The sequence below is a fragment of the Schistocerca piceifrons genome, chromosome X, assembly GCF_021461385.2.
Source record: "Schistocerca piceifrons isolate TAMUIC-IGC-003096 chromosome X, iqSchPice1.1, whole genome shotgun sequence".
NCBI lineage: Eukaryota > Metazoa > Arthropoda > Insecta > Orthoptera > Acrididae > Schistocerca > Schistocerca piceifrons.
In genome coordinates this window covers 101,461,420-101,533,508 of record NC_060149.1, presented here as the reverse complement: position 1 = coordinate 101,533,508, position 72,089 = coordinate 101,461,420, and the positions used below count along the sequence as shown (strand labels likewise).

The following is a 72,089-nucleotide window of genomic DNA, read 5'->3' as shown; positions in this document are numbered from 1 at the left end:
GCAGATGCAACGAACAAAAGCGAACAAAATGTGATTAAAAAAAAAAAGCGGTCTAAGGCGCTGCAGTCATGGACTGTGCGGCTGGTCCCGGCGGAGGTTCGAGTCCTCCCTCGCGCATGGGTGTGTGTGTTTGTCATTAGGATAACTTAGGTTAAGTAGTGTGTAAGCTTAGGGACTGATGACCTTAGCAGTTAAGTCCCATAAGATTTCACACACATTTGAACTTTTTTTCAGCTTCAAATGTCGTTTCTCAATTCAGTTAATTGAAAAGAACATTGTATTCCCTCCAGGGATTGCCATTTGAGCTCTCGAAGCATCTGTCCACTAATTTGACAGGGGCCAATAGGAACACTTCTATAGGGCTGTGTTCTGAGGGAAACTTAGATCTGCTGACTCGTACACTTTTGAATGTGGCGGCCACTAGACAGGTATTTTGTTATTGCTTTCCTTTTCTGGCTATTTCCAAAACACATCTCAGAACATTTCGGTTTGCAGGAGGGATGAGGTAAGCGAATTATTCGACATCTTGGTATTTATCCCAGTGACATTTAAGTGCCCAGTCCTTCTGGGAAAAATAGGACAATTTTAGTGAGTCTGGAATCATTAACAGTTGTCCAGCGAGTGGTGTTTTGTCGGCTGGGTGTGGTAGAGCCTTGATGTGCGGGTGGAGGTTTGCGACGCAGTGGATGTGGCGGCAGCTGTTCACATGCGCCTTTGCGGCGTAGCCGTCACTGGGGTGGAGAAGAGAGTGAAACAACCTACAGCCCCCATAGACTGACAGGTCTCAGCAGGATTAGTTTGGGAGCAGTATATCAGAATTCTAAGTGACTTACTTCCAGCAGCATGACACTGCAACAAAGTGACAGAACGCAATTAGCGTTGGATATCCTCAGCTATTTGACGATGATTACCAACTATTTTGGTACTGCAGTCAGTGATTACCTAGCCTGTGGAAAGCCTCCAGAGACGTCACGGAAGCGTCTGTAACGGTTACCTTGCAAATGTAATCCAACTGCAAGCAAAAACATTACTCACCATGCAAAGAGACTCTCATGATCAATTTAATGAATTAGTCAATCAATTTGATATAAATTATGTGAGGTCAAGTGGGTGGAAGCCAGGACGAGAATACCACAGATATAATTCAAGAGTTGGAGTGGTAATCAGGGGCTTTCTCGTTGCAGCGAGATATTTTAAAGGAATTTCAATCTTCCCTCTACACAGGAAGAGGTGATCTTCGTAAAATGCACAGTATAAACCTGATATTCACAACTCCTCTGTGCTGATACCTTGAGAGACTTCGTAGGTTTTGTGACATTTGGTTACTTTAAGAGAGTGCGAAAGTCAGGACGAATCTTGTGACAGAGGTACAGCAAGCTATTAAAGCACTCCGTCATTTGCCAAAATTGAGTTTAATATTCTAGTACTGTGATGGAGGGCATGGCAGATATTAGGCTGATAAGAACAGTTTTTTCTACCTGATGAGATAATACATAGAGCAAATAAAGCCTATGGCATAATGCTGTACAGGATTTTCACAACAAGTAACGATGATGCCCTCTCTCCCTCCATTTATCCCTCCTATCAACTATGATCGTCACCTCCCCCTCCCTCCCTCTGTCTCTTTCTCCCAGGCTCCCTCTCCCCCCTTTCCATCCTGTTTTTTCTCCACCTACCCAGAAGGGGGTGGGCGGGTGGCCAGAAGTGTAATATGCCGCTCTGCAGCCTAAAGATAAAGTTAAAAAAACAAATGAGGAGATATAACAATAAAAAGAGGTGATAAAACGGTGACTGTTTAAAACTGGTACATGGCGAAAAAGTTGTAAAGAAAACAAAAAATAAAAGGGCCAGTGATGCTGATTAAAAACATTTAGGAAACAGACAGGCACAATCAAAAAACATGGCGACGGTCTGGTTTCTGTTCGCAACACTTTAAAAAGGTGACACGCAACACTGAACACTCACAGAAAACACTGCACTATAGAGTACGAAGGCATATGAGTATGGGGGGGGGGGGTGGGGTGGGGTGGGGTGGGAGGACACAGACAGACGAAGGGGAAGGGGGACAGGGGGAAGGAGCACAAAAGCAAAAAAAGGGGGGAGCCAATGGTGGGAGAGGGCACAGAAAAATGGAGGGGGGGACGATGGCGGACACGAGAAAGAGTGGGGAAGAGAGCGGAGGGGAAAGAAAAAGGACTCGAGGGGATAGAGTGGAGTCAAGGAATGGGTAGGTGGAGAAAAAACAGGATGGAAAGGGAGGAGAGGGAGCCTGGGAGAAAGAGACAGAGGGAGGGAGGGGGAGGTGACGATCATAGTTGATAGGAGGGATAAATGGAGGGAGAGAGGGCATCATCTGGGGGGGGGGGGGGGAGTTGATGAAAGCCACCTTGGGAAAGGAGATAAAGGGTGTAGATATGGAGGGTAGGGGGGACAGAGTGGTGAACGCACAGAAGCAAGCGGCGCCTTCACCATTGTGTCCCTCCTACCCTCCACCTCTACACCGTTCATCTTGGTGAATGTGCAGAAGCAGGCGGCGCCTTCACCATTGTGTCTCCCCTAGCCTCCACCTCTACACCCTACATCTCCTCGCCCATGGTGCCTTCCGTCAACTCCCCCTCCCGGATGATGCCCTCTCTCCCTCTGTTTATACCTCCTATCAACTCTGATCCTCACCTCCCCTCCCTCCCTCTGTCCTCTTCCCAGGTTCCCTTTGCCCCCCTTCCACCCTGTTTCCTTTTCCGCACCCACCCTCTCTTTGACTCCTTTCTCTCCCCCCAGTCCTTTTGGTTTCCCTTCCACTGCCATCCCCACTCCTTTTCACATCTGCCCTGCCCCCCCCTTTTCTGTGTCCTCTCCCTCCATCGGCTCCCTCCTTTTTTGCTTCTTCTCTCCTCTCCCACTTTTCCCCCTCATCTGTCCAGGTCCTCTCCCCCGCATATGCGTTTTACTCTACAATGCAGTGTTTTCTGTGAGTGTTCAGTGTTGTGCATCCACCCCTTTTTAAGTGTTGCGAACAGAAACCAGACTGTCGCCAAGTTTTTTAATTGTGCCTGTCTAATTACTATGTGTTTTAATCAGCATCACCTCCCCCTTGTTTTTTATATTTTCTTCGCAACTTTTCACCACGTTCGTTTTAAGCAGTCACCGTTTTGTCACCAGTTTTTATTGTTATATCTCCTCATTATGTTTTTTAACTTTATCTGTAGGCTGCAGAGCGGCGTATTACGCTGCTGCCAATCCCCCCCCCCTCTGGGGGGGGGGGGATTGGATGTACAACAAAGAAAGAAAATATAGCAACACTGAGACAGTGGGTCGTTGTCCTTACACTATTACACATCCTTACGTTCCTCTCTGCAGCTAATCCACTGTATTTCAGTGGTACATTGTTATTCTATTATACTTACTATGTTGGGCTACTGGCTACCTTAATAGCGAAAATATGCTCTTCACATCCAGCAGTTATCATCAAAACTGAATGGAGATACTGTCTCGAGCTTGATTAGTGGTATATACACCTGCCCAATTCTAGTTGTTTAAATAAACAATATTCCGCACTGTGTAGCAAATAAAGACTTACATCCACCGTATGCAGCAGATCAGCATTGACTGCAGCTCACTCACATGTGGAGGACCAACAGTGCCCTCTGTTGTGAACTAGGTCTGTTGGACTCCAAACCTCAAAGTGAACACACAAAATTTGATATTCCCACCAATAAATTTGAATTTCCCGCCATTTTTTGGGAGGGGTGGTATGTCCTCATGTGGTGGCATTCCTAATTGTTTAAATAAATACTATACTGGTTCTCCCAGTGTGGCAGCTCAACACAGAATGAGTGAGTTTCCTGGCATTTCCAGGGTTGGAGGGGTGGTGGGGGGAGGAGGATGGATGATGAGGGAGGAGGGGGGAGCTGGAAGATGAAACGGGAAATGAGGAAGGGGGAGGGGGAAGGGATGAGCGAGGGGTTGGGATCTATCAGAGGGGTGGTGGGGGAAGGGTTCCATGTACCAGCCGGAAAAAAAGTGGTTCAAATGGCTCTAAGCACTATGAGACTTAACATCTGAGGTCATCAGTCCCCTAGAACGTAAAACTACTTAAACCTAACTAACCTAAGGACATCACACACATCCATGCCCGAGGCAGGATTCGAACCTGTGACCGTAGGGGTTGTGTGGTTCCAGACTGAAGCGCCTAGAACCGCTCGGCCACACTGGCCGGCCCAGCCGGAAAAAAACAATGATGTCATCAGATGGTGGTGGGTAATTAATTCATCAATTAATTAATTTGCATAATTAATTTGATATCAATTTGATATTAACCCTGCGATGCACCCTATTTGCCCTACTACTTACACTCATGCCAGCGCTTTTTCAGTCTTGGAAGCACTTCTCGAATACACTTTTCATTATGGTGTTCAGCTCCTTCAGCGATTTATCTAATCAGTGGTCGAAGAACGACGTCCTTTCACAGTTCTCGTCAGCCTCGGGAATAGAAAAAATTCACAGGGAGCCATGTCCGGTGAATACGATGGCTGAGGTAACATAACGATTTTGTTTTTTGCCAAAAAAATCAGGAACAAGCATTGAGGTGTGTGTGGGAGCATTATCATGATGCAGTCCTGGCACCTTAGACAGTTTCCATTGGGACCACTAGGCCTTGGTTTCGACACCATACCCATCTCCCGTGTTTGGTCACCTGTTATAATCTTCTGTAGAAGTTCTGAATAGTTGTCGACTTCATTCAGCAATTCCTGAGCAATGTCTACGCGACGCCGTTTTTGGACAAAATTCAACAAGTTCGGAACAAACTTCGCTGCTCCACCTTTCATGCCCCAAACGTTCGAAAAAATTTGTTGTCACGAGCCAAAGGATATGCTGACATCATTAGCAACCTCTCTGATAGTGATTCGGCGATTTATCCAGAACCATTTTCGGTACTTCTTCCACACTGCTAGCACTAACAAATTTGTTAGGGCATCCAGGGTGGTCGTCGTCGTCTTCAACGTCTTATCGTAAATCTTTGAAAATTTTATAGTAGTCGTAAACGCTTGTCTTACTCATAGGAGATTGGCCAGAAGCCACAATCACATTTCGAATGAGATGCTGCTCTTTCTTCCATCTTTCAAGCAAAATTTAATGGAAATTCTTTGATCCATCTTTTCCGAAAGTAAAGATTCGCCGAACACTCGAGAACAAGTATAACCTTTCCGATTGCCAACAATAAACTGAGTATTCAGGACAGCTGAATATGGGAACATACATCAGGAACATGTGTGCCAAGAAATTAAAAAAATTTGAAAAACGAATGTACAAAGCCCGCGAAATTTAAAAATTCCCGTTACTTTTTGATCATGCCTCTTACATCATTACAAAACCAGAAATTATTAAACGAAAAAGAAATGCAATACAAAGTGAGGCACTATGAAATTTCAGTATGTAAATTACACTGAAAACACCATAACAGTACAAAAATTTATTTGATTTTAAAAATCTTAATAATGGATAACTGTCAACCACAGAGCGCAAAACGGAACCATCCCAAAACCATCACACCTAATATATCCCGTTAACGAGATTTTTCTCGGAGCAGATAATATTATTGCAGAAAAATAAACAATGAGAGATTTAAAATGATCAATTGAACGTGATGAAATATCAGCGCTACTGGAGAACGTCACCCTTGCAGAAAGACATCGAGTGTGATTTATGTAAGACGTGACACCTCACCATTTTCTGCGGCTTGTGCTACAGTTATTAACCGCAACGTTTCGTGGGCGACGGATTTGTCGAGGAGGTCCGGTAGCACGGCCATCCCGTTCACCGGGCCTGATTCCGTTGGACTTCTGGCTATTGGGACATTTGAAGGCATCGCTATTAAGAGAAGCTGAAGGTTGTGCAGCACTGCATGTAGTGCCTACTTCTACGTAACAAGGAATGATAAGATAGAGTGCCCCGTATCTCAACCGGTTTTGGCTTCCGGAGATGTACGAGGACTATTCGGAAAGTAAGGCCCGATCGGTAGCGAAATCGAAACCACACTGAAAATCAAAAATGTTTTCTTAATAACTTACTACGGCTTCCACCTACTTCTTTACACAGTTGCCGCTCCGTAGCTTGTCTATTTCTATGGCCTCTCTGTACACTCTAGCATAGTAATGATTGGATCTTGATAAAATCATATTATCCGTGAAACCAATTTTCCATTAGCGTCGTGATGGCCTTTTGCCAGTTCTGTACGCTGATCTGCAGCATGTTGTCCGTGCCAAAACCTTGTCTTCATAGCCTGCAGCTCATGTGAGCAGAGATGAAAATCAGAGGTAGCCAGTACCGGCTGTATCGTGGGTGGTCAAACACTTTCCACCGATAACGCTGTAGCAGCGCTATTGCCCTGAAGTGTGCGACAGGGAATTGTCACGGAGGAAAGGCATGACAGTTACGTTGTGTGGGCTATATGAAATCAGGTGAAATCACTCACAGAAATCATACTTGGCCGGAGGAACTATTTTCTAGGCATCTTTACCTGATCACTGTGCGCTCAGAATCGAAATGAGCGACGTGGTGCGGTCACTCACGATCAATCGGACCTTCGTTTCCGAATAACCCTCATAATTACAGTACCTTTTATTCCAGTTTTGACTAATACTACCTCCTGTCACAATATGTGACCCTTTCTTAAACACCCCGTATTGTTCTAAATTTCAAAAAAAAATTTCAAGCAAAAGCAGGACGGTTACAGATTTTTCAGCGGCGCTGTTTTCTACACTTCCTCTTTACAGGCGTTAGTGCTTGTTCGGATTCAGCTATTAAAGTTGTTTTTGTGCTTCTGAATTTCTATGGCCTCTCTGCAGACCCTAGCATAGTAATGATTGGATCTTGATAAAATCATAGTATCCGAGAAACGAATTCCGTGGTTCCCTGGTCCCATTACGTGATCTGTTGCTGCCGATTTATCTGTGCTTCCCAGCTTAAGGAGCACAAGAGCAATAGTCGTCTTGGTAACACGGATAAATCGGCATAAGCAAATCGGAAACCAGGGAGGATTATTGGTTCTCAGATACTACGGTTTTAGCAAGATCCACTCATTACAGACAGGCCAGAGAGGCCATAGAATATCAGTATCACAAAACAAATTTAACAGGAAAGAAGAACGATTGAAATCAGGCACATTATGCGCCTTAGTGTTAACAAAAGCAAAGAGCGCCAGCTCTACCCTATTACCAGGTCCATAGCACGTCAAAGCGAACCCGTGATCTTAGAGAGCAGCCTGATTACATGACGAATCGAGCGTTGCGAGGATACATACAAACGGTTCGACTCGCTGAGTTCGCTTAATTTTGAAACTACTATCTGTGTACACAAAGCCACTAATGGTCCCTCCAGCAATGGTAGACCGAACGTTAGGCAGAATAAGTGTGCCTTGGCCCATGGCCTAAGGTCCATAAAACAAGGATCATCAAGGACACAAAGTATGCGGGTCACGTACTAAACATTATTTTAAGGAGGAGATAATTTACAGGTTTTAATATTTTTGGAAACCACGATCTGGGACAATAGCTGTGTATCAGCTTATAAAAATTGGTCAGATGATAGTAGGACTCGCGCACTGAGGGTTTCGTACAAACTATACAGGGTGGTCCATTGATTGTGACCGGGCCAAATATCTCACGAAATAAGCATCAAATGAAAAAACTACAAAGAACGAAACTCGTCTAGCTTGAAGGAGGAAACTAGATGGCGCTATGGTTGGCCCGCTAGATGGCGCTGCCATGGGTCAAACAGATACCAACTGCATTTTTTTTAAATAGGAGCCCCCATTTTTTATTACATATTCGTGTAGTGCGTAAAGAAATATGAATGTTTTAGTTGGACCACTTTTTTCGCTTTGTGATAGATGGCGCTGTAATAGTCACAAAAGTATAAGTACGTGGTATCACGTAACATCCCGCCAGTGCGGACGGTTTGCTTCGTGATACATTACCCGTGTTAAAATGGACGGTTTAGCAATCGCGGAAAAGGTCGATATCGTGTTGATGTATGGCTATTGTGATCAAAATGCCCAACGGGTATGTCCTTTGTATGCTGCTCGGTATCCTGGACGACATCATCCAAGTGTTCGGATCGTTCGCCGGATAGTTACGTTATTTAAGGAAACAGGAAGTGTTCAGCCACATGTGAAACGTCAACCACGACCTGCAACAAATGATGATGCCCAAGTAGGAGTTTTAACTGCTGTCGCGGCTAATTCGCACATCAGTAGCAGACAAATTGCGCGTGAATCGGGAATCTCAAAAACGTCGGTGTTGAGAATGCTACAACAACATCGATTGCACCCGTACAATATTTCTATGCACCAGGAATTGCATGGCGACGACTTTGAACGTCGTGTACAGTTCTGCCACTGGCCACACTAGAAATTACGGGACGATGACAAAGTTTTTACACGCGTTCTATTTAGCGACGAAGCGTCATTCACCAACAGCGGTGACGTAAACCGGCATAATATGCACTACTGGGCAACGGAAAATTCACGATGGCTGCGAGAAGTGGAACATCAGCGACCTTGGCGGGTTAATGTATGGTGCGGCATTATGGGAGGAAGGATAATTGGCCCCCATTTTATCGACGGCAATCTAAATGGTGCAATGTTTGCTGATTTCCTACGTAATGTTCTACCGACGTTACTACAAGATGTTTCACTGCATGACAGAATGGCGATGTACTTCCAACATGATGGATGTCCGGCACATAGCTCGCGTGCGGTTGAAGCGGTATTGAATAGCATATTTCATGACAGGTGGATTGGTCGTCGAAGCACCATACCATGGCCCGCACGTTCACCGGACCCGACGTCCCCGGACTTCTTTCTGTGGGGAAAGTTGAAGGATATTTGCTGTCGTGATCCACCGACAACGCCTGACAACATGCGTCAGCGCATTGTCAATGCATGTACGAACATTACGGAAGGCGAACTACCCGCTGTTGAGAGGAATGTCGTTACACGTTGTAAGATTGATACTTTAATTTGCTATGATGAAAGCGGTACTGATGGACAATAAATGCGGGTTAAAAGCTGTGAGCTGTCTGGCGAAGTTAACCTTGCATTACTGCGCAACTGTTTCACCAGGTAACTAGTCTAGGTTTACCAAATAACCAAACAGACTAACATTAATTATAATATTTTAATACAACAACCGGTAATATATATATATATATATATATATATATATATATATATATATATATATATATATATATATATAAGGAGAATTTAAATAAAAAGAAAGAAATCAGTTTATATTTGGAAATTTATTTTAAGATTGATCATTGAAATTTCAGCATATTAAACGTAAGTTATAACTGAGCTGGTGCCTTATTTAGGGTTATGAAAATGTGAGATTGTAATCTTACGGAACACATAAAATATGGAGCCAAGATTGGGAGACTGCATACAACACTGCATTCATAAAATAATACACGAAGAACGTTGAAAGATAAGCAAGAGGAAATTAACCACAACCAACCGATTCAGTTTTCACCCAAAGAAATTACGTTCGTAGCACAATCCTGTCCGTCATGTAATTACCACACACTGGTATACTAAATTCATACTAACTCTCTGTGAAATCTTCCCAAAAAGAATAGCTGAGGGCTACTTTGATGATTACACCACATGCTTCACGTGGTCAACTTGGTTTACACAAAGTGTATAACTCCACAATAATTTTGATAATTAAAATAAATTAGATCGAAAAGCAATTTACAAAAGAAAAACCTCGAACTGGTTACTAACGTCTTACTATTAACGTGATGGGTCAAACAGTTATATAAGCACGTGGTACTGGTCTCACAAAGTACACCCCACGTGGGTTGAACATAAAGAAAAGTTGCTATATTGAAAAATATTCTCAAGACGAGACGTTATAATCACACAAGCATTTGCATTTAAGATTGATCTTAGTTAGAGTTACTGATCAACACGTGGTTTCACTATACTCACAAAGTAGTGACAAAGCAACTACCGGAAAATAATCTGAACTTCACACGAGAATTACACTGCGCTGCAATTTAAGATAACATTAGATATTTTAGAGCTAAACCTGAAATAAAGGTGATTAAATTTTCAGTTAGGCTGAACTTAAGAAATCCATTGTCCTACGGACTTAGCAGACACGCGCTTAGCCGGAGATCTTACCACTTCAGACGCTCGCCACGGACAGACTGCCCTGCGCTCCTACCGAGCGTGCTTCCTGAGGGTGGCTCACAGATACAAACGGAAGTGGCCAGAGGGGCAGCCTCCTATACCAACATGACAACGGACGGCCAGGACCATGCTAAGAATGGAAACCTCTCTGCCTTTAGAAAGCGTAGCTACCTGTTCTGACGTTGGTCCTACTGTTCTTTAGCAGACAGGCTTGTATGCTACCCTCAAGCATGCAACTAGAAACACATTTGCTCATTCATCCTCTCACACAGAAGGGAAGGGGGATGACAGTATCTTATCATATACAGTATATAAAAGAAAGCAGATGTAGGTTCCGTATGAGACTGTGTGACATGAATTACATATAAACTGTGTTTTAATGTGTAGTAGTGTGACAGATCGTTCTTGTTTATGTGTAAAAGTAACACGTTCCACTACTCAGTCTCCTCCCAGATAGTCAGAAACGCCACAGTAAATTTAGAAGAGGAATTTATGCCGTAAATGACAACAAATTTAAGAAATTAAACATGAAAGGAATCCAAGAGAGACCTTTCATAACCCCAACGCTCCGGGAAAAGACTGTGCAGGGAATTTTCTGGCCATGCTAGGACATTCCCAAGCAGGCTTCTCACACCCTACTTAAACCAAAAATGTAAAGAAAAGGCAAAAGGTCACCAGATACTTGCTAAAATACAATAATTTCAACAAATCTTTAAAATCTACCAATTTGAAACAGAAAGAGCACAGAATCTGTGACACCTATTTAAAAGATCGTGTAGACCTAAATCGGTCAGCAAGTAAAAACAATGGTTCCTGTGTCATTAATATGAAAACAATTTCTGGTTGTTACCCTTATGGAGTTCACCAGTATTTGCTCATTGCAAGAGCCAACTGATCACAGGAAAATTTATGACTGTTTATTAACAAGTAAAATTTATGAAAATAGCAAAGGTGCCACAGCAATTAAAAAAGAACATGAAATAACATCAGTATTACAAAGCAGAACATTACAATGCACAATCCGCAAAAGCAAAAAAAAATGATAAGAGAAAAAACATGTTTTACAAAGTGGTTATCGCAAAAAATTCTATATCTTATAAAACTAATAATTTGTAGAATTAAAATAACTATGTGGCGCTAATTTAATCACTCTACTATATTTCAGTTAGTTAGCAAACAATGAGCACTGTGTCATTATACTGAAACTACAATAATTATGTGATTGTTACCCTTAAGGGGTTCCTCACAATAAATATGCCCCATGCAAAGGCTAATCGATCACAGTCCAATGAGAATGAATAGCAATCTGACTGATAAACGAAGCACTGCCACTTGAATGAATTTACGAAACAAAATATCACAAATATAATACATCACACAAGAACAAACATTGATCAATAAAACAGTACAATAGTCAACATCTAAAAAAAACACCAATAAATAAAACACCTGCAAAATACAAGAGTCAAAGTCTAAAAAAAACAATAAATAGAACACCTGCAAAATACAAGTCAGTCTAATAAACACCTATAAATCGAACCCCTGCAAAACACACGAGTCAAAGTTTCTGTGACAGAAACACACGTATATGCATTGAGCTAAGAACCGTATAATCACTGTTCACTGATACACTCACTAGTTCCACTGTTCCGCGGCACAATATAAGGGGCGCGGGAGGGGGGTTCGTCGCCGCAGCTGTCAGTAGGGATTTTTGTCCATCTGTTGCGTGCGATCCCGCCGTCTCTGGCCTCTCATGAAATTTCTCTTGGTGGCCCGTGTCATGTACATCTCGATTTTGTTCCATGTTTGTGTTGTCAAATTCGTGCGGTATCCTCGATTGACACGCCAGGTTGATATTCCTGGGCAAGGATGACACTTAATGGCTCTTCTTTTGTGCCACCCTTAGCGACCAGAGAACATCGAACCATGATTTACTGTCGCTTGACAGTAGGCATCCGACAGGAAATGTCGATAGGCGTCGTTGACGTCAGCAAGTTTCTCTGGACAGTACCTGTCAAATGGCTCCACGCCCCTTGTGTTGTTTCACCGCGGCCGTCTCGTCACGGTCGCGTGCGTGTGGTGCGTTGCCAGCAGATGGATTTCCGCGCGGTGGACCGCTCGCCCATCTCAGGTCATCGCCTCCAGGAAGGGTCGCACGGGGCGGCCGCCCATTAGCTCCAGGTGCAAGGGAAAGTGTTTGCCGCGTACCCTTCTTTTGTTGTCGGCCGCGCTCCCGAAGTGGCCCGGTTGACAGCGTGTCCTGCTGGGAAACCCGCCAGTTTACAACTAGTCCGGCTGCTCCCGCTGTCTCGTAAGAGTTTAGCCGGTTCGCTTTCACGTTCTCAACTGCATTCACAGAAATTTTTTTATCATAGTTATGTGATTACACAATGTCATACATAATACCACTTAGTATTGTCTTTCACAATTTTTAAGAACAAAAGTGAGACTTATTCTCTCTCTCTCTCTTTTTTTTTAATAAAAAAATTACATGAATCGACAATATAAAAAAATAAAAGTTAAATGACTTGACAATATTAAAAAATAAAAGTGAAATGACTTGAGAGTGTAAAAATTAAATTTAAATGAACTGACAATATCATATTTAAATCCACATCACTCATGTGGTTCACTTACGTTTTAATAAATCAAATGCTACTTATTAATTCACTAAAATCAATAGCATTATGCCTTGTGCAAGTATAGGTCAGGACAGCATAGGGTTCACATGTTATTTACACACACACACATGCACACCTGTTGTCTATTCTACAAACTAACTACCCATAAACATGCATTACTCAAAATTTTACTTCAATCCACTACTAGTTAAGCCAACAAGCTACTTCAATGCTATTTCAACACCGTGTATATACCACTACAACATTGTTCTAATTCGTCCCCTTCTTGACGCTCGCGGCATACGTCTTGTCACATGATAAATATGGAGAACTTTCCTTAAACATACACAGTAAAAAGAACAATGGTTATTCACACGCAAAAACATTTATACCAGTTGACACACCTGATAAGAGACTCGCAATTATACATCTATCATACTCATATGTTTATACATAAAACAGTAAGACAATTTCATTTAAAATTACGTTATCACAAGAATTAATCACGCAGGTGACTCTGAGAACGGTAAAAATATCTGCATTATACAGGTTATACTACATTTTCTTACCCATTTTGCTGCGATTTCGTTCCTTCTTTAAGTTACCTTTCGCTTCCAAATCAGTCATTTCGCCTGTGGTGGTTATTCTGGACTCATTTCTCATGAATGGCAAAATTGTGGTCACATCTATTCTGTAAAACAGTTTCATCTTAACATGTTGAATTCAGAACAGACACAAAAGATCCGAATCCTTCTGTAGTTTAAATGACAAATGTTTTGCTTCATCCTTATTACCTTAAACCAAGCTTTCCTTCGGTCCCATAATCAAAATTATTTAATCTTCCTCTACCTTGAAGAGGGAAATTTCCTCAGTACAAATCATATAGGCTGCAGTGCATCCCGCACCAGCGAAAACAGTAAGCTGTAATGCTCACAGCATCAGCAAAACACATAAACGTCTCTTTTCTAGGACAAGTATTAACGCAGAATAATTTTTCAGGCTTTGGCTCAACATCAATCAAGACTACAAAAAGGATCCATATTTCCGTTCCATTCTCCATTTGCTGAAAAACTGCTCGTATTTGACTACCACAATAATATTTCAGAGCCACGTAAATTACACAAACCACAATTCTTCTTTCACCTTGAAGGGAATCAATATGCTTACGAAATCCACAGACAGCACTTTACGTACTCAGCTATAAAGAACAAAAAAGACATATATCATCAATATTAACATATCATTGCATATTGGGAAGCCAATGGCTAAACAATCGTATTATCGCATCCTGTTTTCAAGATTCCAAACTTACTCATTCCTTTCTCAGAGTTCTCCTATCTTAAAATATTCATACAGCACGCATACTATAGTAAGAGATCCTCATTTATACTGACAGATATAGAATAGTAATAGATAGATAGTAGCACTGAAAGCAGAAAATCGGAAACAAGGCTACTAACAGCTGGGGACCTGGGTTTGCCAGACCCATAATACCCACAGATCGGATATCCCCCTGAGTTTTGCATTAATTCAACACAGATCTTGCTTCTCTCAGGAGCGACTCTTTTCAATTTACACACACAAAAAAAACAGCATTTCACTCGTTCACAAGGAAACCTTTTATCTTCACGTTTGAATCAAACTAAATCCTAATTGCACAAGGAAAGAAAAAAAATTAAAACATCACTTCAATCAATCACATAGAAACATCTTTATCATTATTTTTACCAACATATTATTCAAAATGCATTTATCACAAATGTAAACTAATCAATTGTTTCTCTTCACCGTCCTCTCTACTCCTCACTGCCCTTTCTACTCAATGTATGGTTTTACGTTTGACACATGGTGTAGCCCTTTTGATTTCTTCGATCGAAGAGTTTCCACTTCTATGGCGTTTTCATGGGGAATCTTCCTTATCCGATACGGGCCGTTAAAGAGATTAAAAAATTTCTTGCAGACACCTGACCGTTTGTTAGACAGCTTGTGTGATCTGATAAGAACTTTTTGTCCTACATGAAACACTGTTTTTCTCACGTGTTTCTTATACGCCTTGACTCTGGCTTCTGCTGCACGCTTGATGTTGCGTAAAGCTAAGTCAACAATTGCGTTCCGGCGTAGTCTCAGCTCTAGTGGCCAAGGCACCACCTCTTTGATTTTGCTTGGGGGCTCCTTGTTTTTTAGCACAGTGATTGGCGGAAGCTTTGTTGACGTATTAGGCAACTCATTAATTATGTTCTGAAATCCTTTTAGGTGTATGTCCCACGATCGGTGATCACGACTGCAGTATAACCTACATAATTTTCCTAATTCACGCATAATACGCTCACTGGGGTTCGAGCTGGGGTGAAAGAGATATATATATATAGGTTTAATTCTTCTTCTTCGAAGCATCCGCTGCCAGTATTGCGATCTAAATTGTGGTCCATTATCCGAGATAACCCTTTTCACGCTCCCAACTTCATGCAGAAACTGCTTTGCAAATGCAGTTGCCACTGCCCTTCCTGTGGCTCGCTTCAACGTAGTCAGACACACAAACTTGGAGGTTAGCTCCACCGCTACGAAAACATATGCAAAACCTGCTTTAGATCGTATTAGTGGCCCAAATAGATCCACGGCCGCGAGGTCACAAAGTTTGCTTGGTATTATTCTATTGCGCACTAAGTAGTACTGGCGTATTCCCACATTCTCCTTGTCCTCCCACTTCTTCTTTATATCTTTCAATACTGCGTCCTTATCCTGTTCGTCCGCTACACTCCCTAAAGAGGTGGTAACAAAATTCTCGAACGCTACATTCTGTAAGTATAGGATGCTAAAATTATTTTCACCGAGTTCCCTTTCTTCTGTGTGAACCAAACCTATAGGAATGCGCGACAAAGCGTCAGCAATTACATTTTTCTGTCCAGGAATGTATTCTACCGTGAAGTTATATTCCTGTAGGTATAGTGCCCAGCGTCCTAGTCTCCCATGCGTGATTTTTGTGCTCATAAGAAATTGGAGTGCACGATGGTCAGTGTACACCTTGGTGGTCCTCCCAAATAAAAAATACCTAAATTTTGAGAATGCCCAAACTATCGCGAGTGCTTCGAGTTCCGTCACAGAATAATTTTTTTCACATCGAGAGAGCACCCTGCTCCCAAACGAGATTGTTTTCCAAGTTGTAATATCATCATTTCCTTCCGTTTGAAACAGTACCGCACCTAATCCTGACAAGGAACTGTCCGTCATTAAACAGAATTCTTGTGTCAGGTCGGGATGCACGAGGATGGGAGCCTCTACTAATGCCTTTTTCAATTTATAAAATTCATCCTGTGCCTCTTGATCCCAGACCCACAAAGCGTTCTTCCCTGTTAGTCCACATAGACGGGGTGTACCAAGTACATTAAAATTTATAAATCGCTTATAAAAATTACACAGGCCTAAGAATGCTCGCAACTGTTTTTTATTTGTCGGCATTGCACACTCCGCTATCGCCGCAATTTTCTCCGGGTCAGGTTGTATTCCATTTGCTGAGACAATATGGCCTAAGAATTTTATGTTCTCTCGTCCGAACTGTGACTTATCTAAGTTGATTGTTACACCTCCCTTCTCAAAAACATCCAGTAGTATGTTCAGAACGTCATTATGGTCCTCCCACGACTTTTCCGCAATTAATATGTCATCCACGTAAATTGTCACTCACTGTTTCAAATCATCAGGTAAAATGCTATTTAATCCCCTTATAAAAGCAGCTGATGAGACGTTTAGTCCGAACGGGAGACGCCGGAATTGGAAACAATTTCCGTAACACAGGAACGCTGTATATAATCTGCAAGATGGGTGTACCACGATTTGCCAAAAACTCGAACGGAGGTCGACAGATGATAGTGCCTTTAACCCGTGGAAACGTTGTAAGAGTTCCTCAAGGCTCTCAGGCCTGTCCGTTTCCGACATAATAATTGTGTTTATCTGTCTCGAGTCTAGCACCAAACGAACTGAGTTGTCGCGTTTTGGCACGACAAGCAAGGGTGAGTTGTACGAGCTTACTGCCCGCTCAATTATTCCTTGTTCTAACATCTTGTTTATTTCCTTCTCCACCTGGGCTTTATACGCCACGGGAATAGGGTATGCTCTAACAGAAAACTTCTGATGGTCACGTACTCTGAATTGGTAAGTAAAACCCTTAATAGCCCCCGGAGTCTCAGAAAATACCCGTTCATGATTCCTAAGTAGGCAATACAATTTCTCCTTTTCCCTGTCCGTGGTTCTGACACCCGCGATGCTCTTTCTCAGTGCATCAGCAAAAGCAACATCTTTCCCCTGCTCACCAGACGTAGAGCACGACTCACTTACATAGTTCACGAGTAGCTCCAGTCTGGGTTGCGACTCGGTTTGAGCTTGAAATCTTAGGCAACTAGATTCGGCACGTAATATGCATTCATCAAATACTAAATTAATTGGCTGATCCCCAACTTGAACTGTCATTACTCCTCCACCCATGTCAATTACTGCATGGTGGGTATTCATGAAGTCATTTCCTAAAATCATTGCCACATTCAGCATTGGGAGCAAAAGAAATTTTACTCAAACTCTCTTCCCTGGCAGGTAAAATTAAGCCGAGTCTGCCTTCGGATTTCTATGCTCTTACCGTAGATTGCGCCCTTCACCTTTATTCCTCGCACTTGGAAAACGGGCCAAGTCCCAGTCCCTTCGCATTTTTGAAATGCTGCCTCGCTCACTATCGAGAAAGGGCTTCCAGTGTCAATGACACACTTAAAACATATTTCGTTTACTGCAACTGTCACGACTGGATTTATTCCCGAAATTTTAGCACTCGTAGTTTCTTGCAGCAAATCCTCTCTAATATCATCCCTCTCTATATACCGTATGCACTCCTTTGCCATGTCGTTCATTTGTTCCGATTGGGCGCCTTCTGCGCTGATCGTTTGTCATTGCCGGTTTTGTTCATTTCCATTTGCTGGATTATGTCTAGGGTTAGCTGGCCGAATTTCAACATCATGAGGTGCTCCGCCTATAGTCCTATTCCCACCGTGTTCACCGTAGTATCGGTTCTGGTTGCCGTAACTGTTCCGTTCACGATTCTGTCTACGTCCTCGATCATTTCCGTTGTTCCACCTGTGTTCGCGACTGTTACCCCAGTTTCTATACGGCCTGTCCCGATTATTGTTCCGTTCGCGTCGCGACGACCAGTCACGCCGTTGATTAGTACTACGGCCACGACTGCGATCGCGCTGCTGTGCCCCGTAATAACTTTGTGCCTGATTAGGCGGGCATTCTGCTGTATTATATTCCAACTCTTGGAGAAGTGTTTTAAACGTTTCCACGTCCTCTTTGCATTGTCCCGCAAGAATGACGTGCCGCAAGTGCATCGGCAATTTGGTGATGCATATCCTAATTAGTTCCGCAGGCCCGTATGGGTCGTATAAAAATTGATTTGCCTGCAGCATGTGGTCGAATAGGCGTGCAGGGCTGCCGAAACCAGACTGGTTCAAATTTGGCAGCATAATTATGCCATGTTTGACCCTATCTTGTGCCGCTTCCGACCAATAGGCGGACAGAAACGCTTGTTGAAACTCCCGAGTGGAGTTGCAGTGACGCGCTGTCGACCTCATGCGAATCGCCGGTTCGCCTTCCAAATAGCCACACATATATTCTATCTTATGTGAACTTGCCCAGTCGGGGGGAAGACAAAACTCAAATTGCTCGAGCCATGCACGTGGATGTATTCCTTTTTGCGAATTTCGAAATATCTCAAACTTTCTCACCGTAAGGAAATGTTTGAAATCAAATCCCCGCATTTCCTTCCGGCGAGGCCCTTGTATGTTTCTATTCGTCTCATGTCTGCCCCTCAAAATACATTCTTCCCTGTCGTCAAAATCTCCCTCGTGGCCGGAGTCCCTCTCTGCACTGTTCGTACGGCTATTTTTAGTGCTATTGGCGAGTTCGGAGTCACACGCCATGAGGTTTTCCAGATGCGCCACGCGTTCTTGTAATTCGCCTGTTACAGCTTTGTGCTGCCTGTTCACTTCGAACTGTCCCTTCTGAAATCTAAGAAGCGAACACACTTCTTCGGTCTCTGCGGCCGCTACCAGTGTAGTATTGTTCTCGCTTTCCGTCAGCTTCATCTTGCCTACAATGTCCGCTAATGCCGCAATCTTATCATGTATTTGTCTCTTGTCCTCCGCCCCAGTCTGCTTCAATTGTTCTACTTGCTGTTCCAACGCGTGAATCGCTAGACTGTTGTCCGCTATTGTGTTGCTAACGGACGTGGGACAATGCGTTTCCGCCTCTTGGACCCTCGAGAGTACCTGCTGGTGTTCCCTTTGGCATTCTTCTCTCAGCGCTTGGAAATTCCTAAGTAGCTGTTCTTCGCTCTCTTTAGATTCGGCATCGCCACTCCGCTTGCCCTGTTCTAAGGCTTGCAGACGGTCATCGATTTGTTCAAATGTACAGCCTAATTCTTTCATAATATCACTTTTTATTTCACTTGCCAGATTGTTTATTCATTGTGAGATATCATCGGACACTCTCTGCATCGACTTGTCGACTTTATTTGTATGCTGGATTAGTTTTTCGTCTATTTGTTCGCCTAGCTCTTGGATCGATTTTTCTGATTTCTGCGTCATTTGTTCGCCTAGCTCGCGGATCGATTTTTCAGATTTCTGCGTCATTTGTTCGCCTAGCTCTCGGATCGATTTTTCTGATTTATGCATCATTTGTTTGCCTAGCTCGCGGATCGATTTTTCAGATTTCTGCGTCATTTGTTCGCCTAGCTCGCGGATCGATTTTTCAGATTTCTGTGCGTTTTCTTTATTTTGTTGCAATAAGGCTTTCATGAGTTCTGCCAAATCAATTTGGTTAGTAGGAGGCAAATTTATTTCTGGCTCTGCTGTGAGCCCGTTCGTCCTGTTTTGCATATCGTCTGAAGTATTTCCCATTGTATTTTCGGAACTGTCCGACGCATTAACATTCGAAATCAAATTATCCCCTTGGTCCATGTTGCTTAAGTTGTCGGACCGCTTACTTTTAGCTTGGTTACGTGTCTGCATTAGTGCAATTTATACCCGGTACGCGACACACTAATCAAAATAAATGTGTCCCCCAAAAATTACGACAGTCACACGAAAGATACCCAACCTAGTACACACTTTTTCACACGCAAAACAAATTTTTATCTTTGATCGAAACAGTGGAATTTACAAGCGAGAAAAACACACACACACACACACACACACACACATATAAAACACACAAATATAGAAAACAAAAAACAAGACAAACAACACAACGCCGTTCAACAACGCAGTGAATCTTTTGAAAGTCTCCTCAGAAACAACGCAGAAGTTGTTTGAGCGCTGTAGGGAAAAAAAATTAAGATTATACAACGCTTGCAATCTAACGTTTCAGAGATTCCAGAGTCTAGCGGAATCACAGAACAGGGTCGCCATGTGTAACGTTGTTACTTTAATTTGCTATGATGAAAGCGGTACTGATGGACAATAAATGCGGGTTAAAAGCTGTGAGCTGTCTGGCGAAGTTAACCTTGCATTACTGCGCAACTGTTTCACCAGGTAACTAGTCTAGGTTTACCAAATTCCCAAACAGACTAACATTAATTATAATCTTTTAATAGTCATACAACAACCGGTAATATATATATATATATATATATATATATATATATATATATATAAAAGGAGAATTTAAATAAAAAGAAAGAAATCAGTTTATATTTGGAAATTTATTTTAAGATTGATCATTGAAATTTCAGCATATTAAACGTGAGTTATAACTGAGCTGGTGCCTTATTTAGGATTGTGAAAATGTGAGATTGTAATCTTACGGAACACATAAAATATGGAGCCAAGATTGGGAGACTGCATACAACACTGCATTCATAAAATAATACACGAAGAACGTTGAAAGATAAGCAAGAGGAAATTAACCACAACCAACCGATTCAGTTTTCACCCAAAGAAATTACGTTCGTAGCACAATCCTGTCCGTCATGTAATTACCACACACTGGTATACTAAATTCATACTAACTCTCTGTGAAATCTTCCCAAAAAGAATAGCTGAGGGCTACTTTGATGATTACATCACATGCTTCACGTGGTCAACTTGGTTTACACAAAGCGTATAACTCCACAATAATTTTGATAATTAAAATAAATTAGATCGAAAAGCAATTTACAAAAGAAAAACCTCGAACTGGTTACTAACGTCATACTATTAACGTGATGGGTCAAACAGTTATATAAGCATGTGGTACTGGTCTCGCAAAGTACACCCCACGTGGGTTGAACATAAAGAAAAGTTGCTATATTGAAAAATATTCTCAAGACGAGACGTTATAATCACACAAGCATTTGCATTTAAGATTGATCTTAGTTAGAGTTACTGATCAACACGTGGTTTCACTATACTCACAAAGTAGTGACAAAGCAACTACCGGAAAATAATCTGAACTTCACACGAGAATTACACTGCGCTGCAATTTAAGATAACATTAGATATTTTAGAGCTAAACCTGAAATAAAGGTGATTAAATTTTCAGTTAGGCTGAACTTAAGAAATCCATTGTCCTACGGACTTAGCAGACACGCGCTTAGCCGGAGATCTTACCACTTCAGACGCTCGCCACGGACAGACTGCCCTGCGCTCCTACCGAGCGTGCTTCCTGAGGGTGGCTCACAGATACAAACGGAAGTGGCCAGAGGGGCAGCCTCCTATACCAACATGACAACGGACTGCCAGGACCATGCTAAGAATGGAAACCTCTCTGCCTTTAGAAAGCGTAGCTACCTGTTCCGACGTTGGTCCTACTGTTCTCTAGCAGACAGGCTTGTATGCCACCCTCAAGCATGCAACTAGAAACACATTTGCTCATTCATCCTCTCACACAGAAGGGAAGGGGGATGACAGTATCTTATCATATACAGTATATAAAAGAAAGCAGATGTAGGTTCCGTATGAGACTGTGTGACATGAATTACATATAAACTGTGTTTTAAAGTGTAGTAGTGTGAAAGATCGTTCTTGTTTATGTGTAAAAGTAACACGTTCCACTACTCAGTCTCCTCCCAGATAGTCAGAAACGCCACAGTAAATTTAGAAGAGGAATTTATGCCGTAAATGACAACAGATTTAAGAAATTAAACATGAAAGGAATCCAACAGAGACCTTTCAACGTATTGCCAAATGTATTGAGGTTGACGGATATCATTTTGAGCATTTATCGCATTAATGTGGTATTTACAGGCAATCACGCTGTAACAGCATGCGTTCTCAGAAACGATAAGTTCACAAAGGTACATGTATCAAATTGGAACAACCGAAATAAAATGTTCAAACGTACCTACGTTCTGTATTTTAATTTAAAAAACATACCTGTTACCAACTGTTCGTCTAACATTGTGAGCCATATGTTTGTGACTATTACAGCGCCATCTGTCACAAAGCGAAAAAGTGTCCAACTAAAACATTCATATTTTTTTACGTACTACACGAATATGTAATAAAAAATGGGGGTTCCTATTTAAAAAAAAACTCAGTTGATTTCCGTTTGACCTATGGCAGCGCCATTTGGCGTGCCAACCATAGCGCCATCTGGTTTCCCCCTTCAAGCTATACAAGTTTCGTTCTTTGTAGTTTTTTCGTTTGACGCTTATTTCGCGAGATATTTGGCCCGGTCATGATCAATGGACCACCCTGTATATGTATATGGACTGTTCATCCACTCTGCGAATCGAGAATCTCCTCCATTTTTGGCTGTTATCGACATTGATACTAGCAATACATCGGTCTTAGGGGTTCCAGGATTTTCGAGAATGTTTTAATTTCAATAATATACATGTAACATAAAGTCATGCAGGAGGCAGGTGACCAGTATTACAATAATCAGTAGTTCTCCATTCAGGCTAACTAGGTCGCAATCGTGAACGCCAGATATTAGGCAAGGAATAGATTTCCTGCTCGTATGCTGTGTTTCGGAATTCATCCACCATCAGATATCCGGAGTGATTACTGCACGTAGATATGGAGTTTCAAGTTGTACGTGAAACGCTATATCTACGTTCAGTAATTGCTCCTGGATATCTGATGAAGATACGGGGCTTCAAGTTGTATGTGAGACGCTATGTCTATGTGCAGTAATGACTTCTGTATATTTGATGATGGGTAAATTCCGAGCGCGACTGCTACGGTTGCAGGTTCGAATCCTGCCTCGGGCATGGATGTGTGTGATGTCCTTAGGTTAATTAGGTGCTAGGGACTGATGACCTCAGATGTTAAGTCCCGTAATGCTCAGAGCCATCTGAACCAATTTTGATAAATTTCGAAACGCGTCATATGAGCAGTAAGGTCATCCCCTGCCTGATGTTTGACCTTTACCATTGCGACCCAGTCAGCCCGAATGCAGAACTGATCTTCAAGTTTGACGTGGGATAAAAATGACAAAAGAAACATTTTTTCGTATTATGTAATTACAAATTATAAATTTTAGTATTTTTCCCTTTACTTGTACTGTGAAACCTTGCTTCTTGCCATACTGCATGATTCTAGGCCAACGGAAAGTACCATATTGGTTTTGTTGAGTGAGTTTGCGAGTGTCAAAATATGTGACATAAATTCATGTACCTTTTTATTGTATTGACTTAGAAGCTAACGTTTATTACACCGCCAAGGGCCTACAGATCTTAGTATGTTTCACAAATTTCAACTTGGTACGTCTAACCGTTCCTGAGAAAAAGGGGCTTAACAGAAAATGATAAAAAAATCGTGTGATATAATTTTAAATTTACGGTTGTCTGATTTTTTTTTTCCTTTGGCTGTAATGTGAAACCTTCCTTTCTGCCACATTTCATAGTTCTAGGTCAATCCTATAGGTTTTGGTGAGTGAGTTCGCGATTATCAAAATTTGACATGAATAGCCATAGCTTTTGATTGAAGCTTCACATTTGTACACCGCCAGGGGACCATAGACCTTAGTAGGATCCTAAGTGCCCTAAATTTCGATGTGATATGCTCACCCGTCCCTGAAGAAAGAGTTTAAAAGACGGACGGACAGACACTCAGATAACATATGACAATTTTTTTCCTGTGATATAATTACAAATTTACAGTTTTCTGATTTTTTCGTTATTTATACTGTGAAATTTCATGATTCTAGCCCAACGAGAAATACCCTATAGGTTTTGATGAATGGGTATGCGATTATCAGAATATGTGATGTAATTGGCTGTATGTTTCGATGGCATTGCCTTAGAAACTTCAAGGTTTTACTCCGCTAAGTGGCCATCGACGTTAGCAAGTGCCATAAATTTCAACGTGATACGTTAACCCGTTCCTGAGAAAATGAGGTCTTAAGAGATGGACGGACAGACAGCCGTACGGTCAGCAAAGAGATCCTGTAAGGGTTCCGTTTTTGCCGATTGAGACACGGAACCCTGAAAACGACGAATTCTGGTCAAACAACAGACTATACCCAGATACAAATAAAGGGTCAGTGTGGCCATATGCAACGCCCAGTTAACAAATTGCTTGATATAGAAATGGGGTACTTCACTTTATTCTAGGATTTTGATGCGTTTAATATACGACTTTGTTCTAAATATAAATGACCACGATTAAACTCTTGCCCTGTCAGTAAGGTCTTTCTTTTATAACCGAGGATGATGTATTGCTTGTCAGAATTGCTAGTTTTAATAAAGCGACATACAGCTATGATGATGATGAGCCGGCCGGAGTGGCCGTGCAGTTCTAGGCGCTACAGTCTGGAGCCTAGCGACCGCTACGGTCGCAGGTTCGAATCCTGCCTCGGGCATGGATGTGTGTGATGTCCTTAGGTTAGTTAGGTTTAATTAGTTCTAAGTTCTAGGCGACTGATGACCTCAGAAGTTAAGGAGCACAGTGCTCAGAGCCATTTTTTTATGATGATGATGATGATGATGATTGGTTTGTGGGGCGCTCAACTGCTCGGTCATCAGCACCCGCTCAAAGTCCCAATTTTTACGCAGTCCAATTTTTCACACAATCCAATCGAGCCACTGTCGCGAATGATGATGAGGACAATACAAACACCCAGTTCCCGGGCAGAGAAAATCCCCAATCCGGCCGTGAATCGAACACGGGAATCCGTGATCCCGAGGCAGCAACCCTAGCCACTAGACCACGAGCTGCGGACACATACAGCTATGGTGCCAAATCGTGATCTTCGAGCAATAGCGTGAAAGAATAACATGTTCAGTCTTATCAAATTTGAGCCAGTGACCTATTTAGTAACCTGTAAATGACCAGATTGAATCCGTACTCACAGACGAATCATTTATATGTACCTACGAACAGACTCGATCCACTTCATTTCAATAATAAATGTGCAAACGATCTATGGAGCACTTGAGCGGGTAAAATCTTCCTTCCTCGGTTCCTCTCCTTCGACCCCTTCTCAGTCCAGGCGTCCCCAGTTCGTTAACTCGTTTGCTTCCTGTGTGACCACCTTCCCCGTCGTCTAACTCAAATTTCTGTTCATTATTTTCACCGCGGTCATTTTACGGCAGGCTGACTCGAGGGAGAGTCGGTGAGAATTGCTTCAGTTCTACAACACACCGCATCCGCAGCTAGTCGGGCGGTCACCCGCAGCTATTGGCCGGAAATTTCGGGGTGAGACGGCAGCGCGTCGGGCAAGGTGGGTACTTTGTGCGGCAGTGGAGGCGCGTTGGCAACAATAGGACGGGGCGAGCAGCCGCACTGCGTCCGCGGTCGATGCGGCCCGGCGCGGCTCGTAATATTTTTTTGATGTGAGAGTGCGGCGCCGGCAGATGCGGCGCCGGCGGCCGGCGGGGGTGGCGCGGGGGCAGAGGGGTTGGCGGCGCTGGGCGCCCGCCGGGCAGGCGGCAGCCGCAGACGCCGACGCCGCCGACGCCGACGCCGCCTCCGCTGGCGCCGCCGCCGCCGCCGCCGCGCTGCCTGGACCGCCGTCGCCGTCGCGGCGGCCACCGCGGCCCGCAGTCACACAAAGGGGCCGTGCCCCGTCTTACACACAGACGCACCCGCACAATTTTTTTTTGCAACGTTTTCCTTAAGGAGCATTTCGTTCTCAACGACTCGTAAGGATGCCGTTCATAAACTACCAAAACAATTTTTGCACCGCCCTCATGACTAGCATACTTGTGTGCTCGGTGATTTTTGTTTTACGAGCTTCAAGTTGTTGTTCGACACATATTTATGTGCCTAGGATTCGTCTCCTAGTATTGGGTGCACCTCAGAGGCTCTGTGGACCCAGATTGCGGTTTCAAAGTTAGCAAGCTCTGCGAGCCAAACCGTATCCACACAACTAGTGAGACAATGATATTTAATTCTTTTTTTTGCATTTTTCTAGGTCCTCATGCTACCAGTTTTTAACTAAAAATTTGGTATGGAATAGGAGGCATTGTCTGGGAGAAATGATTTTAGACTAGATTTATAATACTTTCGCTATCTCTCAGACATTTTATGTTATTAACAGGGGAGTTTCGAGAACATTTTTCTACACAAGCAACATATGATTCCTCCCCAACCCCTCCGTCCCATCCCATACATTAGTTTTCTTTCCTTGAACTCTTTGTGAGACCTTTAATAAAAATAAATCTGTATGTAGTCATTGTGGAAGTTTCCATATGAGTTCATTCCCGAGACCTTTAAAAGCTTTTATTTAAAACACACAGAACTAGACCTACTACATTGTTCCAGCTTCAATAAATACATGCCATCTATGAAACTGAGCAAAAAGAATGAAAGTACAAAATTCTTTTATTTTTTAGTTTAATAATGGACGTTCTTAATTCTACAATTTACAAATTACTTCACTTTCCATCGGAAAAAAATGGAACAGAAACACATGAAATATCCTCTGATTTTGTATTGACGTGTTAAGTGTAAGATACTGTTTACTTGCGTAAGTTATATTTTACAAGCCAAGAGGACTCTTAGTAAGCAGTTACATCTCGAAGTTTGTTATTAATATAGCAGAAAACTGATAAACATGGTCAAAATTGTGACATATGCAACAGATTTGTGTTTGATATGAAAGATAACTATTCCTTTACTGAAATCCTGTGAGGTCGATACGTAGAACACCTCCTTTCAGAGCTACGAACATGTAACCTGCTCAACTAGTTCTATATTTCTATTTGGAAAAGGTCTTGGGTGAAATGTGAACCCAATAAGATCGATGCCTTAATCAATAATTTTACATTTCAAATACATTTATGTTAACTAGAACAACACCTTATACCGAATTCAGTGGAAGCACGTTACTACACATTCGAAATCATCTCGAAAACAGCTCAATGTTTCTCCTACTAAATACGACACACCCTGTGCACAAATTTCACACGCTGATGTCTCTGGCGCCCCTCTCAGCTTGGCACCGCAAGCGGCCGCTTGTGTTACTTGGGTATTAATCTGGCCCTCGTTATTAGGGAACTCCTCAAAGATCTTTCTGACGGCATACTGAACACCTTCCTGAGGCACTGACAGCTTCAATAATGAGTATTAAAGGTATTTTTAGGTTTCCGTACCTCAGTCGGTAAAAATGGAACCCTTATAGAATCATCTTGCTGCCCATCTGTCTGCCTGGCTGCCCCACTATTAAGGCCCCTTTCAATCAGAAACAGGTAGAGATATCTAGTTGAAATTTATGTTAGGTACTAAGGTCTATGGTCCCTTGGCAGTGTAAGACATTTAAGATACTTAGTCAATTCAGACAAAAGATGCAGTCATACATGTCATATATTTTGATTCGCGCAGACTTACTCATCAGAATCTATAGATGAACTATCTACATACATGTCCGGCCTGTTGGTTTAGTGGTGCTGGTATGGTAGCTCAGCATGTTCGGTCAGAGGACTTGTTGCCCTCTGAAATTTAAAAAAAAAAAAATGAGTGGAGTATTCTACGATGAACTGGAAGAGGTGTCATGTAACGCTCTCCCCCCCTCCCCACCCCTAGAGGACAATCACGAACAAAATAGAAACCAGAAAGAGAGAGAGAGAGAGAGAGAGAGGGAGAGAGCGGTAAAGCTCGTGCCTGCAAACTGAGGGATCGATCGCGGTATCAAGTCTCGGCCGGACGACACAAATTTCAGTCTTCGTTTTAACCTAACCTCTACTTGTCAACGATGTGAGGTGCCCGCAGAAACAACTAGTGTTTCCCATTTCCTCGGTTGGATAACTGGGGCAGGTTAGGGACATGTAAGTCGCCAAAGTGGCGTCCATGCCATTGAGCCACACGAAATTGTTATTATTATCTATACACATAATGAAACTTTTACGGAACCCTCAGAGCGCTGTACCTGTGGACATTACTGTTATTACCAAACTGTGGTGGATAAATTTTGATAATTTCATTAACAAATATACATATTGTGGAAGATTGGTTAAAACATGCAAAACCATGAAGAGTTTTCGACAAGGTGAACCATCACTTCAGCACCACCTACAACGCTCTAAGCGAGCAGTGTCTTCTTTTTAGGGCAAACTAATATTTTGTGCATAAGATTATTATAAAGATTATCTTTTTAGTCTAAGATCAGTGCCCAATAGCCAGCATTGACTGAAATTAAGCTTAATGAGAAGCTCAGACAGGCTGTTACTAGAGGTGTCAAAATATCTCAAAATTTTCATAACAGTACAGTGAAAAATAATGTTAGTATGTCACAAGATTTTCTTAAAAGCAAAGTGAAAAATAATGTTAGTATGTAGCATCAGAATATCAGGGGGTTAAAAAAAGTAGAGGAGCTTCTTGTTTGTTTAGAAGATTTAGAAACTGAGGGTGGAATAGATGTACTATGCCTGTCTGAACATCATATAGTCACAGGTATGGAAATGGTAAATGTAGGTGCACATAAGCTTTCAGCACTTGTAAGTAGAGACACTATGGAGAGAGGAGGAGTTACCATATAAGTTAATATCTGTCATAGTGTGAAAAATTTATAAACTAAAAATTTTTGTGTAGAGCAATATATAGAAGTATGTGCATGTGAGCTTAAATTAAATAATAGTACTTTTATCATAGTAGCCATGTATAGGTCCCCACTGGGAAATTTTCTGTTATTTTTGAAAAAAATTGGATTCTGTTTTGTTGTACTATCTGTCAGACAGACGGAATCAAATTATTGTATGTGGGGATTTCAATATAGATTACCTGAAAGAGTCCAATAGAAAGCTTGATCTTGAAGTATTACTTGGTTCTTTCAATTTGATGTCAGTTATTGATTTTCCTACTCGGGTGGTACAGGAAAGCAGCCCACTGATAGATTATATTCTTATAGACCAAGATAAATCTAAGCAAATAAAACCTTTTCCTGTTAAGCATGGTCTGTCTGATCTCAATGCACAGCTAATTACAGTACATGACATAGCTCCCTACGGTTATGCAAAACAGTCGTCCAAAATAGTGTGTTCAAATAACGACTTAATAACTGAAAATTTTAGGAGAAGCTTGCAACAGTTATACTGGGATGAAGTGTACAGGGAACTTGATCCTAATTTAAAATTTAACCTATTTCGAGATACCTTTGTGAGCATATTTGAAAACAGTTTTCCAAAGAAAACAGTGAAATGTAATTGTAAGAAACTATCTAAAAACCCATGGCTTACTAAAGGGATAAAAATATCTTGTAAACAGAAAAGGGAAATGTATCTTATAGCTAGGAGGAGTAATGATCCAGAAACATTGAAACATTATAAAAACTACTGCACTGCATTAAGAAAAGTTATTAAAATGTCCAGAAGTATATGCATTATGTCTGAGATTAGTACATCTGATAATAAAATCAAAACAATGGAATATTGTTAAAAGGGAAACAGGGCAACTGAGAGCACAGGAAGACTAAATTTCTATCAAACTCAACGAAAAGTTTCTTAACAAGAAGTCAGAAGTAGAAAATATATTTAACAATCATTTTTTAAGTATTCTAGAGAAAATACAATTCAGCTTTTCATTAGAAAATACAAAGTAGTATATCGAAAAGGCAATAACTATGAAATTTGATGAAACTGAAATTCAAAACACCACTCCTACTGAAATTAGGAAAATAATAAATTCACTCAAAAGTAAAAGCTCACATGGAATTGATGGCGTTTCCAACAGAGTACTAAAAGCTTGTTCCCAACAGATATGTATGATTCTCAATCACATTTATTTATTAATTAGATGTGGAGAATAATTATTATTATTTGGAGGATAAGGAGGTTTCTTTCACTGACAAGCAAAACATGGAATTCTTGCAAACTTGGACTAAGAACCACGAGCCTAACCCTGCAATTGTTTTTGTGCTATGCTTGCGAATTTTACCCTGAATTTCATCTGAAACAGGTCATTTTTGCAGATAGACTGAAATATACTATTGTTAAACAATTACATGAAAAAGAAGATAGGTCTGATGCTAACAACTACCACCCAATCTCACTTCTGGCAGTTTTATCCAAAATTCTTGAAAAAGTAATGTTTTCAAAAGTATCATTACATATTTGTAAACATGAAGTATTAGCAAAATCTCAGTTTGGTTTTCAGAAAGGATTTTCAATAGAAAATGCTATATATATACTTTGACTGATCAAATATTAAATGCATTCAATAACCAAACATTACCCATTGGGATATATTGTGATCTCTCAAAGGCTTTCGATTGTGTGAATCACGAAATTCTTCTAGATAAGTTTAAGTATTAGGGTATGAGTGGGACAGTGCACAAATGGTTTAATTCATATTTAACTTGAAGAATGCAGAAAGCTGAAATTAACAGTATAGATAGTCCTGCAAATATCAGCAGTGTCTCACAGGGTTCAGTATTGGGTCCCATATTGTTCTTAACATTTATTAATGACTTGCCACTCTGTATTCATGAAGATGCCAAGCTAGTTCTTCTTGTTGATGATACAAGTATAGTAATCACACCCTATGTAACGTATATGTAACCAATATGTGACGTTCCTGCAACAAATATGCCTATGTTCATGTGTGAAAGTGGACTGGATAAGCAACCTGAACTATCAGTAAACGGAGACTAAAGCGCATAACACTGTGTACGTGTTGTATGAGTGTCAGTTTCCCTTCCCTTTATGTCATCAACAGATCGTTACATGTAAAACTTAAAACTAACATTTTGATAAGCTATCTGACTGCGTATTTGAATATGAAAAACTACAGGAACAAATGAACCTGTAACAATGAATACCTAAGCTATCTGACTGTATTTTTGAATAAGAATTTACAACTGATACAGACTCTGACTTACGCAACGGAATTTACTGGATTAGAGTAAATGACATGTGGTGTGTCAGTGTCTCCGTTTTTGCCTTAAGTTTCGTACTCACCTCTTTAGATGACTGCCTTTTTTATGTGGTTTACAGCAATATGCAGCAGCATACCGCAGCAGCGGCTAAACCTTATTGTTACTAAGAACGAATTTAATAAAAAGGAGTTTCCTTGGATCCTGTTAACTACTAAATAACTTGTGAGAAGGGATTTCATCAATTAAATCAATTTAAAACTTCAGAACCGTTATGACAATGGCATAGATGTCAATAATGGCTGTGTGCCAGATTAATAAATTATTTCAATTTCAAAGTTACATTAGCATTTAATAACAACAGCATTTATTTATTAATTAGATGTGGAGAATAATTATAATTATTTGGAGGATAAGGGGGTTTCTTTCACTGACAGGCAAAACATGGGATCATTGCAAACTCGGACTAACAATTACGAACCTAACCCTAAAATTGCTTTTGCGCTATGCTTGCGCAATTTACCTTGAATTCCATCTTCAAGCGTAGTTAAGCCAACTAAATCTCTCCTGGCTATAGAATTGAAATCCGGAATTGAGTAAGATCTGTCATCACCGACGTGAGGGCAGCGTGACACGTCTTCGGTCTCTGAGCTCTCGACCGACACTACTGCTTCCACTCTCGCAGACAGACCTCGTCTCACAACAATGCTTAGAATCGCGCTCCCATGTTTCCCCTCAGATTGTTACTATTGATATCAGAGTGCTTACACAAAACAAAGAATAGAGTTAAATGGCTATGTTGTTTTCAAAGTAATGGAGAGTTCTGGCACACTCCTTGCACCAAGAAACAAGAATCAGCTGACAATGGCATAGGTGTCAGTAATGGCTGTGTGCCAGATTCATAAATTATTTCAATTTCAAAGTTACATTAACATTTAATAACAACAGTATTCAGAAAATTAAGTGATCCTCTGCAAATGGACTGTCACTAAATTTTGAGAAAACACAGTATATACAACTATGTTCGGCTGAATTTTCAAAATTTCTGGGTGTGTGCCATGATGAGAAATTGCATTGAAAGTAACATATCGATGATCTGCTGAAACGGTTAGGTTAAGCTACTTATGCTATTAGGGTTATTGCAAATTTTGGTGATAAACATAGCAGTAAAGTAGCCTACTTTGCCCATTTTCATTCACTGCTCTCATATGGCATCACATTTTCGAGTAATTCATCATTAACAGAAAAAGTATCCATTGCACAAAAGTGTATAATCAGAATAATAGCTGAACCCAACCTGAGATCACCTTGCAGACATGTATTTAAGGATCTCTGAATATCACAGTACCTGCGCAATACATATATTCTCTTATTAAATTTGTTGTTACTAACCCATCTCAGTTAAAAAAAAAAAAAAAAAAAAAACAGAAAAGTGCAAAGCTACAACACTAGAAGAAAGAACGATCTTCACTATTGAGGGTTAAATCTGACTTTGTCACAAAAATCTTTGGTCATTTGCCAAATAGCATTAAAAGTCTGACAACCAACATTTAAAAATAAATTAAAAGAATTTATGAATGATAGCTCCTTCTGCTCAATAGATGAATTTTTAGGTATGAAGTAGTAAAAAAAAATAAAGAAAAATTAATTATTTTGTGTAAAGGGAACTTATGTTAAAGTGACACGTTCCACATAATTACGAAATGTCATATTCATGATCTATGGAACACGTATTAATGTATATATGTATGTATGTAAACTGTCATGGTCATAAAAAACTTTCTTGAGGCGGTCTCCAACCTACTTTTCTGTGTGAAGATTTCCCTCCGTTAAAAATGCCATGCTACATTCTCTTCCAAAGAAACCTTTCAATCCCATCACAAAGCTGGTCTGGTATTCCGTAAGCTCGTATTTTGTTTGTAACCGTGGTAGTTTTCTGTGGGAAGGAGTACTGGGATTATATATTGATGTGTTCATTAACGTAACTTCGTAGGAATTACAGGCTACGTCAAAGTGCCGTGAGGTTCCACTCCTTGAACCCTATTGTAGGACGTCACAATAGTTTATGACCGGGAAGACCAGCCGGGAAAAATTTCCTCTCCATACCGTTAGAGAAAAGCTTTATGTGGTTCTATGTAATACAAAGTGTATCATACGCCTTCCGGCATATGGAGTCAGTATTTTTGCTCAAGTTTAAGTAATCAGTGTTACTACAAGATCTCAGGGATACTGAAAGGCATTTCTGCCTTATTTAGAATGATATGACGAAGGAATTCGCTCAAATACGAAATTATGAGACTTTTGCTGTCGATGAGAAATAATTCTGACAAAGTCTGAGCTTAAGTCTGATTTTATTGGACCAGTCACAAATACCTCAAAGGTTTTCTTCAACACAGTTCGCGGCTACTATTAAATTTGGTGGTCTTACACACGGATACAGTTGAAATCGTTTGCATCAAAGTTGTAACTAGAGTCAGCGAGTACGGAAAGTATGTCTTTTATATACGGGGAAAATAACTGTTTGCTTTATAACGATTTTTGTGGGACGCCTTCCGTGATATCTTTCCACTGCGTAATTACGTCTTGTCGAGACTCCGTAAAATATGATTCAAAGTATTTCGGTTAATTTATCGTGCGAGAAACATTACATCAGATAATTACCTAAAATAATCACACCATTATCGCTATGTCTGCGACAAGATGTCTAATACCTCAGCGCTTTTTCAAAGTCTTGGTAAAGAAATAAGCGGCGATTCATACCACCGTCCGTCCATCTATATGATCAAGGTTTTTCCTGTTTTCCTCAAAACTGTAGATGGCGTGATGGCTACTTCGAAAAGGACTCAGCCGATTCCCATGTTCCTACCATTCTCCAATTGGTGCTTGTGTCCATCTCTAAAGATCTCGCCATCGGCGTGACGTTGAACCCATTTCCTGCTTCTTGCTTGTCCTAATGAAGCTTATCATCTGCAATGAGCTCGCCTTCAGCGGAATGTCACATGTTAATATTCCATTCGCAGTTTTTTAGACTCCTTCACGCGCTGTACCTTTCTCTGTCTTTAAAATCTGATGTATCGGTTAAGCATACTCATTTCCCTAGTTCTCCTCATCGAGTTACGTGGCGCAGTTCCGCTTCGGCGGACGTAGCGGTCTGTCACGCGGTTTTCCGCTTGTGTGCGCTGCGTTCAGTAAAGCAAAATAACAGAATAGACCCACAAAATGCTTAATAATGCACAGTAAAATACGGTTAGCTCATTACATCAGCATATTAGAAGACTGAGTAGCAAGGCGGAAGAGCTTTTCTTCTGTCTGGAGAATTTAGAGAGCTCGGAGAAGATGACATCCTTTGCCTATCTGAGCACCACGTAACCACAGGGCTAGATTAGTTACATATAAAAGATTACAGTCTCGAATCTTACTAATAAGAAGTAATACAGGAAAAGGAGGGGTTGTCACATATATTAAGACACGACACAAGCTCAAAAACATTGAGACAAGTTGGTGTGATGAATGGCAGCTAGCCCTAAATGTGGAAAAACGGAAGTAAATTGCAGATGAGAAAACAGATAAAATCTGTAATGTTCGGATACAGTATTACTAGTGTCCTGCTTGATACAGTCAAGTCGTTTAAATATCTGGGCGCAACGTTGCAGAGCCATATAAGGTGGAACGAGCATGTGAGAACTGTGGTTGGAAAGGAAAGTGGTCGGCTTCGGTTTATTGGGAGAATTTCAGGAAAAAAGTGGTTCACCTGTAAAGGAGACCGCATGTAGGATGCTGGTGCGACTTATTCTTCAGTACTGCTCGAGTGTTTGGGATCCATACCAGAGCGGACTAAAGGAAGACATCGAAGCAATTCAGAGGCGGCTTGCTAGATTTGTTACCGGTAGGTTTGAACAAAAGGTAAATGTAACGAGGATGCTTCGGGAACTCGGATGGGGATACGTGGAGGGAAGGCGAGGTTCTTTTCGAGAGACGCTATTGAAAAAATTTAGAGAACCGGCATTTGAAGCTGAGTGCCGAACGTTTCTACTGCCGCCAACATACATTGCACGTAAGGATCACGAAAATAAGGTACGAGAAATTAGGGTTCTTATGGAGACGTACAGACAGTCGTTTTTCCCTCGCTCTATTTGGGAGTGGAACAGGAGAGGAAAGGACAAATAGTGGTACAGGGTACCCGCCGCTTGTGAATTAATACCGAAAAATAGTACACTGTCAATGGTAACTGTATGTGGATCCCTGCTGGGGAATTTTGAACTATTTAAGAAGAATCTGGATTCCTTACTGTTGTATGTCAGGCAGCAGTAAGATGTTAATAGTCTGTGGCGACTTCATCGTAGATTTTCTAAAGGATTATGATAGGAAAAATGATCTGGAAGCCTTATTTGGATCGTGCAATTTGATCCCAGTCATTAACTTTCCAACAGGCGTGGACTAAGACAGTTGGACCCAAATTGATAATGTTTTCTTTGCTGAAGCTCAAAGCAAGAAACCAACTACATACCCAATAACAAATCTTTTCTCTGATCATGATGCACCGTTAATTAGGACAAACGAGGTAGTAACTTACAGTATTGATACACCTCAGTGGAAATAAGTTAAAATGATTAATGACGCCAGAACGAATGTTTTTGAGAATAGTTTAGAAGAGATGACCTGGAATTAAATAAATAATGAAACAAATACTGGCATATAATTTAATCTGTTCCATGACAAATTCATATCATTATTTGAAAACAGCTTTCCGTATAAGCTAATCAGCAAGGGCATTAAAAAGCCATGAAGAAACTGTGAATAACAGGAAGGAATAAAGTATTTTGTGAAAAGAAAAAGAAAATGTATTTATTGGCAAGAACAAGTAGAAATCTTGCAGTAGTTGCACACTACCAAAGCTACCCAACATTACTAAGAAAGGTTATTAAAAAATCAAGTAACATGCACGTTATGTCAGAGATCAGTACGTCTGACAATTAACGCTATATAGAATGTAGTGAAACGTGACACAGGACAACCAGCCACGGAACAGGATAATATCACTATTGACCGGAATAGAAGGAGTGTAATGACGAGTCACAGGTGGCAAGTATATTTAATAATCATTTCTCAAATGTAGTACAGAGTATAGGAACATACAGTTGAAGAGAAAAATACAGTAGTATGTCGGAAAAACAACTCTCATAAAATTCAGTAATACGGTTGTATCCCCAACTTCTTATTCTGAAATTAAGGAAATATATTCCCCGAAAAATAAAAGCTTATCTTGATTGGATTGTGTTTCCAATAGGGTGCTAAAGATTTCTTCCCATACAATAAGCCATATCTTATCTGAAATATGTAACGCATCACTAATTTAAGACATTTTTCCAGAGATATTGAAATATATGGAAATATGCTGTGGTGAAGACGCTCTTTAAGAAAGGCGATACGGGAGATGTCAATAACTACGGACGTGCTTCACTATCGACATCATTTTCCAAATATTGTTAGAGGGTAGTGTATTCCAGAACAGTATCTCATCCGAGCAACAATAACATCCTCAGTAAATCACAGTTTGAATTTCAGAAGAGTTGCTCTACTCAGAATGCCACTTACATGTCCACTCGCCAAATTTTACAAGCATTGAATAACAAAAGAGCGCCGGTTGCAATTTTCTGCGACCTATCTAAGGAATTTGTCTGTGTGAATCACAGTATTCTCCTAAATAAACTGAAGTTTTATGGGGTTGATGGTGTAGCCAACCAATGGGCTGGTTTCATATCTAACCAAAAAAAGGAAGAAAATTGTACTTACTAATTCAACCAATGTAGTCCGGAGACGTTATTCTGACTGGGAAGAAATCATGTATATTGTTCCCGAAGGCTCAGTATTGGGACTGCTATTGTTCCTCATATTTTTAAACTCTCATCTGTCTGATATATAACAAGCAGAATTAGTTCTTTTTGCAGATGTCACTAGTATCGTAATCAATCCAAGAAATCATACAGCAACAGAAGAAATGGTAAACAATGTACTTAAAAGTATAACTGACTGGTTTTCTGCGAATGGTCTCACTCTCAATTTTAAAAGGACACATCATGTTCGGCTCTGCAAAACTATGGAACTGCACCAGTGATAAGTGTAACACAGTATAACACAAGGTGAGAAAACAATAAATGGGGTGGAAACTTCAAAATTGTTAGGTTTCCATAGCGATGAGAATTTAAATTGGAAAAATCACATTTTATATCTAATAAAAAACGTAGTTCAACCACATTTGTACTTAGAATCATTGCAAATCTTGGGGAGAGGCAAATCAATAAGTTGACATATTTTGCATATTTTCATTCAATAATGTTATACTGAATAATGTTCCGGGGCAACTCATCGTGAAGAAAAAAAGTCGTCATCGCTGTAAAACATGCCACAAGAATAACATGTGGTGATCAACTACGATCATCTTGTAGCCATCTGTTTGAGGTGTTGGGCATTCTGACTACTGCTTCACAGTATACTTACTCCCCCGTGAACTTTATTGTAAATAATCCACTGCAGTTCAAAAGGAGCACTGATGCATATAATTACAGTAACAGAGTCCGCCTCCGTGGCGTAGCGGTAGCGTTACCGCCTACCACGCAGGGGGCCCGGGTTCGATTCCCGGCAGGGGGCTGGGTGTTGTGTGTCCTTCATCATCATCGACTCGCAAGTCGCCGAAGTGGCGTCAACTACAAAGGACTTGCAATACGGCGGCTGAACTCACCAAGGCAATGGGGGCCTCCCGGCCAAGAATGCCATACGATCATTTCATTTCACTTGCACAGTACCAGAAGGAAAAATGAGATTCATTACTCCACATTAAGGTTGTCTTTATCACAAAAAGGAGTGCACAATGCTGCAACCAAAAGTTATTGATCTCATACCCGGTAATATAAAACGTCTGACAGACAGCAAAGTAAAATTTTAAAATAAAAGTGTCTTCTTGACAACTCCTTCAGTTCCACAGAAGAATTTCTACTAGTGTAATGTGTAAAAAATGGTGGGTAGGAATTACTGACTCACATCTGTATGTCTTCTGTTTTATATAAAACCCTTTGTGGATGGACAGCTTGTAGGCGTATTTACTAAATAATTTGTGATGTGAATTTAAAATGACTCGCTCCATAGAATTACGATATATTGTGCAAATGATCCATGGAACAAGAAACTTACAAAATAACTAAATGGCTTTCGAAAGTGTGTGAAAAGTATAGATAAAAATTGACAGTTACCCCAGGAAGAATATTATGAAACTTGTATTCTCCAAGGACGAGTAGCCAGCATTCAGAACTGGGCAACTACTAGTTTGAAACTAACAACAGATTAGGCAGACAGTGTGCAACTTAACAGTAATGAGTTGCTCCACTATTTCAAATTCGTGTAATCCGTGAGTGTGCTGCTAGCTTTGAGTTGAAGAGGGTCTGTCTCGAAGTTTACAGTTATTCCTGTCCAAGGAAACTTGAAAAATTGTCTTTTTTTCTTTTTTTTTAACATCCCCGTGGAAGTTCCAAACGAAGCAACAAAAGTAAAATAGCAAACTTATGGAAACGTTCATATAATTCAGAACGAGGTCGGGTCAAATTTGTTTATGTTTCCCGTCCCAAATGGAGTAAGACCAATAAAAATCGAAGTTAAAAAACCCATTCCATTCTAATGAGAACTGAAGGCTCACAAGCATACATGGTGCAAGTACCAGCATGCTTCATAGGTAACAAATAAGTTCACAATAAACAGGAAAGTCCCAGATAAAAATTTCGTTTTGAACTCAACCTAACTGGACGTAAACTTTTCTTTGTGACCTCATAGCAGGAATAAGCCCGTAGCAAACGGTGCCACATCAGCTGAAAGTAATTCAGATGGTGTTAATAATCTCCAGGTTGTAAACAATAAGCTTGAACAGAGTAGTGACGATCGAAATGTTTTAAGCGAACGTATATTTGTGGCTTTGGGCGTACTTGGTGAAAGTCATGACGATTTAGTATCCATTATCTAACAGTGCAGCCCAGGCTAGTAGTGTAACTGAAAATGACAGCACACCTGATACTAGTAAAGTCGAGGCTATAAACTGTAAACGACCCGACCGTCAAAGTGAGATTGAAACCATGTTCAATAAACCTCTCAGAAATGCCCGCGTTGGAGGTCGTTCTAGGGTGAAGCGATGGGCAGTGCTACTACAACGCATCGATGAGTAGCAATTTTACAATTGTCTTACATATGTTTCACTGAATAATGTTGAGCAGAAACAGCTTTTCTTTGTCTTAAATAGCAGTTTAGCGAATTTCATTTCCTGTTAGGAATAAGTAACTGCATAGTACTTGTCTCCTGCGAATTTGGCCAAGAGGCCATTGGTTAGTAGTTAGGCTAAATGGCCATTGGCTCAATAGACAGCAGAACAAGTGGCAGCAATTGCAATTGTCTTTGAGCTAGGCACCCAAGGTACTGCATTTAACAGTGATTAGAACGGAAAGACTGAGGGCTCTTGTCTCTTGATAGCGAGGAGTCCACGTGTAATAGGTGAAAGCGGTTTCGACAAAAAAATTTGGTATCAAGTGTGGTTTAAGTTTTTATGTTAAAGTATTTGTTCGTCAGACAAAAAAATGTTCAAATGTGTGTGAAATCTTATGGGACTTAACTGCTAAGGTCCTCAGTCCCTAAGCTTACACACTACTTAATCTAAACTATCGTAAGGACAAACACACACACTCATGCCTGAGGAAGGATTCGAACCTCCGCCGGGACCAGCCGCACAGTCCATGACTGCAGCGCCGTTAGAACGCTTTTTTATTTTTTTTATTTTTATTTTTTATTTTTTTATTTGTTTATTTATTTATTTATTTCTTCCGCTCGGCTAATCCCGCGCGGCCTTTATCAGACACCTCGCATATAAGTACTTGTAACGGTAAATCAACCTGTTTACATAGCTCATACCATTTTGCTCGTTTGGCAGATCACCATCTCCGCCAAATGTCCTCTGTTCCTAACACCAACTCTTAACTATCAAGGAGGTGCTGCTCGCTCTCGACTCCATTGTAAAGGTTAATTAGGGGAAACAAAACCGAACAATACTGTCGTCAAAGTCCTGATTGCTCCCTGCAGACCACGCCAAGTCCATATTAATAGCTTGGACCTGTGCCTGGACACGACACTTTCTCGCGTAAGCATCATATCAGGCCAGGTACTCCGACAGCTGCGGCGGATCGATCTATCACAGGCAGCGTCTACGACGCAAGCTCTCCACGAGTATCGGAGGGCTTTTCTCACAGAGTATAAATATCTGTGGAGTGAGCATTCGGATGCGCAGTGAGAGCATTCTGTCCACTACATCTCTGGCAGCTCAAGTAAAGTGATTTTGGGACGGCGCATTTTAGCCCCTATAGCGATTAGCGTATTTTAAGCGTTACTGCTGTGCTACTACAGATAAATCACCTCCAGAAGTACCGTGAAACTTTGTATAGGTGTTCTTCAGACATCTTGACAATTTTATACCAGAAACTGTTGTCTTAAAGAGGTGAAGAGCAATGGTATTGTACTTTTTCGCCACAGTGACATTAGTCAGTTTCCACTTTATTTACGATTTTTCGGTAACGAGATAAGAAGTGGCAGCCAACATTTTTTTACGTTTTCTAATACACTGAGTCATATTGTCAAATCTTTTGCACGTAATTACGTTACAATGACACTGCATAGAAAACTGTCTAATGCAGATATACTTAGATACACTCAAGGGTTTGTGAAACTGCATAAATTGGAGGAAATTAATCAGACTGTCATGAATAAATTTTATCTGCATAGCACCAACAGGTATATACTGACTGGCAGTTTACTCAAACACAATTGCAAATTTATCTAGCATTTGTCTCGTAAACACATGGCCATAAAATCGCAGAAATTATCTCTACAATGCAAGACTTTATACTACCGTATCTCTATCTTTTCAACATATAAAATGCCTCATATCAATATGACATTCATTATTATACATTTGTTATACATACCTATAAAAAGTAGCTGGTCCCCCTTTCACATACTTCCCTTTACGTTCGTGGCGACGACAGTAGTGCTGGCCACGAGTAACATCAGAAACAGAGAACCGTTATTTGGCTGTAAGGGCACGACGGTACTACCTTAGTACTGCACGGCAATTAGCATCTGATCTCGCACCATCCACTGGACATGTTGTAGCCAGTCAACTGGTGTACAGAAGGCTTCGTCAGAGTGGCCTTTATTGTCGGAGACCTGCTGTCTGTGTACCTCTGACACGTCTTCACAGAAGGAAACATCTAGAGTGGAGCCGTTAACATGTCACCTGGACGATCAAACATTGGGCCAATGTTCTTTTCACAGATGAGTCTCGATTGGGCCTGGACAGTGATTCTCGGCGGTTTTTCATCTGGAGGGAACGTGAAACACGATTTCGGGACCCAAACATTGTGGAAAGAGACCGATATCGAGATGATCCCTAATGGTGTGGGCAGAGATTATGTTCACCACTCGAGCACCTCTTCATGAAATTGTACAGTTAAATCGGCAAGTTTTAACTGCTGTTAGGTATCGTGGCGAGACCTTGGGACCTCATGTGCGGTTGCTGCAAGTGCTATGGGCCCAGACTTGATATTGCTGGAAGATAATGCTCGACTTCATGGAGCACGCGTGGTTGATGTTTTTTTGGAAACGGAAGATATTGCACACGTGACGTGGCCTGCTCACTCTGCCGATTTGAATCCCATAGAGTACTCTGGGTTGCACTGGGGACACGGGTTGGATCATGTCAGCATCGACCGACTACTCTCCAAGACCTGCCAGCTGCGCTGCAGGAAGAATGGGGATCATTGCCTCAACAGGAGATTAATGACATCATTCACAGCATGCCCCGTCATTCGTCAGGCTAGTATTGCTCCCAGAGGTGGTCACACCCCAGTTGTCGGAATGTGTGTGTAAATCTGTTAAGTTGGAAAAAACGAAGAATATATTTGTCTACCGTTATGCATTTAGCAGTTGTTTACGTCCTGTATTCTTTATATTGTTTCTACCTTACTGCCACCTGATTATACCGTTTTGTGGCAAAATAAACGCAACCTTGCAAAATTTCGGTTTGTTGCTTTAATTTTGGACACCAGTGTATATCGTTATCTAACTAGATGTTCATAAAAAATGTGCCACTACTGAAACTTTCTGGCAGATTAAAACTGTGTGCTGGACCGAGACTCGAACTCGGGACCTTTGCCTTTTGCGGGCAAGTGCTCTACCAACTGAGCTACCCAAGTACGACTCGCGGCCCAGCCTCACAGCTTTGCTTCTGCCAGTACCTCGTCTCCTACCTTCGAAACTTTACAGAAGCTCTCCTGCGAACCTTGCAGAACTAGCACTCCTGAAAGAAAGGATATTGCGGAGACATGGCTTAGCCACAGTCTGGGGGATGTTTCCAGAATGAGATTTTCACTCTGCAACGGAGTGTGCACACAGTTTTAATCTGCCAGGAAGTTTCATATCAGCGAACACTCCGCTGCAGAGTGAGAACCTCATTCTGGAAACATCCCCAAGGTTGTGGCTAAGCCATGTCTGCGCAATATCCTTTCTTTCAGGAGTGCCAGTTCTGCAAGGTTCGCAGGAGAGCTTCTGTAAAGTTTCGAAGGTAGGAGACGAGGTACTGGCAGAAGTAAAGCTGTGACGCCGGGCCGTGAGTCGTGCTTGGGTAACTCAGTTGGTAGCGCACTTGCCCGCGAAAAGCAAAGATCACGAGTTCGAGTCTCGGTCCGGCACACAGTTTTAATCTGCCAGGAAGTTTCATATCAACGCACACTCCGCTGCAGAGTGAAAATCTCATTCTGTGCTACTATTGTTGTTCGAGACTGCACCTCTTGTCTTCAAAATGATATACTTTCGGCACGATCTTATACTATCCCATTTCGATACTGATGTCCACCAGCTCCTGAGCAAAAGACACACTCATTGTTGGATTGGAAGTGCAACCACCAGCTCTCGTCCTTATAGATACTTTCCTATAGAGCAACATGAAGTCGTTCATGTCTGAGACCCCAGCAGAAATTGTAGAACAACTGGTTAGTTGGGGCCTAGCTGCCTGTCGAGAGACCACAGGAATATTTTAGCGAGTGTCGCAAACATATAAGCGCCGTTGTAATGTGTGCATTAAGACTGGCGGTGTCACTTTGAACAGCTGATATGTCCTTAAGCTGTATCTATGAGAGATAACTTATTTATGTCAATGCTAAATTAAGTTTTCAGTTCCGACCACTAGTTCCTTATCTCAAAGTACTCAGTTTGGAATTCTTTACTATTTGTATAATTTTAAGCATGTGGATTTGGGACATCCTGTATTTCAGTCACGTCCACGATGTGTGTTCTGTTACATCATAGTGCTAGGTACACTAGCTATCGATATTTCTCATATGTTAACAACTAATGTACCAACTATACATGTAACGAGACTTTTCCCTCGTTGTAAGTTTGTAAGACCCCATCGCGATGGTCGGTAAAAAAAAAAAAAAAAAAAAAAAAAAAAAAAAAAAAAAAAAACAAAAAAAAAAAAAAACAACGTGATGAGACCTTATGTACTGGAAGCTCAGTAGATTTCCAGACATGTTATAGTACAGAGAGAAGCAAAAGACCATGCCGACACATTACAATTAAGCTAGAAAACAAGAAAACAAGTGATGTTAGAACAGCGTGTTCATGTTACATTATCACAACCATGTAGATTTCTGTGGCTATTTCAGTCACACTTTAATTGCGAAGTCAATGATGACTCTTTTTCGATATGTGGCGGCTGTAGTATATTCAGACTGTGGGGCGTAGTTTTAAGAAGAGGAACTGGTCGGTTCTTGCGACCTTGCAGCAATTCAAGGTTCCCGTAACTACCTGCACACGCCGCCTCGCCCACCTGATGAAGGTGCGGCGTGCGTGTTTTCTCTGAATCCACTTTTGCCCGCCCTGAAACACATAAAATGTTTGTGACACTGCGATCATGGAGCATTTAGCCTAAGCAACCAGCTTTAGAAGGTAGTAAGTAACGACACAAACGGCGAACGACACATCAGTCGCTTTTGAACAGTATTATTCCTATCTCGCAATACGAAATACTCGTTACCTACAGAGCGAGCCAGGATAGTATGGAGGAAGGTGGTGCAGTGATACCCAGTATTTGCATCCAGGAGGACAGCAGTTCAAATGCACATTCATATTTTCCATGTTTTCCCTAAATCACACACTGAAAACGTCGGGATGGTCCCCTTTAAATGCACGTGACCAATTTCTTTCCCTTAAACTTCCCTAAAGCGAGCTTGTGTTCCGTCTCTTATTACCTCGTCGTCGACGGAACCTTAAACCCTAGTACTCCTTCAGCTTCCGTTTCTGTTACGTGCAGACAGTGCAGCAATCATTGTGAATCATATTTTTGTGTTTCTGATGGTGCTGGAAACTATTCACACTGGCTCACGTAATTTTAATGACATTCAGGAGAATGCTCTGAAAAGCTAATCATTTTCATATCACAGCATCTTCTTCCTGTCGGTTAAATTTCGCGTCTGTAGCACGTCATCTTCGTGGTGTAGCAATTTTAATGGCCAGTGGTGTAGAAACACACCTACCAAATGTGGTGTACTGAGATACACCACAAAAGAAGAAAAATGATTCAAATGGCTCTGAGCATATGGGACTTAACGTCTGAGGTCATCAGTCCCCTACACTTAGAACAACTTAAGGACATCACATACGTTCATGCCCGAGGCAGGATTCGAATCTGCGACCGTAGCAGCAGCGCAGTTCTGGACTGAAGCGCCTAGAACCACTAGGCCACAACGGCCGGCCCACACTAAGAAGAGACAGTTGGTACCACAAGTACAGTGAATGTCCATCCACAGTAGGAATATCGCTGCCTGCGAGAATCACGCCACCAGGAAGTGGGATGCGAGCAGGAGTTGTCAATTGCAAGTTGTAAGTCATCCCAGGTCTTGCATGATGAAGTGAGGTAAATGCGTCTGCAAATACTGATTGGCGTAAGACAGTTTTGGCGTGAGAAAGAACTCTAAGGATTGTTTTGATTGGCTGGTCATTTTGAACAACCAATCAGAATTAAGCATTTCCCGCGCTCTGTCAAGTAGTTACAGGCCCTGGAAGGAACGGCAGGGAGGGAGTCGTTGGCTAGCTATCGGACGTGTCCGTCTACGTTATGACTAAAATGAAGAAGTTACTGGTATTTCGCGTCTGGATGGTATTGCCGTGAAAGCAGTTGCATTTGCGGGCAGATTGTATAAATCTGAGCTTTGTGAAGTGTTTAGTTGGAAAGATAAACGCGTGTCAACTTTCGGCCTTTGTAGAATTCCACGTGGCATGTTTTCATATTCATCGATGGAATAGTTGGCGAGCAGTTTCTTTATTAGAAATCCACTGAAAAAAAAGGACCGAATGTGAAACTCATATATTGTAGCGGGGCATCGACTGTAGATCACGTAATAATTCGGGTCAGACTTAAGTACATTTCTGGCTGTCTCGCGTGTATACTGGGTTGTATGAACTGTGAGCTGAAGACGCGGATATTAGTCATTTAAATAAATACGGGCTGATGGCTAATTCTTTAATTTTGAACCTAAAGAAATAAAGAACTTGTTGCGGAATTCTGACATTTTTTCTAAAAGAATGAAGCAATCGCCCTCCACTCGAAAATCGTTATAAGATATTACAGGATAGCTTGCTACCAGAGTTTAGGCAGACTTTGCAAACGTAATTATTGACGATGTTTTTCTTCAATGCTGCTTTTAACATTGTCTGAACAGTATCTACGTATGCAGAGAATCAGAGGTACCAGACGCCGTACTGAGTTAGGTGGAACTTTTGTAGTGCACAGTACGACGAAAGACAGTGGTCAAACAATTACGCAACGTAACGCGACTTTTAACCCGCCACGCCGCAATTGGTGCTTTATCGGCCGGGAAAAATAATACTGAAGTTCGGGTGTGTAGGAACTTTACAAAGGCAGCAGTGTCGATTGAACTCATTAAGTTTACACTTGCGTGTGTAAAAGGGACTATATCAGGACACGTGTGCAAATGACCTTTCGCCAAGAATTGGCAGCCAGTGGAACGAGGTGGAAGACTACGTTGGGGACCGCGGGACTTCGAGAGATGGTGTTGCTACTGTAGCCATCCAGCATCTGGAGCAGCTGGAGCCATGGCGGAAGAGGTGGCCCGTAATCTCGTCAAACGTAAGTGGACCTTGGAGGACGGACCCGCTGTTTCATCTCGCCGTGCAGTAAACCGGACGAGGCCAAACATAAGTAGTGTTCTACTTATAGTTTTGTGTGTGTGTTCCAAGAAACTTTGCAGAATAGCTGAAAAGAATCAGGAAATTGTAGATGAGAAACTGAAGGTACATTTAGGTAATGTAAATTATGAATATAATTCAATGACAGGTGATTTCAGTTTGGATGTATCACGAACAGAGGACAGTGGTTTACCTGAGTCAATGTCGTCTAACTATGGTGTAGATAAGGAACTGAGCGCTGTGGAAGATGCTGTTAAATATATGCCTATAGCTATTCCTAAAACAAAACAGGAACAAATGTCAGTTGTTGGGGAACCAAGGGGCAGTGTATCTGAAATATTGATGAATATTATGACCAAGATGAATGGATTCGGTTCCGAAATTAAAACGTCAATAAGTTCTGATATTGACGATAAAAGAAAGAAAATGGGTACTGACATTGATACCAAAAGGAATAAACTAGGTTTGGATATAAATGGATTGCGTAATGAAGTTGGTGGCTTGATGTCTGAGGTTAATCAGGGATTTTCAAATTTGTCGGCTGAGATGGAATCCAAAATGCCCGGGTTCGATTCCCGGCGGGGTCAGGGATTTTCTCTGCCTCTTGATGACTGGGTGTTGTGTGATGTCCTTAGGTTAGTTAAGTTTAAGTAGTTCTAAGTTCTAGGTGACTGATGACCATAGATGTTAAGTCCCATAGTGCTCAGAGCCATTTTTGGAATCCAAAATGGAAGACGAAATTTCGAATTTGAGGGATACTTGGAAAAATGATATGATTTTGTTCAGTAATAAAATCAAAAGTGACAATCAGGTCAGGCAAGAATGTAATGCTGCTATTGTAACGGTGGAAAGTGAATTAAATTCGCGAACTGAGCAAGTTGCTGAGGATAGCGAACAGATTAAAGAGAAAATAAATTTAGAATTAAACGATATTAATGAACAGGTTCACAAAGTAGAGACACACTGTGAGGATAGTCATGTGGCATTGGAAATTCAAATTAAAGAAGGGAAAGACGTGTGTGCAAGATTTGGAGTGCAAGTGTCTAATAAAATCATTAATATTGAAACTAACATTATTCAGTTTAGTACTGAGGTAAATGAACAGCTGTGTAACCATGAAAGTAGACTAACAAAAGTCGAACAGAATGGTAATAAGAATAACGATTGTGTAGTATCTAACGGTGTCGTAGAATCATCAGAAATTGCATATGTTACTCATCGCTAATTCTTGAAATTTGATCCAAATAAGAATGTTCACCCTAAAGAGTTCACCCTAAAAAATGATTTTGAAGATGTGTTACCTAAAGTGTGGAATGACAAGCAAAAGATTGGATTCATCACCTCTAATCTAATGGGAGAAGCTAAAATCTGGAGGAGTTTGGCTTTAGATAAATACGATAAATTAGTAGAGTTCAAATAGGCATTTTTTGAAGAATATTGGGGAAAGAGGAAGCAAATGGAGTTTAGTCGGGGGGAAAAATATGATTCCAAGAGAGATAACATTAAAAGATTTGTACAAAAATGGGTAACTACCTTGTCTTATTTAAATTCAGAAGTAGAGACAGAACAAATAATCATGGGCATTGAAAACAAATTGCCACTGAGCTAGCGAAATAAGATCATTTCGGCCCCTAGGGATGACATTGACCGGTTTATTCATCATCTTGAGCGAGTAGAAAACATCTTAAAAGAGGAGGAAAATAACAGAATATAATATAGGCCTCCTGTTAGGTCAAATGACAGCAGAGCCGAAGTCAATGTAAACAGAATAGGACCACAGAGAGGTAAGGGTTACCCGGGTTGATACGGAGGAAGAGGAGGTACTGCTGGAAGTGGGTTCAGTGACAGGGTACAATATTTTGATTGCCGTCAGCGGCAGGCCGATGACGTAATGAATGGGCGCCGCCCGTCAGGTGGTAGAAACGTCAGAGGCAATGGCGTCACATGGCAGGGAACGAGGCCCACGAGAAAGACAGGCCGCGGCGTGTACGTCACGAACGTAGTCTGAACTCGCTCGCTCGCTCAGCTCAGCAGACAAAAACGCGTTTCTAAACCCGTTAACTCGCAGCTGGGAGTGTAAGTACTAACGAGAATTGCCTCTTCCACTGGAATATGCTATTATGAAGTTACAGCAAAATTTAATTTAAGATCAGTACTCCATATAAATGGTATAACGGCCTGTTTATAGCATTTAGTCTCTTCTGCTTCATAGTACTTATTACATGCTGGAAGTGGTGCCTTATGCAAGTGATAATCATTTTAGCATGATTATATTTTATTGTACGCCAGTACAGCAGTAAAAAATTATAGGTAGGCCCATGGACTCCCTTCATTATAGGACTAATAACAGTAAGATTCCATAATAGCGGGTCCCAGTAGAAGATTCTGTTTTCGTTTGTACAGACACTCCTAGTTACGAGTTAACAGGTGTATAAGCGTAGTTTGTCTGCTGATTTGAGCGAGCGAGCGAGCGAGGGAGTACAGGACTACCTTCGTGACGTACGCGCCGCGGCCTGTCTTTCTCGTAGGCCTCGGCAGGGAAACGAGGGAGGGCCGCGCCATCTGTGACATGGCGCCTCAAACCATGCGGCCACACCGCGCGGCTGCCTGTTTATACGCAGACTAGATGTACCTCGTGTAATGGGCAATGGAAATGCCTACTAAGGTCCTACTGACAATCGATTATTATAGTCTTAATATATGTAAAAGTACTCCCCAATCATAAATCACAACAGCGTAATTTACTACTATGGAAGACAATTCCATGTAGGTTCAGATGTTACAAATTATTTACTCTCAATGCAAACTTGAAACTCTCTTAACGATATCATGTTTTTCTTTGCTGTTACAGACAAATCACACAAATAAGTGATGCAAATACTTTCACTACTTTCTCGTGTATTTTGCTTGACATTTGAATGTGTTCTTCAGTTATTACAGCGCAACTTTCTGATGTGATTGGATCGTTTTCTGCCAAAAGATGTAAACTATAATCCAGCGCCATTTTCAGTCGTTGCTTATACGCTTCGCTGTGGATGCCATCATCGTGTAGCTCCTGTTCTTCTTCTACCGCTGTTCCAGGCACATCAGTCTTTCAGTTAGTCAATCATATATTTTCAGTCGACACTACATATTCCACAATATTCTCACTGTGTTCTCACAATACTCTCATAAAATTCGCGTTAATCGCTCGAGAACTAGCAACTGAATGATATCCGTAGCCGCGTCTCTTATGTCTGATGGCCCGAATTTACCTGCACGGGGAACCTACCGTTCATATACACCTGCCGAGGGCTGCCTGTAGACCAGAATGAAACTAACGGCATATGAAGTCCTGTACGATATAATTACAACCCGTTCTTCGAAAATTATTTGCAGAATCCTTGCGGACGCTTTAAATAGTGCAATCCGTTCTTGGATATTTATTTGCAATCGAAGATTTTCTTTGCCTTTCCTTTGCAGGCCTTTTATGTAAATATTAATAAACTCAATATACAGGGCTATTACAAATGATTGAAGCGATTTCATAAATTCACTGTAGATCCATTCATTGACATATGGTCACGACACACTACAGATACGTAGAAAAACTCATAAAGTTTTGTTTGGCTGAAGCCGCACTTCAGGTTTCTGCCGCCAGAGCGCTCGAGAGCGCAGTGAGACAAAATGGCGACAGGAGCCGAGAAAGCGTATGTCGTGCTTGAAATGCACTCACATCAGTCAGTCATAACAGTGCAACGACACTTCAGGACGAAGTTCAACAAAGATCCACCAACTGCTAACTCCATTCGGCGATGGTATGCGCAGTTTAAAGCTTCTGGATGCCTCTGTAAGGGGAAATCAACGGGTCGGCCTGCAGTGAGCGAAGAAACGGTTGAACGCGTGCGGTCAAGTTTCACGCGTAGCCCGCGGAAGTCGACGAATAAAGCAAGCAGGGAGCTAAACGTACCACAGCCGACGGTTTGGAAAATCTGACGGAAAAGGCTAAAGCAGAAGTCTTACAGTTTACAATTGCTACAAGCCCTGACACCCGATGACAAAGTCAAACGCTTTGAATTTTCGGCGCGGCTGCAACAGCTCATGGAAGAGGATGCGTTCAGTGCGAATCTTGTTTTCAGTGATGAAGCAACATTTTTTCTTAATGGTGAAGTGAACAGACACAATGTGCGAATCTGGGCGGTAGAGAATCCTCACGCATTCGAGCAGCAAATTCGCAATTCACCAAAAGTTAACGTGTTTTGTGCAATCTCACGGTTTAAAGTTGACGGCCCCTTTTTCTTCTGCAAAAAAAAACGTTACAGGACACATGTATCTGGACATGCTGGAAAATTGGCTCATGCCACAACTGGAGACCAACAGCGCCGACTTCATCTTTCAACAGGATGGTGCTCCACCGCACTTCCATCATGAGGTTCGGCATTTCTTAAACAGGAGATTGGAAAACCGATGGATCGGTCGTGGTGGAGATCATGATCAGCAATTCATGCCATGGCCTCCACGCTCTCCCGACTTAACCCCATGCGATTTCTTTCTGTGTGGTTATGTGAAAGATTCAGTGTTTAAACCTCCTCTACCAAGAAACGTGCCACAAGTGTGAGCTCGCATCAACGATGCTTTCGAACTCATTGATGGGGACATGCTGCGCCGAGTGTGGGAGGAACTTGATTATCGGCTTTATGTCTGCCGAATCACTAAAGGGACACATATCGAACATTTGTGAATGCCTAAAAAAACTTTTTGAGTTTTTGTATGTGTGTGCAAAGCATTGTGAAAATATCTCAAATAATAAAATTATTGTAGAGCTGTGAAATCGCTTCAATCATTTGTAATAACCCTGTACTGAGCATTGTTTCAATTTATTTGTAGTGTAAGTAATGTAGACGTTGAAAATACAGAAATTAAAAGGTTTCCGCATAGGGACTCGACAACACGACCATTGATTACCGTTCTGTACTCTCACTGGTGCGCCAACCGCTGCCTGGTACCTATATTAACAAAAATGGCTCATGTTTTGCCGGACCCGCGTCAAAAATACTACTGTTTCTAACGCATGGACGTCTGGAGCTCCCACTTCTGTTACTTTCATTTCCGGGCAAACCCTGTACATGCCACAAATTTGGACGAAATCGGTGATGCAATCCGACGTATAGTTTATATACAATTATAACAGGCACGTCCCTTCGCTGGAGCATTCCCGACGTTATCTTTGTATTTGACGAGCACCCGCTGTCTAGCACAGGGAACTGCGAAATCTGAAAAACTATTCCGTATGCTTGGAACTCTGTTAACAGCCTACTGTATGACACAGTGTTGGTCGCCTTCTGCAAATCAGGGAATACACAGGGGTGGAGTGGGAGCTAACACCACGTCCAAAGTTTTGGAATTCGTTCAGGGATATTTTCTGAAAATTTTGTCGCTATTGACCCGTGGTTTCCGATGGCTTATTATAGTGTAATAATGTAAAGATGACTCAGGTTATTACCCACAGTTACCTTTGTTTCTTTGAAAATAACTTCACTAGTGTGAAAAAGTCTGTAATATTCAATATTTCTAACACTGAAGGATCCGATTTCCTCTACAGCCGTAAAATTAATATGTGTATCGCAGCAGGAACAGCTCAGCAGAGAGTAATAATTGTATTGCTCTTCCATTGCATTCAGTGAACTCTTGTGTGAGATACATATGAGCCAGCTCTTAAATCCTTCATCAGTAATCCTACTGCTGTGCATCACTGTTAACTTTCAACTAACACTGCCGAAAAAAACCCGATACAGAACCGAGCACTGCTGGCCGGTGTGGCCAAGCGCTTCTAGGCGCTTCAGTCTGGAACCGCGCGACCGCTACGGTCGCAAGTTCGAATCCTGCCTCGGGCATGGATGTGTGCGATGTCCTTAGGTGAGTTAGGTTTAAGTAGTTCTAAGTTCTAGGGGACTGATGACCTAAGATGTTAAGTCCCATAGTGCTCAGAGCCATTTGAACCATTTTTTTTAGAACTGAGCAGTACTGAATACAAACTTGCAGACGAGGAGTAAAGGGGGAATTTACTATTGTCAACAGCAAGTACCCTGAGTAAATGGAACTAGTTCCTTTCCACTCAAGACACACAGCGAGTACCGTCGATATCTATACTATTGTGCAGATATTTTCAGTGCAGTACAGTTACAAAGACAAATGGGGGTAAGAAGTCAAACGAAACACAAGTCATTTCAAGAAGAATAATCTGTTTATGGCCCAGTCTTCCTTGATGGAAAAACTGTAAACGGTCAGCAACATTTCGCTGTGTTACAAAACTGGCTGATTCGAGGTTGAACGAGGAGAATTTCATTTTTCAACAAGACGTGGCAACCCGCCCCTCCCCCCCCCCAGCCAGACCCCCCCCCCCCTTCTCACACCGGGGTCGCCCAGTGCGTGAATATCTGAATGAAATTCTACCGAGCTGTTGGATTGGACGCAAAGAGCCGACAACTTAACACTTCTCAGCTGGCTTCCATGGACGCCCTGTGACTCCTTCCTGTGGGATTTCATTAAGGACGAAGTTTATGCACCAACACTACCACAGAATCTAGAGGAGTTGAAGGACCGGGTCCATACTGCTATAACATCAGTGACGATGGGCATGCCTACCTGGGTATGGGACGATTTCGAGTATCGATTGTTCGTGTCGCTGGTGGAGGTCATATTGAACATCTGTAATCTGAACTTGAGAGATTCGTTAACATGAGTCCCAAGATTCATAGTTGTATATCTTACAGTTTAATAAATATATGCGTTCTTTTCGAAACACCCCGTACAATTACTCCGAAATGAGCCACTGGAGAAGAGGTGTTTCTGGTACTAAAAAATTTAAAAACGTCCCTGAACAACCTCCAAAATTTTGTCTATGGCGTTCAGGCTACCCTGCAGAATAAGCCTGTTGTCCTGCATCCATGGTTTGCAGGACATCACATATGAAAAGAGCAAGTTGTGTACCGCAGGTGCGATTCTTTATGAATCTGTGCTGTTTTATTTCATCCACTATTAGTATAACGTCCACACTTCGGACTAATATCACATCAGTACTGTCGCTCCTTCTCTTTGCTCCTCGCAGTTATTATTATAAAAAGAGCTGAGACTTTCGCAGTCGTATTACTGCCGAAACGTTTGCTAAATAAACACAAGAGCCTGTTTAAATGCAGGTGAAACAGCTTTATAGCGTGCTTGTTCGTCACAACGTTGGTTTTAAACGAGAGATGGTAGAGATTCGGTATGATCAATAGAAATTAACTAGCTCTTTTGAGACGGCAGAACGCTGCCACCACCGGCGACAGACCAATGTCGACGGCCGGCGCGAAAACGATCTGCTGCCACTGGGGCTTCCCGCCTCGAGAAGACTGCAGACTGCAGGCTGCAGATTGCAAACGGCGAACCCTGGGCTGACGTGGGCGGAGGGCGGCCAATTTCTAGCCGGCGGCCAATTTCTACCCAACACTGTACCGACAGCAAGAAATTCACTTCTGAAAACTAAAAGGCTTCTTAACTATTAGTATATTCTTCTTGCAGCAAACATTGCGTTCCTACTTGCATCTCTACCGTCGATTAATTGATGAAAGGAGAAAATATAAAAATATAGTAAATGAAGCAGGCATAAAGGAATACAAACGTTTCAAAAATGAGATCTGCAGGAAGTGCAAAATAGCTAAGCAGGGATGGCTAGAGGACAAATGTAAGGATGTAGAGGCTTATCTCACTAGGGGTATGACAGATACTGCCTACAGGAAAATTAAAGATACCTTTGGAGAAAAGAGAACCACTTGTATGAATATCAAGAGCTCAGATGGAAACCCAGTTCTAAGCAAAGAAGGGAAAGCAGAAAGGTGGAAGGAGTATATAGAGGGCGATGTATTGAGGACAATATTATGGAAATGGAAGAGGAGATAGAAGGAGATGAAATGGGAGATATGATACTGCGTGAAGAGTTTGAAAGAGCACTGAAAGACCTAAGTCGGAACAAGGCCCCGGGAGTAGACAACATTCCATTAGAACTACTGACAGCCTTGGGAGAGCCAGTCCTGACAAAACTCTATCATCTGGGGAGCAAGATGTATGAGACAGGCGAAATACCCTCAAACTTCAAGAAGAATGTAATAATTTCAATCCCAAAGAAAGCAGGTGTTGACAGATGTGAAAATTACCGAACTATCAGTTTTATAAGTCACGGCTGCAAAACACTAACACGAATTCTTTAGAGACAAATGGAAAAACTGGTAGAAGCCGACCTTTGGGAAGATCAGTTTGGATTTCTTAGAAATATTGGAACACGTGAGGCAATACTAACCCTACGACTTATCTTAGAAGATAGATTAAGGAAAAGCAAAATAAATGGTTCAAATGGCTCTGAGCACTATGGGACTTAACTTCTAAGGTCATCAGTCCCCTAGAACTTAGAACTACTTAAACCTAACTAACCTAGGTACACCACACACATCCATGCACGGGACAGGATTCGAACCTGCGACCGTATCGGTCGCGCAGTTCCAAACTGTAACGCCTAGAACCGTTCGGCCGCCCCGGCCGGCAAGGAAAGGCAAACCTACGTTTCTTGCATTTGTAGACTTAGAGAAAGCTTTTGACAATGTTGACTGGAATACTCTCTTTCAAATTCTGTAGGTGGCAGGGGTAAAATACAAGGAGCGAAAGGCTATTTACAATTTGTACAGAAACCAGATGGCAGTTATAAGAGTCGAGGGACATGAAAGGGAAGCAGTGGTTGGGAAGGGAGTGAGACAGGGCTGTAGCCTCTCCCAGATGTTATTCAATCTGTATATTGAGCAAGCAGTAAAGGAAACAAAAGAAAAATTCGGAGTAGGTATTAAAATCCACGGAGAAGAAATAAAAATCTTGAGGTTCGCCGATGACATTGTAATTCTGTCAGAGACAGCAAAGGACTTGGAAGAGCAGTTGAACGGAATGGATAGTGTCTTGAAAGGAGGATATAAGATGAACATCAACAAAAGCAAAACGAGGATGATGGAATGTAGTCGAATTAAGTCGGGTGATGCTGAGGGAATTAGATTAGGAAATGAGACACTTAAAGTAGTAAATGAGTTTTACTATTTGGGGAGCAAAATAACTGATGATGGTCGAAGTAGAGAGGATATAAAATGTAGACTGGCAATGGCAAGGAAAGCGTTTCTGAAGAACAGAAATTTTTTAACATCGAGTATAGATCTAAGTGTCAGGAAGTCGTTTCTGAAAGTATTTGTATGGAGTGTAGCCATGTATGGAAGTGAAACATGGACGATACATAGTTTGGACGAGAAGAGAATAGAAGCTTTCGAAATATGGTGTTACAGAAGAATCCTGAAGGTTAGATGGGTAGATCACATAACTAATGAGGAGATATTGAATAGAATTGGAGAGAAGAGGAGTTTGTGGCACAACTTGACTAGAAGAAGGGATCGGTTGGTAGGACATGTTCTGAGGCATCAAGGGATCACAAATTTAGCATTGGAGGTCAGCGTGGAGGGTAAAAATCGTAGAGGGAGACCAACTAGGCAGATTCAGAAGGATGTAGGTTGCAGTAGGTACTGGGAGATGAAGTAGCTTGCACAGGACAGAGTAGCATGGAGAGCTGCATCAAACCAGTCTCAGGACTGAAGACCACAACAACAACAGTTTCATGGAGTAGTTAGGCTTTAGATCGGTCATTGACATTTCATAGTAAGTTTCATTTGTTTATCCTCCTCAGTCCTTATGTAACACACATGCTACAGGCCAGAGCTCAGAAATTCATGTGAAGTTTGAGGTGGATTAATGATGTCACATTGGCACCATATTTCACCACAATGCTGCCCAAAGCCAGCGTGGACGCTTTGCATAATAGGAAGGCCGTAGCACCCCTGTTACCCATATTTCACCGTTTCTTTTGACGCTTCTGTGAGAGTGGTTACAACCGCAACGCACAGCGTTGAAATCACGTGGTTTTCTTATAAGTGGCAGAGGAAAACATTTCAGACACACTGCCTCTAAGAAGCGACTCGAAAAGGCTTCAGGGGATGGCATAAAGGTTGTCATTAGAACCATCCCTTCCACTGAGGCGTTGATTCCCACACATTTCGCGTTCGAAAACAACAGTTCGCGGTGCGATCAGCAACAGGACGACGTTCTTGACAATCTTCGACACTTCTGACCGATATCCTTCCTTAAGGATATTCTGTGCCAGCAGTTCGTGGTCTTGCGGTAGCGTTCTCGCTTCCCGCGTACAGAGTCGCGGGTTCGATTCCCGAAGGGGTGAGACATTTTTCTCTGCCTCGTGATGAGTGGGTGTTGTGTGTCTTTCATCATCATTTCATCATCATTGACTTGCAAGTCGTCTAAGTGGTGTCAGCTGAAAAGGACTTGCAATATGGGGGCCGAACTTCCCCGCATGGGGCTACCGGCCAACTATGCCATACGATCATTTCGTTTCATTTCAACGCGACTAAACGTGATCTCATCCGTTTGGAGTGCAGTGCAACCGTAGTTTTTGCTCTAGTTTACAGTGTGGAACCACTACAGACCGAACAAAACAATTCGACGAAATTTGAACGCGATCCGAAGCAACAATGGGTAATTGACCTCTGTTAGCCCTTCTGTTTTGCGCCCTGCGGCGACATGATCACAGAGTGGTGAGACATTGATATATGCATGAATATAACGGCAAAGGGTCCCTCTAAGACCACCCGATCTGGCAACACCCTCAGTGCTATCCGCTCACGTTTGTTGAGCACTTTAAAAATGTACCTGTACACAGGACACTCATCAGAGAGTCACGGCCGCCCGCTGGTAGGCATGCAGTATCGGAGGATTGTCAAGGGTTTGGCCGCCTGAAGGCGCCTAGAACTCTCGTCACGGGTTTTCTCTGCACAAGTACATTTTTAAAGCATTCAGCGAATGTGGGCAGGTGGCACTGACAGTGATGGTTGTCAGACTGGGTGAGGCGTAGCGCCGCATAACGATCCCGCCTTGGAGGCGGTTAAGTGGGAGATGTGTCTCAGAGTTGGATAGTGACAGATGGTGACGCGAGACTGGACGCGCACGTAGTTTATGTGTCAGCCGATAGAGGACAATATTGGATAGGGGGACTGTGATTTTAGTTTCGATTGTGCCCGCTAGAGTGCACTAAAGTAATAGAATGTTTTTCATAAACTGTTCCAGTATTTTCATAAAGTGTTATTATGTCTTTTTGTGTATGTAAAATGTTATAAATGTGTTTCAGCAGGATGAATGATGCGTGAGTGTGGTTTAAGGTTAATATGAAGATAATTGTTTAACAAGTTGTGTAGTAGGATTTAGTGTGGGAACATTTCGAAGAAGTATGGATATGAACAAAGGGGATTTTTGTAGAATAGATTTGTAAAGTAAGTTTACGGTAAAGGGAAAGTTAATTCAGGTATAAATAACAATAGTAAATAACTTTATGCATAAGCAAAACTTCAGCATATTGGGTAATTACGACGGTAAAAAGTGCAGTCGTTAGGTTTACTATTTTGCAATTAGTTATTGGTGAAAAGCGCGGATTGACGCAGGAGAATGTTGTTTTGTTAATGGTTGTTGAGTAAACTGACCAATGGTAAAGCAATATTCTTCGCGCGCCTTTCTCTGCTGCTAGAGAAGACTTAGAGTGTCCTAGAGAAGGGTGGGAGCCTAGCCATGAAACAGTTCGGACGTGTGTAGTAGTAGTTCCGATGGAAATGATAAGTTGCCGGATCTAGCAGTGTTTCACGTATCAAAAGTGTTGTAAAGTGACGGCATAATTATTCCGATGTGTGTGTAGAAATTTCGGAATTTTTAAGTGAATTATGTGACGAAAAAATGTGCATGGCGTATTGAGCAGGTCGGTGGCTAAAAACTGTGACTGCATTTGGTACCGACAGACTTAATATTTGGAGAGCATTATCAATCAAAAACAATCAGTATTTTTGTAGCTATTGCGTTTTAGGGAAATGCGACACCATAAACTCGCTAACGTGAGTGAAAGGGATTGTGAGTGACTGTGTTAAGACTTGCATGGGCTTGGCAGTGATACTTGTTCATCTACAGGGTGTTTCAAAAATGACCGGTATATTTGAAACGGCAATAAAAACTTAACGAGCAGCGATAGAAATACACCGTTTGTTGCAATATGCTTGGGACAACAGTACATTTCCAGGCAGACAAACTTTCGAAATTACAGTAGTTACAATTTTCAACAACAGATGGCGCTGCAAGTGGTGTGAAAGATATAGAAGACAACGCAGTCTGTGCGTGCGCCATTCTGTACGTCGTCTTTCTGCTGTAAGCATGTGCTGTTCACAACGTGCAAGTGTGCTGTAGACAACATGGTTTATTCCTTAGAACAGAGGATTTTTCTGGTGTTGGAATTCCACCGCCTAGAACACAGTGTTGTTGCAACAAGACGAAGTTTTCAACGGAGGTTTAATGTAACCAAAGGACCGAAAAGCGATACAATAAAGGATCTGTTTGAAAAATTTCAACGGACTGGGAACGTGACGGATGAACGTGCTGGAAAGGTAGGGCGACCGCGTACGGCAACCACAGAGGGCCACGCGCAGCTAGTGCAGCAGGTGATCCAACAGCGGCCTCGGGTTTCCGTTCGCCGTGTTGCAGCTGCGGTCCAAATGACGCCAACGTCCACGTATCGTCTCATGCGCCAGAGTTTACACCTCTATCCATACAAAATTCAAACGCGGCAACCCCTCAGCGCCGCTACCATTGCTGCACGAGAGACATTCGCTAACGATATAGTGCACAGGATTGATGACGGCGATATGCATGTGGGCAGCATTTGGTTTACTGACGAAGCTTATTTTTACCTGGACGGCTTCGTCAATAAACAGAACTGGCGCATATGGGGAACCGAAAAGCCCCATGTTGCAGTCCCATCGTCCCTGCATCCTCAAAAAGTACTGGTCTGGGCCGCCATTTCTTCCAAAGGAATCATTGGTCCATTTTTCAGATCCGAAACGATTACTGCATCACGCTATCTGGACATTCTTCGTGAATTTGTGGCGGTACAAACTGCCTTAGACGACACTGCGAACACCTCGTGGTTTATGCAAGATGGTGCCCGGCCACATCACACGGCCGTCGTCTTTAATTTCCTGAATGAATATTTCGATGATCGTGTGATTGCTTTGGGCTATCCGAAACATACAGGAGGCGGCGTGGATTGGCCTCCCTATTCGCCAGACATGAACCCCTGTGACTTCTTTCTGTGGGGACACTTGAAAGACCAGGTGTACCGCCAGAATCCAGAAACAATTGAACAGCTGAAGCATTACATCTCATCTGCATGTGAAGCCATTCCGCCAGACACGTTGTCAAAGGTTTCGGGTAATTTCATTCAGAGACTACGCCATATTATTGCTACGCATGGTGGATATGTGGAAAATATCGTACTATAGAGTTTCCCAGAGCGCAGCGCCATCTGTTGTTGAAAATTGTAACTACTGTAATTTCGAAAGTTTATCTGCCTGGAAATGTACTGTTGTCCCAAGCATATTGCAACAAACGGTGTATTTCTATCGCTGCTCGTTTAGTTTTTATTGCCGTTTCAAATATACCGGTCATTTTTGAAACACCCTGTAAGTTTCAGAATATATTAATTGAGGACAAAATTTCCAAACTTTCATTTGTGTGAAAGCTTTCTCCCGAAACGTAGAGTAGTGGCTTAAATTGCAGCCCGGTTCACGTCGAAGTACAGTAGGTTTCACTCGGCTGTCCTGCTGATGATCTGCTGAGACAATGTTCACAGGTAGGTGCAGGTTCGTCGTAAAGGGACGGAAAGAACCGCGCCGCCGCATGGGGGATGGGGGTGAGGAGGACCCTTTGTTGTTTTATTCAAGCATGTGTCAACATCACAACCCTTTGTGATCTTGCCACAGGAGAGCGCGAAACAGGAGGACTGAAAGAGCGTAAGCACTCTTTGCTGCTTCGGATCATTTCCAAATTTCGTCGAATGGTTTCGAAGAGTCATTAGTGGATTCACACTGTTTATCAGAGCAAAAATTGCGGTCGCACTGTACTCCAAAGGGGTTGATGGCCCACGATGTCCTTATAGAAGGGTTCAAGCGCCCGTGGGTTGTCAGCAGTGTCGAAGATTGTCAAGAATGTCGTCGTGTTGCTCGTCGCACTGCGAACTGTCGTTTTCGACCGCGAAATGTGTGGGAACCAACGCCTCAAGGAAAAGGTTAGTTTCATTGACGCCCTTTCTGAGGCCTATTCGTATCGATTCTGAGCGGCAGAGTGTCTGAAGTGTTTTCCTACGCCATCCATAAGAAAACCACGTGATTTCAAAGCTGAGTGTTGCGGTTCTAATCACCATCACATTGTTCATATGGCTCTGAGAACTACGGGACTTAACTTCTGAGGTTATCAGTCCCCTAGAACTTAGAACTAATTAAACCTAACTCACCTAAGGACATCACACACATCCATGCCCGCGGCAGGATTCGAACCTTCGACCATAGCGGTCGCGCGGCTCCAGACTGTAGCGCCTAGAAACGCTCGGCACTTCAGCCGGCTAATCACCTTCGCGGAGGCGTCAAAAGAAGGGGTAAAATGTTGGTAAGGCCGGTATTACACTAACAAATTTCTTTGTCCAATATCTTTGTCAAAGATATTTGATAGTGTAATAGGGACTTTGTCAAATGTCGTCCAATATTTGATCAAATCTGGGGCCTCGCTGTATATTTGATCAAAGAAACCGCTTGTCTACTGTTCACTGCAATGTGACATGTTACCACATGGAGCGCTAGCATCGCTGCAGCGTTCTGTCGTCAGTAGTGTTTTTATAACCATTGCCGGTAAATACAATTGGTGTGTGCCGACAGCTACAAAATTAATAGAGATGTCTGAAGCTGATGAGGCGCTTTACAACGTGAGGCACCCTGAATACAAAAATAGATTAAGAAGATTGGAGACCTAACCTGACCTAATCTAACCTAACCTAACATAACCCTCTCCTGTAGCAAGGAATCGGAGTGTTACAGTGAGCCTGTCTTCTGAAGATGTAGCAGTTCTTAAGTGAATATTGTGCTTTGTGATATGAGGATACACTTCATTGAGCACATACAGAAATGTATGCTCATCCATTCTTAAGTAATTGATGTACGACTTGACGTCTTCCACTGTAAGCTCACGTAACAAGTTTTGTTGAATGCTTTTATCGTGTCGTCGTAAAACCCACGGCTTTACCCAGATTAGATTAGTTTTTCGTTCCATAGATCCGTGCTGAGGAGATCCTCGTGGATATGGAACATGTCGATTTTTTAAGCTGAAATAACAATACTAATAGTATGAATAAATACAATACATCATTTGTTTCTATTAAAAATTTCGCCAATGGAGTAGAAGGAGTTGGCCAGTAGTAAGTCTTTCAGGCTCCTTTTAAACTGATCTTTATTTCTAACTAAATTTTTTATGTTTCCTGGCAAATTATTGAAGATGAGTGTTCCTGAGTAGTGGACCCCTTTTTGAACTAAAGTAAGTGCTTTATTTACTCCACAAATAATACGTATTACACGCTTTTGGACCTTGAAAACTTTTGTTTGACTTCAAGATTTACCCCAAAATATTATCCCATATGACATTATGGAATGAAAGTATGCAAGCTTTTTCATTTTTATGTTGCCTATGTTTGCTAACACTCGAATTGCAAATACAGATTTGTTAAGGCCTTTCTGCAGTTCTGTGGTGTGCTCCTCCCAACTGAATTTATTATCAAGTTGTAATCCCAGGACTTTTAAGACTGTCAACCTCGTATGTATGGTTCCATTTCTTCCCCCACTTCTTTTCCGCATGTGCACACAATGCAATTGGAGTACGTAGAACTACTGCGGTTAATAACAAGTTGTTGTCAGCCATCTTGAACTTTGACGAAAAATTTGATGACAGTGTAATACTCCTTCTAGCGCTACGTCAAAGATCTTTGTCAAATATACTGGACGGAATATTGGATCACATCTTTGATCAAATCTTTGACAAAGAAATTTGATAGTGTAATACCGGCCTAAGAGAAGGTGCGACGACCTGATCGCGTGACAAGTCCACGGTAGTATTGGGTAGCATTGTGGTGAAATTAGGTGCCAAAGTGGCACCACTGACCCACGTTACAGCTGACGTGAGCTCTGGCCCTATTTTAGCATGTGTTGACACCTCGCTGTTTGAGGCGTCGGAGAGCTCGGCTTTTGCATCATTACAGAAGAATGTTGCAGGCACCTTTGACCCAAATTTTAAATTCTACGTCGCAATTGGAAGCAATTAGGAGGTTTCGGAAAAGTGATCCATCGGTTGTGTTGCCCAGCGTATATTGAATGCCCTTCTGAAGTAATGGAACGTTTTCGCCTTTTTTTACGTCCCTCTGGATCTCATGCACAAACTGAGCAAGGTGGTTTTCACAAGATCTCTGCGTGCGGAATTCTTGTTGGATCCTACAGACCAGATCTATCGTCTCCAAAACCATTATAATACATATGCAAAACTCGTGGTCCATAATTATAGAACTGACTGCGTCGGCAATGTAGGCTTATAATAGTGTGAATCCTTGTGACCATTGTCTTTGAAAACTGTATTGACTTGCTTATTTTTTTTTTTTTTTGTTGTCGAATGTTTGAGCGAAGCGGAAACATGACTCCCTATAGATTACGCAATGGGCTTTTGTCCGGTTTTTCATAGCCAAACAAAGAGTGCGAAGTGGACAAACTGGGTATCAACCTGTCCAGCGTGAGGTATAGTTTAGGATAACAAATTGATTGCTTTAAGGTAATCACGGTAATTAAGAAAAACTTAATTAGTGATTTGAGGGAAAATTACGCAGTGGAATTTTTCCGATTTTTCGTATATACTTGTGTCATAATCCAAAGTATAACTACTTTTACTCTTTCTCCTTTGTGAGATAGTGATTGTGAGGCCAATTCGAGTGCGTGAGTGTACAGCAATTTTAGAGATTTTTGTGCGCATTCGTTTGTTTTAATGAATGCAAGGGCGCTGATAACCTCGCCGTTGAGAGCCCGTAATCTCCAAACATACACACACTGAATTTTCACAGCCAAACTGAGAGCGGAAAATGAACAAATGGGGTATCAAACCGACCACTGAAGTACCAAAAAGGGCTACATATTCTGCACATAAAAAGTTACAGTTGTGTGATATTCACAGCAGAAAGTCTTCCTTCGAATCAAGTACAACATTTATAACATATCGAGAGCAGAAGACGGTGGAAAGGCAAATGAGATGTCAAAAAGTTCGCCTTCTCAAGGTGTAGCTATTTTACGTAAAAAAAAAGATACAGTGGTGTGATATTTGATTTGGAATCAAGTACTAAATTAGGGACATTTCGAGAACAGTAGACACTAGGAAGAGAAATGACGTGTCAGAAAGTTTATCTTTTCAAGACCTAGCCATTTTGTGCGTAAAAAGTTATATTGGTGTGGTTTATAATTATCAAAATGGTTTCCTTAGAATGTGGTACTAAATTCAGGACTTCTGAGAGGAGAACACGTTAGGAAAGCGAACGAGGTGTAAATTTCTGACCAAAATTTGAAACTAAAAGAAATTAAAAATCTTTCAAATATATTGCGAAATAATTTATACAAAATAAGAAATAAAATGGATTATAAAAATATTTGACTTGTCTTTGAAGGATGCGCGAAGTAGTGTACAGTGAATGAGGCACGTCAAATGTTTGTCTAGTAAGAAGACGGAAGTATAGCACACAAACGTTCACCCGCCAGCACTGTACAAGCATTCGAGGATCCACTGAATCCGTACGCACGCTGTTAAAAGAATGTCATAATAGTCCACTGAGAGGTTCAAAATAGCTCTAAGCACTATGGGACTTAACAGCTGAGGTCACCAGTCCCCTAAACTTAGAACTACTTAAACCTAACTAACCTAAGGTCATCACACACATCCATGCCCGAGGCAGGATTCGAACCTGCGACCGTAGCAGCCGCGTGGTTCTGGACTGAACCATTGGCAGGTCACAGTGGCCAAAGCGCAACTAACCTACGAATAGCACAAATCTATTGGTTTCTGAAACGGAAAACTGATGCTTTCAGTTATATTTCACGTTGTGTTTAAAGCAATAAGCGGAATGATTGGGGCAAAAGCAAAGAACCTCTTTAAGGACTCCCAGAAACAAGTACACCTTTTGAGTGGGTAGGTCTTGATATTGTACATCCTCTAACAAAAACGAAAGATGGAAATCATTATATCATTACTATTCTGGATAATTTCTCGAGATATCTGTTAATGACACCAAAGCCAGACCAAAGTGCTGACTGTGTGGCTTGTGTGTTCGTTAAAGGCTGGATTTTGAAATACGGTTCACTTTCTTATATCATTAGCGAATGATACTTCTGACTTACTATAGTAAGCATGAAGGTTACTGTAGACTGACAAACTAAAGACAATGCTAGCTCGTCCAGACAGCAATGGCTGAGTGGGAAGAGTTCATCGAACGCGCGTAAAAATCATGTCACTATGTTGGCAGTAAGAACGGTTTGTGGGATACTTACATGCCATACAGGCTCGGTTCTTCCAACACGAAGGTCTACACCAGCATGAAACTCAGCCCTTACAAATTATCTATGGCAGATGAATGAACCACCATTTGACTTCGCAACATCAATGATATGGAAGACTTAGACAGCAAACTACATGAAGTATGAAAGAATGTAAAGGGTCGAAAGTAGGGGAACAAAGAACATCCTGCTGCACTGCGCATTGTGGCCAAGTTTAGTCAAGACTGTGGCTCTTCTTGGGTGATCTTCCACCTTTTCTCCCTGGGGTGTTGATGTGGCAGTGTGACAATTAAATTGATATGCAAATTCATTACTTTGTTATGCAAATTAATTAAATTAATTATGCAAACTAATTAAATTCAAAAGTGGCGAGAAATTCAAAAAATGGTCAGACTTTCAAAAAATGGTGGCAAGTTCAAAATGGCGGGAATTTCAAATTTTCGAGCCCTAGGTCACAATACCACCACCAGAGGCCGCTGTTGGACTCCCCCCTCTCCCACTTCCCCTCTGCTCGCCACCACTTCTCCAACTGTGAAATGGTGGGGAAAAGACTACCTCTCTGCTGAGCTGCTGGAGACGACAGACATAAGCCTTTACTTTACTGTATGTGCGATGTGTTCAATGGATGAGATATTGGTGTTGGACAAGGAGGAGTTTAACAGCTATATTAGCTATAATCATGCAGCTGAGGACTGTGTTCATAGCTCCCCACATGATGCTTGGAAAGAACAGGTATTGGATGAGTGTAAGAAGAAGAGTACATTTCACCAAATAATGATGATGCAGTGGGATGAGATGAAGTTATATTTCGCAACTCATGCTGATAGATGCTTGTGCTAGAACTGTTGACCTTTCACAAAAAGTCTAGTCATCTTCCAAAGTGCAAGAGCCGAGGAGCTCATCCACTCTAGTGTAGTCATCTTGTTAAGAATGTGTTCGATTGAGGAGACGCTTCAGACGAGCAGGGAGTATTTTAATAAGTGTACTACATGTAAGCACACAGCTGAGGACTATGTCCGTAGCTCCCTACATGAGGACTGGAAAGCAAAGATAATGAATGAGCGTAAGAAGAATACTTTCCAGTGAATAATGGTGATGCTTCATGATGGATTGAAGATGCATTTCACAACTCGTACAGATGGCTTCCTGTACTGCCTTTCTTGAAATGCCTCATCAATATGTCTAAGAGACAAATGTGTGTTCTTCACCAACAATATCAGACCGATTGAGGTATGCCAGGGGGCAGCAGCGGGGGCGACAGAGGCAGCTGCAAGTCTCATCGTCCAGGGCCAGGCACACCTGAGGGGCAGCGTTTGCTTGGTGCTACTGACTGCACTGTACTCGCACCGCAGCTTACTGTGAGGGTGTGAATGTGAAGAGAGAGGAGGAGAATAAGTATATATGTTAAAAACTCGCCTGCTGCTGCTGTAAAGAAAGAACACTGATTATATACGTTTCGTGTAGATGATTACCTAATATCTCATCTCCGCAAGACATAAGGTCGTCCCAGGTCACATAGTCATCTGGGACGCTTCCTACGCACTCAATCATTGGCGGGGAGTTGGGGTCACTGCAGCCCCGCACACGCGCCATTTTCTCCATCCAGTCCGGCAAGCGGGACTGGGGTTGAGGGAGCCGCTGCTCATGTTGATCTATGGACGCTGTAACATGAACAATGGAAAAATAAGAGCCGGAAACTTTTTTTTCTAAAATGTATACTACGAAACCTGATTCCTTATGCCCTCCCATGATGGCTGCGAACGAGACTGCTCACTGTGATACCTCTCAGCTAACCTCTCAATCTCATGGGCCCCATACTGTAACAGGAAAAAGAATTGTTAACTTCTTCTAACGTGAATATATTCACTACAAAACTTTGAACACTAAATTATATGGTTCAAATGGCTCTGAGCACTATGAGACTTAACAGCTGAGGTCATCAGTCCCCTAGAACTTAGAACTACTTGAACCTAACTAACCTAAGGAAGTCACACACATCCATGCCCGAGGCAGGATTCGAACCTGCGACCGTAGCGGTCGCGCGGTTCAAGACTGTAGCGCCTAGAACCGCTCGGCCACCCCGGCCGGCTAAATTATATGCTCATATATCTGATCTGCTGGTGGAATGACAGCTGGATACTGTTCCACGACCTGAGGGGGCTGAACAACAGCATCCTCTTTCAGCCGCTGAACGAAATCCTCTTCCATTCCATGCATGTAGGCTACAATAAAAAAGAAAAAGAATTTGAAAAATACAGTAGTCGTTTTAACTAAATCTGCGAGCTACGGAATAAGTAACTCAAAACTACGGAAAAACACACAGGCCTGCTAAATTTGAGCTAAGAAAGCATTTGATGCTACTCGTGTGAGTATACACCGCCGCTAAATTACGAATTACGAATGAGAATACACGCACAGTAGCAGCAGCAAATAAATCCCTGAAATAACAGTCGTTTTAACGAAACATCACACACAGAGCTACTAAATAACGGTTGTTTTGAAATAACGAGCACCGGGTAAGGATGGATTGCAAGTGCTTGCTCAACACTGAGTGAGACATGTAGGGCGATAGGAAGAGGCATCAGATGGAGGCTTGTTGGCTTTGGAGAACGTCAGGATACGGGAGGTTTTCCACAGGTCAGGGTAGAAGCCAGTGGCAAGGATTATGTTAAAGAGGGCAGCAAGGAGTGCAAGGAAGGAGGGAGGACAGTGTTTGAGATGGCGGTAGGTAACGCGGTCGTGGCCGTGAGTGGTGTAGTGTTCAGTGCAGAGTGTGAGGCTGATGTCCTGTGTAGTAATGAGAGTGTTAAGTCCTGACGGTGGTGTGTGGTCAAAGTACTGCAAGCTAGGAGCATGGGGAGGGGTGGAGGTATCCATACTTTGGCAATGTCGGGTATGAGGGAATAATCAAATTGAGGATCATCTGGAATTGAAAAGACATCAAATAGACGGGAGGCAAAGTGGTTGAGCCGGCCGGTGTGGCCGTGCGGTTCTAGGCGCTTCAGTTAGGAACCGCGTGACTGCTACGGTCGCAGGTTCGAATCCTGCCTCGGGCATGGATGTGTGTGATGTCCTTAGGTTAGTTAGGTTTAAGTAGTTCTAGGTTCTAGGGGACTGATGACCACAGATGTTAAGTCCCATAGTGCTCAGAGCCACTTGAACCATTTTTCTTTTTTTTTTTTTTTTTTTTTTTTTTTGCAAAGTGGTTGGCCTTACTGAGGTTGTCAGGAAAGGGATGGTTATCAAGGAGGATACTCCAGGGTCGGACAGTTTCCAGTAAGGCGGTGGAAAGCAGACCAATACTTGGAAGAGTTTATTGGGAGTGTGGCACTGAGTCGTGTGCATGTCTGTCGCCAGGCATGGCGTTTCTTCACAGTAAGCATGTTGTGGATGTGTTGTTGTAATTTCCAGTGGTGAGTGAGTATGTTGGGGTCACGAGTGTGGAGGAAGGATTGGTATAGGTGATGGGATTCAAGAAGGAGAAGAACGGCCTGTGGGGGCAGGGCAAGGCGGTGAGGGTGGATGGCTGTGGTAGGGATATGGGTAGCAATGGCGTCAGACAAGGTCTGGTGGAGGAAAACAGCAGCTCAGGAGATGTCATCAGAAGATTGGAGGATTGGGTCGTGGCGCTCGACCTGGGTGTGTCTGGAGTACCGGTAGGTATCCCTGTTGGCACAGGAGTAGTCGTGGACAAGTTTAGGAGGAATGTTAGGGAGAGGAATGGGGTGGGGATGGCGACCATCAGAGATAGTGAGGAGGACTGGGGCGTGGTCACTGCCAATTTTCGGTCAAGGACTTCTGCAGTGACGCATCCAAGAAGATTGGGAGAGGCTAGGATCAAGTCGGGAGTGGTGTTGGATTTGGGTCAGGTGTGTTGGGAGAGGGGCACCAGGTCTCCCTGGAGGGTAGTGATAAACTGGTGTCACAGCTGGAGTTCGGCAGGAGCACGGCTGTGGATATTGAGGTCTGTGGCAATCACGTAGGTGGAGAAGGTGCTGTCAATGTGGGCCATGAAATCGTATGTGATGGGGGTACGAGGGCAGATGTAGATGGTGGCACATGTGACAGTAAGGGTGGGGAAGAAGAGGTTTAGGGTGACATGCTCAGCAGGATAGTCGAGGAGAGGTTGAAGCCAAACAGGAAGGTGCTTGATGTGGCTGATAGCAACCTCATCACGCGCCAGGAGGTATGGGTTATCGGTGCGGTGGAGGGTGTAAGAAGCTGTGGAGATGGATATACGAGGTTGAAGGAAGGTTTCATTTAGGATGAAGGCATCCACGTGGTCTCGATGGATGGTGTGAAGGAAGAGGAGTTTGTGGGTGGGCAGGGAGCAGATATTATGGTAAAGTATGCTGTAATGTTTTTGTTGTGCAATGATAGGGGAGATTTAGATGATGGTGGTGAGGGGGGTTAAGGTGAAGGGAGTCTGGTTGTGGGAGTAGGTGCCATAGGTGGTGATGTGGAAGGTGGAGCGGGCAGCAAGGGCGATTAGGGAAAGGGTGTGGGGGCGTTGGAAGGGGTGGATGTTTTGGAGGACTATGGTCCTCTGCAGTAGGGGGAGAGTGGAGTGAGTTGTTGGGGTGGATGGAGTCATCGACAGGGTGCACAGGGATGGTGAGCTCAGCGGTGATGGGAGGAAGTTTCACTTTACATTTCGAGGAGTATGTAGGATGGGATTCGTTACAGGTATTACAGGAGGTGGGAGAGGTACGGGGGACAGGTACGGGGTTTCTTGCAGGCGGCAGTGACATGGTCGTTGTACTTTAGGCAGCGGTAGGATTGGAGCCATCAGACACGCAAATGTATATGTTCCAGGTGTGTACCTGCATCACTGGAGAATGAAACACATTATACTTATTTACAAGTCGTATCTTATCCATAAAAAACGCGACAACTACATGTGATGGGGAAGTATGAAATTTTCTACGAGGATAGCGGCCAATGCTATAATTGTACGCCGCTTTTTAGAACAAAAGTCGAACTACAATCACCAGCAGAGTCCTGCGGTATCTGGTGAATGAAATATGCACACAATAGCATCCAGCACGTTTTCTCAGTAGAAGGGAACACGTCATATTGCCATAAATACATAACAATTACATGAATCCTACATGGTCTGAAGCGCTGGCGAACAGGTGGCCAGTGGCCAGTGGCTAGCAGCAAGTGGCCGACGTCACACATGTATATGAGCCTCTGACATAGCTGGCAACAGCCGATCGAATTTTACTTGTTGGCATACATTACAGCATCGATTTTGTGTTACAAAAGAAATGAATGTTGCTGATGGCATTGACACATTTTGAATTTACAATACGCAAAATGTAGAATCCATCCGTTAACGTATATTATTTTACGATAAGAGCTGTATTTTACAAGATCGAAAAACTGTGCCACTGTAAGTGCAAAAAGTCTCCATGTACAATTTTTTCTGTAAAGTTAACATAGATTCGTTTGTACAATGACCAATGTCTGCATAAAAATGTTATGTGATCACTGATTAGCACTTGCGATCTATGTTGTATAATAATACAGTTTGAAATCCCCGCCATTTGTCAATACTAGACTTCCTCAGAAATTAACACATATGTTCATGAAACTTCATAGATTCTATTATAAACAATATATGATTAAATTATCTTGTACTTAATGAGTGCGCTGATACTATATTTTTTTGTTTTTTACATAACCTCATAATTGCAATATACATGAAAGTACTGTATTTTCATGATGCCTGACTTAGTGTGTTACTGACTGACTGTTTAATAAAATTTGGCTAGACGTTTATGATTCGCAAAAATTTGGAGACTTGTTGATATGATCTACGACATTATTTAAGGTAAGCTAGTATATTATGCTTCAGGTATTCCGTTACTTGTAACTATGACTCTTTGGGTGATATTTGCATAGTGTTCCTATGAATACTGCATGACTTCACACTGTTGACAACACTGATGTGTTGTAACATGATGTCCTTCTAAGATATACCTATATTGCTTCCACCTCTCTGATTGCTGACATTGTTTAGATTATCTTTGTATATAACCTATGTAGACTATGATAGGATGCACTTTGCATTGTATTCTCTGAAGTTCTTACACATGCCTGTGTTCATTGATGTTCTCTTTTTAACTGAGATCAGTGCTCATGCAGTTTCTTTCGAGGCCAGTTTTATTCTTTTAGGAGTCACGGTGTATTACAAATGCTCATCTAAACATCTTGTACTTTTGAGAAGTTTAAATTCATTTAAAGGAAACATGAACTGATTAGCACTCTGAAGTACCACTTGTGTAAGCACTTTCACATAATTACTTGAACTATTTGTTAATCTTTTTACCTGATCTTATGTGTACATTACATATTTCAGGTCTGTTGGTAGCCTTCATGTGGTGATGACTGTTTCGATCAAAACAGGTAAAGGATAAGGACGAATTTTACAAGTGATGGCTAAAATACAGCTCTTCAATTTTATGATAGCTGCAGCAAGTCATCTCTGCCTTAAATTTCACCTCACATAGGTGTTTCTGAAGCGTTTCTGAAGAAGAGATCTAAGTGTCAGGAAGTCTTTTCTGAAAGTATTTGTATGGAGTGTAGCCACGTATGGAAGTGAAACGTGGACGATAAATAGTGTAGACAAAAAAAGAATAGAAGCTTTCGAAATGTGGTGCTACAGAAGGATGCTGAAGATTAGATGGGTAGATCACATAACTAATGAGGAGGTATTGAATAGAATTGAGGAGAAGAGAAATTTGTGGCACAACTTGACTAGAAGAAGGGATCGGTTGGCAGGACATATTCTGAGGCATAAAGGGATCGCCAATTTAGTATTGGATGGCAGCACGGAGGGTAAAAATTGTAGAGGGAGACCAAGAGATGAATACACTAAACAGATACAGAACGATGTAGGTTGCAGTAGGTACTGGGATATGAAGAAGCTTGCACAGAATAGAGTAGCATGGAGAGCTGCATCAAACCAGTCTCTGAACTGAAGACCGCAACAACAGCAACAGGTGTGTGTGTGTGGGTGTATGTGTGTGTGTGTGTGTGTGTGTGTGTGTGTGTGTGTGTGTGTGTGCGTGTGTTGTGTGTATAAAATATTCACATCTCCCCACTTCTGTCTCTTCATGAAATGTCATCTCTTAACAATTTAAAAAGTTACCTCAA

At 42.0% G+C, this 72,089-nt stretch overlaps 1 non-coding gene across 1 annotated transcript; it reads left to right on the top strand.

The window, feature by feature from the left end:
* The first annotated feature begins 37,669 nt into the window (after positions 1–37,669).
* Trnag-acc lies at positions 37,670–37,741 on the top strand. The gene has a single exon. It is a non-coding gene; the product is annotated as a tRNA-Gly (tRNA).
* The last annotated feature ends 34,348 nt before the right edge of the window (positions 37,742–72,089 follow it).